This window comes from Python bivittatus, unplaced genomic scaffold, assembly GCF_059951505.1.
Source record: "Python bivittatus isolate LINGU-HERP-01145 unplaced genomic scaffold, Pbiv_v1 ctg000680_np1212, whole genome shotgun sequence".
Taxonomy (NCBI): Eukaryota; Metazoa; Chordata; class Lepidosauria; order Squamata; family Pythonidae; genus Python; species Python bivittatus.
This window is the reverse complement of record NW_028277095.1, coordinates 8,448,670-8,520,367: the sequence shown is the minus strand read 5'-3', so window position 1 is coordinate 8,520,367 and position 71,698 is coordinate 8,448,670. Positions and strand designations below refer to the sequence as shown.

Below are 71,698 nucleotides of genomic sequence, written 5' to 3'. Positions count from 1 at the left end.
GACGCCCCAGCTTACTGCTGGCACCCTTGCCAACTTTCCCCATTTATCTTTCTCCGTGTCTTTGGCATTTTAGATTTTTAAAAATATATATAACTTTTACGTCATTCCCAGGCTCTGTGAGTGCTGGACTTCTGCCAAAGAGGATTCAGATCTCCTTTTAAATTCCTGAGTTGCAGGAAGTTTGTAAAGCAGGGCAGGGTTCCAACCAAATCTTTGAGCCACCACAGGCCTGGTGCCTAGGATCCCTCAAGCGTCCTGCAGGAACACAGATTTTAGAGGTGGAGAAGATTCCCCCTGGGGAAGGAACACTTCAGAGGGGATAGAAAAGGTCTGTGAAAGAACAAAGGAAGGACTTTGAGAGCCAAGTTCTTCATGAATTTTGGAATTAAGTTCCTGTCCAGCAGACAGAAACTTGGGTCCGCGATCTCATTGAGCCATGAATAACGTAACTATCATTACTGAAGTACAATTAGCCTGGTTCTCACGACCTGAAAATCCATGGTTTACAAGCTACTGTGGCTTATTCACCCAACGCAGAAGTATATAATGGGCTAACAGGTTGCATGAACAGGCTATAAATCTGCCACAGGCCAGAGCTAAACCAGATTAGCCTGGGTTGCAGCTAGCTGGAATAAAACAAGTCTTTCTGCAATTCCTTTGAGAACAGAGCACACTTGCGGTCAAATGGGCAAGCAGCCATCAAGGCCAGTGAGCTGTCAGTCAGGAGGTTGGGCGAAATCCAGGATCCAAAGCACAGCAACACACGAGATACCACAGGTAAGAGGTGGGGTTTTGATAAATTGCTCTCAGCCCTTCCCTGTCCAAAGGATTGAGCGCAACAAACATGCCATGCGGAGCCTCCACCTGGTGCCCCACTGGGGCTCTTCCGATAGCCTGCCCTCCTGTTAAGCCTCTCAGATTGGCAAAGTTCAGCCCTCTAGACCTGGATCTTCATTTAAGCACCTCTCCCTAGGGCTAACTGGGTGAACATCCGAGTCTGAATTGTTATCCGTGGGTACAGGCAAGAGGTCTTGTGAACTTGCCCAGACTGTCCACGTCGAAGTGGGGTCACTGGCTCCAGTACAGCTGGAATCTCCAGCAAGAGCATGATGCTTCTGGCGCCACTTCCTCCCCATCCTCGTCCTCTGAAGACCCGTCCCCTAGGAGGGTCATAACACCACCGGGCTCATCCTATGCCTCGTGAGCTGGCTGAGTCACACCGGTATTCTCATAATCCAGGTTTGTCATTGGCAGCGTCATCATTCTTCTGCCTGATTTTCAGAAGTGGGTGATGTATAAATGACAGTATAATTAATTAAACAAATAACGATTCCACACGGATCGTCATCTGACAATTTCTTGTGGTAGGACTCTCCTTGTTACAGTTGTCCAATCATGGTGACCTCTGGTTTGACTAATAGAGGGACCATATTTGGGATGCCCTTGAAGGAAAAAGCCAGATGACAACCCGATCAGTCCTCCAAGAAACAGGAGGAGCCGCTGCAGGAGGCCCAAATCCCTCCCTGATGAGACTCGCTGCCACAGATTGGCAGCCGGAGAACCCACCTACCAAGCGCTGGCTGCTTAACCCTCACCTATCACTAGCTGGTTGGCCAGTAAGGGCTCTCCTGGTTCAGGGTCTCATGAGATATAAGACAGATATGGAAGAGGGGAGGGAGACATCTCTACTCCCCAAGTGGAAGTCAACCCTTGATTCAATCACAGGTTGCCAAATCCAACAGTAAGGAGTTTTCCCCGGGACTGGGATCAGCCTGACACCAATCGGCCACTTTAAAGTGCTGTGGTCCTCCGGGCCCAATCCAGCTCTTTGAAACCATACCTGCTTGGAGACCTGGATCAGCCTGAACAGCAACTGACCAATGGAGGCAGCAGAGGACTCCACAGAGCAGTTCTTTCCACAAACGTCAGTTGTTGTTTGGACTGCCTTTGAACCTGGGTTTAGCACTCTTCTAGAACAGCACTAAACCACTGTCTAAAAGAAACCAGAGATTGGCTGCTATCACCTGACTGTTGAGCTGCTTTTAAATGCAGCTACATAAAACACTTGTGAGTTTTGACAGATAGCTAAACCTGCCGGTCTAGCCATCTGCCCAAACTCACCTCCTCCCCAGCTCCATCCCATATTAAGGAGAGTGACTGGTGGATATTTTCCTTCCAGTTGGGACATCTGATGGAAGGAGAAGGGAAGGAAAACCAGAAGACCCACCATTCCCTGCCTGGAATGTGCTTGTGCCCTGTGAATCACTGCAGCACCATCTGCCAACAGGATAGAGTTTGGCAATCGGGGCAGCGAACTTTATGCCAGGATAATTGGGCTGGTGGAGGGCGCTTAAGAGCCCTGTGCCCAGGTTACTTCTTTTCCCTTGTCTTTCATGCATTGACATCAATGGACCAGTAAAGTGAAGCATATGGAAATCCAAAAATACTGATGTGGTATTATAGTTTAGCCAATTCATTTTATTGCTTAGATGAAAATGTTTGTTCATCCTGATCACATGACATTCTTTGGACAGCACCCCTTCGTGTGCAGGGCCTGAGGCAACTGTCCTTTCCAAAGCCCCAGTTCAGGAATGGTGTGCAATGGAGACTTCTAAGGGGCTGCAGATGTTTTATGGAGGTGGAGGGATAATTTTACTCTCTCGTGCTATTAAAATAGAGTGGTCTGGGAACAATTCCTTTCTTTTCCAAAGAAGCAAAACATGTTTTGAAATGAAACAGAATTCTGATTTGTTCAGTTTTGGCTTAGTATATTGCGTGAACTCAGCCAGTTGAGGTTTATTCTACAGACCATAATTAAAACATGGCTTAGTGCAGTGTGTAAACAAGACTACAGATCTATGCAGGAATCATATTTATAATCTCCCCAGCTGATGGCTGTCCAGTCTCAGTTAGCAGGGTTGTCCTCAGGGGAGAGGTCAAAAAAGTCAAGACAGCAGCTGGGATTCTCCAGTTCAAGTGCTGACCTATTTGACGTGGGTCATCAAAAGTGGTAGGGTTTTGACTGCACGGCGGTGGCCACCAGCTCGACTATTTTGACTCCACCATTGGATGCCCCTGGTTTATGACTGAGTGTTAGAGGTGAACCCAGTCAGTCATGAGCTGTTGGGTAAGCCATGCTTTAAATATCCAGTTTACGATTTCATGTGAATGCAGCCATTATCTATACATTGAGTCGTCCTGGCTTGTTCAAGCCATTGTCCAATTTCTTATCCCAGTAATATGGATGGAAAGGAGGTTGAGCGAGAGAGGGAGCTGATATCAGATTTAAGGGGGTCAGCCTCCTGCAGCACCTGTCCCATGTTCCATGTCCCTTGTCCCATGGGGGGGGGGACAAGGGACGAAAACGACATCACCCACATCATTGTGCAGACGGTGTGAATTTTCCTGTCATTTGCGTGACAGGGTCATGACGTGCATGAGGTCACTGTGGCATCTTCTGGACCCCTATGGCTTCCTCCGCCTGCATTAACATCCCTGGAGATCAGGGAGGCTGAACACTGACTTTAAACCCACTGGACTGCAGTTTTCTGAAGAACCCTGCTTAATCCAGGAATCTCTCACAGCCAGTGTTGATTCAGTCTGAAAAATCCTGGGGAATGAGACAAAACTCAGATGGCTGGAGGAGGAACGATGCTCTCCTTGTTTCGAAACAAAGGAAAACAGAGCAGACAAGGAATTGCAAACCAGCCAGTCTAGAACAGGTTATAAACTGTCCAGCTGTTAGCACTTGGAATGCAATACAAGGCCAAAAGGAGCTGTGTTTATACCCTGTGGCTTAACCAAAGGTTGCTGACTCAGTCACAAGCCACTGGCTTCATTAAGCTAAGGTGAAGCACGCCACCGCTTAGCTTGCTTCATTTTCTCACTCATTTCTTTGATGTAGACCTTGCTCTCCTCCTCAAGACAATGAATCCAGTGACTTAGGAATGTGTTCGGCTAAGCAAACTTTTGGTGTCTAGGGACCACCTCAGTGCTTGGGGAGGGGGCCGAGGGCCACAAAGAGGTGGGTCTGCATCACCTAGGTGGTGGCATTGTTTTTAAAATGTCATTTTATGCAATAGTTCTACCAATTCCCACCTAAAAGGGGTGAGAAATTGTCTTCTGCTTTTGGCCATCGTGGCCAGAAAAAGGGAATGTAGGCAACAGGCAGTTGTGGGGGCTTCCACAGGGGGCTTCCTCTTGTCATGAACCATGATTAACAATCCACACTTTTGGTCACACATCAGAATAAGCCAAATTCAGTCACCACCACATTATGGCCCTGAATGCAGGTGAAGTATTTTGAAAATCCATCAAAAGCTCTCCGGGATGCTACGATTATCCAGAACTAACAAGCAGGTGGCACCTGAAGCAGATCTTGGTGCTCTTTGAGGCAGGGTCAACATTTTCCTTTGCCATGAGCCATGGTGGCTTTGACCAAGCCCGCCGGCAGCCTCTTTCTGCTTCCCAGGCCGTAATCACATCCTGAAGCAGCTCGGAGCCCGTCGTCCTCGGTGGCAGCCATGGAGCGAGGGGGGCATTTTGTACAGGGCTCAGCCCCGGATGTTGCATCCCTGCAGGAGACATCCGCCTCCCCCAGCTGGTTTAGCCAGACTGGCTTACGCGACAGCGGCAGGAATGTTTGCAGTGGGATCTCCAGGAAACACACCTGCTTGCTCTTGCGAGCACAGCCCGCAGGGCTCGGCCTCCATCCGTAGGTGCTGCTTTGCATCCTGCGAAGTGGTGATCTGAATGCGCGTGGTTAGTACCAAGCACTGTTGTGCACAGGTATATTGGGAGGGAGAGGACGAGAGAGAGAGAGATTTTGATGGCATCTATATAATTAGAGCTTAATGTGCTGGTGTCCTTTTAGCATAACAAGATTTAAAACGAGTTAAAAATAACTGTGACGCAGCCTAGAAGTAGGCTGACTTATTTCAAAAGATGCTGGAAGAGGGGATCCCGTTCCAGAAAGAGATGAACTCTGCCTTCTTGGAGAGGGCCATGAATCATCTCCTGCCACCTTCTTGCTCCTCTCAATCTGAGCCACGTCTGCGGCCATCCGAACTCAGATGCAGCCTCCAGAATCTCCTCCACGCACATGGCGTGAAGGCAGAGCGCACACACACCTTGGCCCTTTTCCGCAGCCCCCCAGGCAGATTGCAGATGTCTTGGCGTGCTGCTTGTGCAGTTCCAGCTACCAGACCAAGGAATCCCAAAAGTTCTGGAGCGCGGGTGCCCAGGAGGAGGGCCAACCTACCCTTCCTACCGTATGCATGCTCAAACAGATAAACCATACCATAGCTTAACCACGTCATAATGTGGCTCGCGTAATATCCTAATACAGCAACTGGGTGTTTGTAACAAACCATTTAACTCCATTTTCACCTCTGTGGTCCAAACCCAGCTGAAACTTTGCATATGAAATTACATGTAAGTATCCTGTCACTTTTCTGTTTTCAAAAGTAAAATTATTGCGCCTGAAACTACTATCAAAAGGAGGTTCTACCGAGACCAAAAGGATGCAGAACAGAGCACGATGAAAAGTTTCTTATATGTTTTTTCAGAACAAAGCAAGTAGACAAGAACTTTGCTCATAATTCAAATAGAATTGAAATCCAGGGGAATCTATTCTACATGAGAAGACATGCTCAAGACGTGGCTGTTAAACTGGGGCTAACGTGACCTTTGGTTCCAGCCACAAACTGATCCTCTCTTTGTTATCCATCCTCCTCTAACGGAATTGCATCAAGCCTACAGGCCACTCTCTTCTGCCCCCCATCACAGACTGACTTCTCAAGTCCTTAAAATGCTTTGAAATCTGAGATGGAGTAGACTTGCTCATGGAGCCGGCAGCGATCTAGTAGATTCACACCTCAAAGAGGGGCAGGCAGCTAAAATGCAAAGAAGTGTGCCAGAAAGAATGCCCTTTGCCCCCACAGGACCCCCACCTCGGTGGTAAAAAGACCCTGGAAGAGCCGGGGGTGCTGGCCAACATGAGGCAGGTGGATGTCTCGGAACAGCTGCTGCTTACGTCCTCCCCGTCCAGCGCGCTGCCCTGGGACACCAAGTCCTTGCCCTCCAGGGATTCGTACCCCTTCAATTCTGTCTCATAGCACAGGGAGCACTGCACTTTGGAGGGGGAACACGAGGGTCCCCATTGCAAGGGGGTTATACTGTGAAGAGGGCACTGTTGCATACGGGGCAAGGACCAGATCTCTGTTGTTGTTGTTTTTCTGTGTGTGGACATTTGCCCTTGTTTTCCTTTAGGTGTTCTATCTTAAGGCTTGCACTACTGCTTTTGGGCATTCTCCACCCTCAAACGTCAGTGCCACTTTTCATCCTTTGGGATCTGCAGGGGCTCCAGGATCCCCCCAAAAGACATTTGAGGCCTGCAGTGGGACTTTGGGTTGCCTACCCTCTTGGACAAGAAGGGGGTCAATATCTGTGGTGGACTTTGGTTACCTCGCAGTCTACTGATCTTGAAAGCTGAGCAGGGTTAGACTTGGATGGGAGACCACCAGGAACTCCCAAGGATGTAGGTTAGGGTGGGGATCTTGAAAAATGCAGGGCAAACCCCTTCAGGATCACACCAAGGTGCCTACTCAAAGGCAACATTACTTTCTACTCTGTCCCCATCCCTGGCCCCAGAATGCTTCAGGGCAGGCCTCTCGGGAATGCCCAGATGAGGAACTTCCAAGAAGTGCAGTCACAGCCCCGGAAGGTGGATAATCCGAGCAAAAGCTTGCTAGAAATTGGAGCACAGCGACCATTTCCCATGACTGGGTAGAGGAAGTGCCCTGTAATTCAGCCCCCATCATAATTATACAGCCCCTTTTCCCTTGCAACCACCCTTATGCCTGAAAGTAACAAAATAGCAGCCACAGGGATCACCCTGTTTCTGCAACATCCCTGTGTGTGTGTGTGTGTGTGTGTGTGTGTGTGTGTGTAACAGAGACATTAATTGCAGGCAAACTCTACTGAAAGGTCTTTCTTGGGAAGTCAGCTCTATTAATAATGCTGGATTCAAGGTCTGGGAGACACTTCATTGAACAGTTCAGTTCCACATCAGATCTTTTCAACATCTAAGGCCCCAAAACATGTGAAAATCAAGATGAATCTGAAAAAGGCACCACCCAGAAACCTGTTGGGGAGAGACACAACCAACATCACTGCTTCTTGTTGAGGATGCATTGCTGAATTCAAATGAAAGGCCATCAATAACTTAAATGAGGAGGAATGGATGATATCTGGGGCACTAATGGAAAATCCCTAAGTCCCCTAAGAACAATTCTCTGAAGAAAGGAAAAAGTCAGTAAATTAAGTCTTCAGGGAAGTTGCATGCCATGACTCTTTCCAATGGCAGAACAAAAATGCCAGTGATGCTCTAATGGAAAGTATTTTTTTCCAAACTGCATAGCTTAGATGAACGGAGAAATCCACATGAAATGCTCTGGGTTGCTAATTCCCACATTTTTTTCCATATTTCCAGCAGAGACAAAAATCTGTTTTATCTACTGAGGAAAACATGTTAAAAAGGAAAGAATCATAAAAACGCCACGCATTTTCCTCATTAAAATGTTATTTTTAAAATTTCAAGGCCCCCTTTTAAATCCCCAGAGTTGGTGAGAAGAGTCTCAGCTGGTTTAAATTCACAGATATATAAGGGATTGCTGACATGGTAAAAATTCAGCCAAAATTCAGAAGGAGTCTGGTAGCATCTTTTCCAATGAACAGATTTTATTGAAAGGCAAGCTTTTGTGGGTTGCAGCTCACTTCATCAGGTGCAGATTTTATTCAAAGGCAAAAGCTGCATCCTTTGAATAAAAGTTGCGTACGACGAAGTAAGAAGCAGCTCACGAGAGCTTCCACCTTTGAATAAAATGTATTGGCCAGAAAGGATGCTACCAGGGTCCTGATTTTTTGCCACCATAGACTAACATGGTTGCAGCTCACGAAAGCTGATGCTTTTTCATAACATTTGCTAGTGGGAAAAGGTGCTAACAGACCCCCTTTGGCAGCTCATGAAAGCGTCTGCCTTTGAATAAAATTTGCGAATGATGAAGTGAGATGCTGCTCATGAAAGCCCCTGCTTTTTAATAAAATTTCTTTGTTGGAAAAGGTGCTACTAGACTCCTTCCAATAAATTGCTGGGGCCAGTTCTACAGAGGGTTTCCTGCGCAGACCTGGTTGGTCTTGGCTGCACTCTGGGCAGTTTCTGCTCCTGGTCTAAACAGCCATCTCCTAAACTTTAAGACATGTGGACTTCAACTCCCAGAATTCCCCAGCCAGTGTGCTGGCTGGGGAATTCTGGGAGTTGAAGTCCACTTGTCTTAAAGTCGCCAAGTTTGAGAAACACTGCTCTGGAATATCCCCCCTCCAGAGATCAGATCGGCCCCCTCTCTTCTTCTGGAAGGCCCTGAAGACGCGAGGCTGGGACCCCAGGTGTGGGACGGAGCCCGTTTCTTGCTTGGGCTGAATGTCTGATCGCTGCTTTTATTGGTTTTGCCGGCTGCTACAAGTTTTATGTCTTTCTGTATAATTTTTTATCGTTTTTAATATTGTTAGCTGCCCACAGTCATTTATTTGAGATAGCTGGTCATATGACTACTAAATAAATACATAAACAAAATCACAGAATGGATGAGTTAAAAGGGGCCTTCGAGGTCATATAATCCAACCTCTGGCTCAGGGCAGGAATCTGATAAATTGGCCCTGACAGCGAGTATCCAGACACTCTTTGAAAATCCCTAGTGCAGTGTTTCTCAGCCTCAGCAGCTTTAAGACGGGTGGACTTCTGCTCCCAGAATTCCCCAGCCAGCATGCTGGCTGGGGAATTCTGGGAGCTGAAGTCCACCCGTCTTAAAGCTGCTGAGGCTGAGAAACATTGCTCTAGTGTTCTAGGCAGACTGTTTCAATGTCTTTTTCATGTGGGAATTCTTTCCAATGGTCCTCCTGAACCTCTTTTTCTTTCATTTCAACCTGTTGGTGCTTGTCTGTGGGATGCGTACTTGTGTGTGTGTCAAGATCTGCAAAATGGAACTAGAATTACTCCTATTGGGTTTTAAGGACAAGGAATTAGAAAAGAAATATGGGGAATTAATACTGCGTATGGTAACTGCAGCAAGATTATTGTGTGCAAAAAGTTGGAAAAGCAATGAAGTATCTACAGTGGAAGACTGGATCACTGTGTAAAATCAACTGAACTCGCGGAAATGGCAAAGCTGACCAGTTGGTCAGAGAAAAAAACGAGAAAGACTTTTCTGAAAGGCTGGAAAACCTTATATGGACTTTTTGTCGAAAGAAGAAAAGGTCGAATGGATGATTTGGGGATTAAAAAGGGACAAAGAGGTTGGGGGGAAAATCAGAATGATAATTACTGGATAGAAAGAAGGGCGGAAGGCATAATTGTATGTTTTTTCTACAGCTTTTCTACAATCCATCAAAGAAGATACTAGATTAATAAGGTTCGTTTGGCAAGACTAGTTCTTAAGAGATGTAAGCTGCCTTCTCTTGTGCACATTGCCCCATTTTCGAGGTCCTTAGAGATTGATCTCTTGCTCATCTGCTCTAGAGTCTTCCCAGATGTGCGACTGGTTTGCAGTTCCCCAGATCCTCTTCTTCTCTCCCCCCATGAAAAAGATGGCATCTGCTCTCTCCAGTCAGCTGGAGCTTTGCCTGTTCTCCAGGCTTCTGCCAGAGCATCAGCAAGTTTTAGCACCTTAGGATCCAACTCCTCTGGCTCTAGACATACAAACTCAAAGTTACTAATTTATTTACCATTCAAATTTCTGGGCCACTCACCTCCAAAGGACTCTGGGCAGCTTCACAAAATTAAAGAACAATAATCGACTTAAAAGAGTACACAAAGTAATATTAACCAAGAACGGGCGTTGGGAGGGCGGGGAGGGAACCACCGGAACAGGGCATGCTTCTGCAAGTGCACCACTGGAAGGGTGGTCTTTTCCAGTCAGCCAAAGCAGCCGGCCCAGGCCAGGGGGAGCTACCAGGTTTTTAAGGATCGCCAGAAAGTGGGGGGGGGGGGCGTGCTGTCTCTGGGGGCTGCTGTTCCCCAGGGGAGGTGCAGCAACAGAGAAGCCCACCTCCAGGACCCACTAGATGGCGTTGTTTAATTGACGGGGCCCGATGCCAGATGTCTTACCGGAGCAGACACTATGGGAGACAAGAGGTCCCTCAAGTAGCTTAGAACCTGTGCCATGGCGGGCTTTATAGGTGGCAGCTGGCATTTTTTAAGTGGAAATGGGCATCCTCCCAGGGCAGCTCAAGCAGGAGGGACGTTACATGGCCATAGCAAGGCTTGCCCATCACTGCCCACTGCTGCATTCTGGACCAGCTGGAGCTTCTGAGAGGTCTTCAAGGGCAGCCCTTGCGTCAGCGCTTTGCCCCTTTCACCGAGCAGCTGATCTTCCTTTTCTTTGGGACGCATCCGAAGAAGCCGCATTTGTTATTTTTAGCACCCTCCAGTTCATTCTGAGCATTAGGGTTTCCATACATTCCCGCTACAGTTCTAGGCTACCAGCATCACATGCTCTTTTTGGGTGATTTGCCCCCTGCCCACCTCCAATATGTGTCCTTCACTAATCTGGGGAGCAGCCCCGCGTGAGAATGTCATGCTTTGGTTTAAATCAAGACGCAGAGCAGAAAAGCTTCTCCATGCTGCGAGCAGACTGAGCCCAACCGAACTTTGCACAAAGATTCTTCAGCGCTCAGGCAAAAACCACTCGAGTCAAGACGTCTCTGCAGCAGGAGGGAAAGTAGATGCTCCCAGAGGCCCGAATGCTTGCTTTCTGCTCACGCTCCGGCTCTCTGAAGTAGCAGCCTCTTCCAAATCCTCTCGTGGTCTGCTGGAGCGATGTTTGCCAATAGCGAAGGAAGGGGCCGGTTCCCCCCTCCGAGGGGGACCGAAAATGGCGAAAGCAGCGGTGGTCTCATGAGCTACCCATCAACTGCCATTTAGGGTTTCTCCCATCTCTTTCCGAGGGACAGAACACAGACCACAAACTAACCGAGCATCTGGGTTTGTGCAACAGGCTAAGTCACTCCCCATTGCACAACACTCCCCAACCAAGTTTAAGACTAACCAGGCTTGCACACGATGCCAGTTAATCTGCCACCAATTCAGTGGACCTGGTTTAAGCCTGTGATGTGGAAGCACGCTGGCTGGGGAATTCGGGGAGCTGAAGTCCGCCCACCTTAAAGTTGCTGAGCTGAGAAACGCTGCTCTAGACGGGCTTTTGGCTCGACCAGGGAAGGCAGACCTTTCACGGCTACAAGATCCCCCCAAGGCTGGGACATACGCAGAGACCCCAGACCACCTCAGACGTAGGCCAAAGGGCCGGGAACGCAGGGATCCTTTTTCCATGGCTGCCGCGCCTCCCTCCTGCCACCTCGCAAGCGCTCGCCAGGGCGGGTGGATGGACCCTGCTGCGCATCGGCCGAGGCGAACGGCGGTCACTTTGTTCAGGCCGGCCCTTCCCTGCTGAGAAAATGGACCTCACAGCGCTCCGCTGGGTGGGGACCCTCACTGGCCTTGAGGCCCCGAGGCTTCCCCAGCCCCGCTTCTTCGCCCAGGGCTGTCCTGGCCGGGGCCACGTCCAGCATACAAGGTCCCGTTGGCCGCCCTGGCAAGCCCCGACTGCCGAAGGAGGGGCCGGACTGCCTGGGCTGCCAGCCGGGCACTGCAGAGGCAACAGGAATGCCTTACTTTAAACTTCAAACTTTATACTTTCATAAAACTATATGAAGTTTATACTTTAAACGGCTTAAAGCCTAACCGGGCCAGAACAGGGAGGCAAACCAAGTGCAGAGTTCGGCCGGCATGAGCTGCAGGGTGCTGGGGCCGTGGAAAGGGCCCTGACGCGTTCTGGGGGGATGCGGATCCCGGGGCAGAGGCAGTGGGGGCTGAGGGTCGGGGGCCAACGACGATGTCCCCCCCAGCCCTGCGGGAATCAGCTTCTGGCCACATTTAGGATCTGAGCGCGCATTGTGGGTGCTCTCACCAAATGGCTGCCACTGGGGCCTGCAGGGTGTGGCCAAAACGGTCCAGAGGGTGGCCACGACGGAACAACAGAAGCGCGGCCTGCTTTTGCGGGTGACACGTGTGCAGCGGGTGTCAAAAGCAGGCCGCGCTTCCGTTGTTCCGTCGTGGCCGCCCTCTGGACCTTTTGGCCACACCCTGTGGACAGCCTTAGCTGCCACGGTGGCTGCGTGGCTCCCCAAACGGCTGCCAGGGGTTGAGCGGCCAGTCACAGAACATCCATTCAGCAGAAGGCCAAGAGGCCGCTTGCCCCCTGCCCCGCTGCAGCAGTCTTGGCTGCTCTTTCATCCCGGTTTAGCTCTGCCTTTTCTCTGGGCCGGGGCCACGTGCCCAGACAAAACCACCCAGCCACCCCCACACACGCTGCTTTGCACAAACTGGTGGTCACCGGTGGCATCATGCCAGAGCCTGGCTGGATGACTTCCTCTCCTGCTGAGCCATGCCATGATTCAAAGGCACTCTTTCCCAACCACAGTGATGTCAAAACAGCAAAACAGGCGCGGTGACGTCACAGCCCAGTGCCCTTCTCTACTAATATCACATTGCCGCAACTCCTCTTTCATCACTCGCCCCCCTTGGTCCCCCCACAGGCACGGGTGAGTCAGGATCTGTTGGTTTTTGGTTTAGCACGCTATGCCACCATAGCCACTATGACCGATAAGCCGTGACTCGGCTTATCATGTGAACCTGTGCAGTGAAGAACCATTCAGTGAACTGTGAGTTCGTGAGCCACAGCTTAACGCAATATGCCAAGTCTCAAGGCCCCGCCCCCGGATGCCCTGTCTGCCGGGCACCCCCAGCGGGATCTGCACCAGAGGCAGCACAGAGACCCGGTGAGGAGGAAAGGGGCTCGCCACTGGTCCCTCTGGGGATGGCATCCTTGGCTCAGACAAGGAAAGCAGTGCGCGACCCTCCAGGAAGGGGGGCTGGCAGGCTCTTCAGAGGCCAGGGTCCCTTCCATGCACGCCCCTTCCCCCAGCCCAAGCCGTTCAGAATATGCACGGGTGACTTGGAAAGAAAGCACAAAATGGTGAGAGCGCAATGCTGACACTGAACGGGAAGGGCCTGAGGGTCGCTGCAGGACAGATCCGCTGGCTGGGATCCAGGAAAACCGTGGCCTTTTCTGCATAGAACTGAATTCTTTCTTAATTCAAAGGGCTTCTGTGGAACCTGCCAGCCCTGACTCCAAGAAACATCATGCTTGGGCCCCCCCTGAGCCTCTGGAGAAGATCTGGGTCTGTGTGTGTGCGCGTGTGTGCTAGTTCTGCAGTTCTGCCCAGGCCAGCTGAGCTCTTCTGCCACTTGACAGAGATGCTCATTCAGAGCTTGGAAGGTCTACATTGGCCAGAGAGGCTGGTTTCTGGACACAGCCTTCTTTGCCCCAGCAGTGAGACTCATCACCTCAGCCCTGAAGAGAGGGATTGCTCAAGACCCTTAAGAATAAATAAAAATAAATAAAAAACCTAGCTGATAATGGTTGATTGAAGAAAATATGGTTTGAGCAAACCATGGCTTAGCATGAGATCCAAAACTGGCCACAGGATTAAGACACGGCAGGTTTCCTCTGTGCCTCCATTCCACCCATGGTTTGACCATGTGAAAAGGCTCTCTGCACTTTCAGACATTTCCAGGGCTAAGAAGAACTCAAAGAAATCAATATGGTGGCCATGATAGTGTGATCGTAGCTCCACCTGTTTTTTATGCTGTGGCCGCCATCTTGACTTTTTTGACCACACCCTGCAGACACCCCGGCTCAGCCCTTGTGGTCTTGCTCCCATCAGACATTGCCCAAAATGCTAAGCCAAACTCCAAATGCTTGACAGCCACCTCGGCCAGGGCTGGGCCAGCTGGAGCACCCAGCTGACAAGGCTACATGTTACTCACAAGGATGAAGTGGGAGTCAAAACCCTAGTGGGAGCTGAGCACGGCCTGTAGCCAGGGAATGCAGGTGGGGAAAAGATGAGCCCTTTGTGCAGGAAGCCATCAAAGGAACTGCTTTAAGCTTTGCCACAACCTGGAAATCCCCTGGGTGGGCCCTCCCACCGGCCCCGTCTGAAGCCTTGGCTGCAGCTTCCCTTGTTGCCCCCAGCCAGGAGGGCTCACGCTGCAGGAGCTCCGGAAGGTGTGGTGCGTCCTCTGGCCGCAGGCCAGCGGTTCCCAGCTCCCCCCAGTTGGCAAGGCAAGGCACAAGGGGAGGGAAGGGGAAGCCCCCAAGGCCCAGAGCTGTTCAAGAAGATGCGTCTCTGCCGGGTGGGTGCCTGGTGGAAGGAACCAAGTCCGCCCGCCGGCTTGCTGCTACGCACACCAGTTACGTGACACCATTGCAGACAAGTGTCTGGGTATGAGCCAAGGAGGAGGAGGAGGAGGAGGAGCAGTGGGGGGAGCTGGGCCTGGAGAAGGGGGGCCCACACCTGGCTCATGCTGCATGTTCTGCTCCTGCCAAGCTACCTGTCAGGCAGGCACAATACCAGAAGAAAATCCCTGCTACCCCTAAGTTAGGCTCAGGTTCAACCCACAAGTGGTTGGTTTATTGTGTGGTAGGCAGCTAGCCCTGAAGCTTGTAAACCACCATTTATTGCTTAATGTACCATGCAATCTGCCTCAACTGTGTTTATTTACAAACCTGGGCTTAGAATATTGTGTGCACGCAGCCCCAGCCTAGTTTCACATCCTGCTCTAAAGCAGATGGTGGCTCGCTTATTTTTAGCCCAGGATGTTGCACAAACCCAGTCAGTGGGGATCGTTTATCAAATCGTTGCTGAGCAAACTGGCTCGGGCCATGTGTGAACTGAATCCTCAGCAACCACTTTCCTGCATCCCTTGGGGCATGTGTCTGCTGGCAAACATGTCCCCCGAGTTCAGCCCTGATGAAGCGATGACCATCTTGCTCCATTTTGCATTAGAAACCCAGAAAACACATCTCCACGCTGGACGTGCTTCAGAAGGGCTCCGATGCCCGGTGAGTTTTCAGGGCTTTATTCCAATTTCTAGAATGTGGGAAGAGGTTAGAACTGCGCCAGTGAACGAAGGACTGAGGGGGCCAAACGGGCAAAGCCCAGGATGCCTCTATTTGGTTCTGGGGTGAAGAGGCTGGACGAGGAGCCAGGAGGGGGTGAGTTTTAGGCCTCCCTTAGGCTTGAAAGCCGGCTGGGGGGCTTTGGGCCAGACCCTCCTCTCAGCCCAGCCCACCTCACAGGGTTGCTGTTGTGGGGAAAGTAGGAGGCAGGAGCATCACGTACACTGCCCGGAGTTGTACAAAATAAAGGTGGGATAGGAATCTGGTGAGTAAGTCAATGTGTGAACTGCAAGCATCCTCAGGGGGCAAGGATGCTGCCCCCCATCACCCCTGAGATCTGCCACGGGGCATAAGGAAATGAGGAGAACCGCAAGTCTGGCTCAGCAGCCATAGGAAGCTTGGGGGCTGGAGATCCTGGACCAGCAGCTGGAGTCTCTGCGGTTCCGGGTGCTGGGGCCAATGAAAAGGACACCCCCCCCCCTCTGTGCTTATGGGTCCAGGTAAACACATCTATGGACAATAACAGCACAACCCTTGGGATGTCCAGCATGATCCCTTGACTGAACAATCTGGAACAGCTCCGCTCTCGCTTCACTTTCATTGTATCATCATATTTATCCAGAGAGTGTTGATGTCAGAAGCAACAACTTCCACAGATACTTCTATTTCTTCTGGTTTTTCACGGTGGTGTTCCAGTTGGGACCACTGAGATCTTTTCATAGTCTGTCTCTCCATCTTCTAGGAGGTCATCCAACTGGGTGGCACCATTATGGGTCCATCACCAGGTCACTTTGTGAGTCCACGGGTAAACAGACACCGCGTCCCGCCATTTATATTTCTGTTTTAATGCGATTGTTGGGACATCCTTGAAGTTCGTTGGCTGTCGAATTTCCTTGAAGTTCGTTGGCTGTCGAATTGTCTCTGAGCAATGCCTTTAGCCTTTGTCTGTCCACCGCCCACAGCAGGATTCAAAGCTTTTCTGCATCTGATAAATCCTCGTTGGAAGGACTTGGGTGCAGGCATTTGCTCTTGTCTGGTGTTGCCCAGCTGTGGGAGAACTGTTTTTATGTGCCTAAAGCTGAGCCACGCAGCTGTTTAGCTTTTGCTGTTGTTCACTTGGCCAAGGTAGATGTGAGCTGTAAGCTGCCCAGCTCGCAGCAGATGATCAACAAGCACCAAAGGACCTGGGGCTCCCTAAGCAGCCCCACAGCCCGTGGGGAGAAGAGTTAACCCTTTCCCTCCCCACCCTGATCCAACTCATCCACTTGCCACTCCTCTCAGGCAGCTCTCCCAGGGGTATTCAGGATCACAGCTGGCAGCAAGGAGGGAGCCCTCAGCCTCTTTTCAGAGCAGCAAAAAACTTTAACTCCTTAAAAAAAAAAGTTAAACCATACAAATAATTTAAAAAGAGAATATAAATAATCACACTAGCAAACAAAACTACTGAACTTCATTTCATTTAAGAGATTATCACAGAAACTATATAACAAAAAACAAATATGCAAAACAGTGAAAACTAAAAGAGGAAGGGAGGGAGGGAGGAAGGAAGGAAGGAGAGAGGTTGGAAAAAAGGAAGGAAGGAAAGAAGAGAGGGAGGGAGGGTTCTTATAGTTTCAAAATAATGGTATAATATATTATGGAATGTTTTAAGCAGAATTAAATCTAGATCATACAGCACGACTGTATCTGTCAATTCAAGGCTATCTCAAGGGCTGACGTAGCATGAAGCCACCTGGTACACATGCATCCTTCCAAGAATACAAAATCACCTTTTTCATTACTGTCCAGGCACAATATATCCAAAGCTCTTTCATACATAGATAGGTTCCAAATTCAGGGAACATAATTTAACGTCGTATTTATATCTCTGAACCTTAATTTCCTTCCAAGAAGTTGGCCCAAGCACAAAACAGGGACTACCAGCAGTCATGCCAGAAGCATGTGCTCCAATGTTCCTTCAGATTTATTGCATCTCCAGCATAGAAACAATGTCAGCCAAACTTTTCTAAACATCTGTTCAGAAGTAATGTCCAGCCAATTCCTCTGGTGCTCATAAGGTACTCACCATAATATTCAAGTTTTTAAAATACGTCTCTGAGTTACTTTCGTTCAATTCCCATGGCATTTAATTAGACCATTAGGTACAGTAAGTGTGTTTTGGTAGGTGTCCAAAGGGTTGCACGCATATCAGGTGCATTGATAACATTTATGTGTGCCATGCACATAAAAAACAGGCAGAGCTGCAATCACACTATTGTGGCCCCCATCTTGACTTTTTTGACCATACCTGTGAGCACCCCCGACAGCATTGACTTCCTGATGAGGATGAGACGCAGGATGAGAAACAAAATTCAAGGACTCTGTTTGCACAATCCACTTACCCAGACTTCCTCAACTGATCCACTTTTCTGAATTCTCAGGACATGCTAATGGAATAACTGAGGCGATTTTGCACAACCTGTTGGCCTAAAATGCTGTTGGCTTATTGGTGGCTCAGCATGCCTTGGGAAACCAGTCCGGACCAGTTCTTCCATAGGAGAAATAACCAGGAGGCTAGTAGGACACGTTGGTTGGGTATATCCCGGCAGGAAGCTGTCCTAGGTGGGCCCTTTTTTCGGATCAGCCTTGAACTCTGGCATTCTGGCTTTCTCACAAGGAGGTTACCTGACCACCTACCTATGACAAACCTACCTTAATGTCATACCTCAGGTTTTGCTATCTGAAAAAAAAGTGTTCAGGGTGAATTTGGTCACCCACCAATACATCCATAAAAATGCCTTCACAAAGCATTTGCAGAAAGAAGTGCCTGGGGGCAGCCAGGACCTTAATCCATCCCTGCTCTGACCAGTTTTTCTGAAATGCACCTTCATTTCAGGTGATCTAACAAAGGTGCTGCTCCCGCAAGAATGGTCATTTGTCCTCCCGAGTAGCATGCACCGATTGTTTTTTAAGTGTTCTGGAAAATACCAAATTCAGTCGTATAGCAGTGAGGTCCTGCACCAGAGGAGGAGATTCGGGCATGATCTCTGGTCTGAATTCCCCAAAAGCGCCGTGACCCCATTCTAGATATCTCTATCTCATTTGGCTTGGACTGACTTTTACTATCTTGTAGAACATTAGATTCTCTCCTTCCATAAAGGCTGCCCGACTCATCTGGCTCCCTTGGCCAAGCGATCTGTGCCCACCACAAATGATGCAAACAATTTTGACTTTAACAAATATATTTTGTACTCCCAAAAATTCTTGTGGGGGGAAGTGGGGGTCAAAAATTATTTGCTTATTTCTTCTTCTGCACAAATTTTGGGTTTGACCTTGGTGAAGCCTAGCACCGCTTTTGGGCCTGACGCCATTAGCATGTTTGGAAGTTCTTTCACGCTGTCTGAGAATATAATGAAGTCCACACATGGCTTGATTTTTAACTTGTTTTGCCTGATGGAGAATTTGGGGGAATGGAAATGTTTGTAGCTATCTTGTGACCTATTCAGTTTGCTTAAAAAGTATTGCTTCAAGAAGGCTGATGAATTGTGTATGATCACGCAGGTCTTAAATGTAGAAGGTCAGGTTAGCAACTCTAACCTCCTGTAGACTCACGAAATCTGACTAAAAAAAGCATGTGGAAAGACGCACATTATGGCCTCAAAAGATTTCCTGAAGTTGTTCCAACAACTGAGCATCTGAATGTGTTGATTTTTTTTTAGCTGCAACCAGTCCTGAAAAAAACACAACCGAGTGATTTTTACAAAGGTCATAAGAATGTAAATTATTACCATCAACAAAGCTGCGTAATATAAAAAAGCTAAAATTAAACAATGGGCTTGGACAGCTACAAATCCAAAATTAAAAACAGAGTAAACATTTCAAAAATAGAAATTGAAATATGCACGGGATGAACATGGAAATAAAAGTTCAACCAAGAGCAGCTGGTAGCTTCATCTCTGTCATAGTTTTGCCAGCTAACATGACAAGAAGTGGCAAAGAGGAACAAAACATTCTCACCGAGTGCCAGGGTTGTGTATTGGCTGCGACAAGTTTACCCTATCCCAGTGTTTTTCAAACTTGGCAACTTTAAGATGAGTGGACTTCAACTCCCAGAATTCCCAGCCTGGCTGGGGAATTCTGGGAGTTGAAATCCACACATCTTAAAGTTGCCAAGTTTGAAAAACACTGCTCTATCATATCAAAGCAGCCAGAATAGTTTTTCTGACAAAGAATCTTTTTTAAAATAAAACATTTTGCACATTATTCTGGCCGGTCAACCACTGTTCCTCTCTCCTGTTTGCAGTTCTAGTCAGTGTTGCCCTGTAAGTGAACTTCCTCTTTCCTTATTGGGGAGGGAGTTTGTTAATGGGAGAAAGAGGGCTGGTGGCAACCCAAGAAGCAGGGTGTCCACAGGGCCGGTCAAAAGAGTCAAGATGGCAGTTCAATTGTGCAACTCAACTTTTTTGACCTTCCTTGCAGACACCCCAGTGCAAGGAATCAAGAGGGTTTTCCATCCGAAGAGTCAAATGTTGTAGTGAACGTACAGACAAACACTTTTCCCAGGGTAGGGAAGGAAGGGAGAGCAACACCGTTTTTTTCCAACCAAAATAAACCCTAGCGTAGAGAGACCAACCACTCTGCTGTCGTTCCTGGCTCACTACGTTGTCATGCAAGGCAAGTTCCAGGGAACGAGGCACATCGGATACTACCAAGGGCTGGGCGGGGGGGGGGGGGGCGGACCACATTTTCTCCATGAGGGAATCTACTGGCAAGCAGCTCATGAGGATCGTTCAGCAATTACTGAACCACAAAGAAGGCTTCAACTTTCCTGCAGTGCCCTTACGAAGGGAGAAGAGGAAGACAGGACCCCTGTAAAGCTCAGCCCGAGGAGCACTGCCTAGACAAGGTCTCCTCTGAATCAGCAAAGCAGGGCCCCAGGTAAACTCAGGACTCAGCGTTTTGTCCCGGCTTTATAATTTTGGAGCAAGTGGGAGAGGTATGAGGAGGTCTGGCTGCTTGCCCACTCACTCTGTACTCTGTGTCATGTCTGCGGCAATCTACCATGACCAGCAGCATTTCGGTAACCTGGGGTCAGAATCAGCCCCGCGGATTTAACACCCAGGAGCATCCTTTCCAAAACCAGGTATACAAGATGCCCCCCTTGGTACAACACACGCAGGAGCGAATGGCCTTCGCAGAATGGCCTGCCCCATCCCCAAAGCCAAGGGCTTCTCTGTTTGATGCTGCTAACCAAAAGTCCCCCTCTGGGTACTTGAGCGTTCGTGATGCGTTGCATAAGACTCAACTCTTTTCTCCCCCCCCCCTTCCAAATGATTCTGCTCCATCACAACCCCAAGAAACAAAGAAATCTCAAAGGCCAAGTCTATATTCTTCCGTATGGAATTTGCTCCTTGCATCAGTGAGAGGGGGGAAGGAAGAAAACAAAATCTCTCAAGCTTTTACATTCAAAGTCTGAAAAGTCCAGTTTAACGACGCGCATCTAACTCAGACGTAAGCCAGGGGCTTTTTGCATGGTGCATGTTAGGAGTGCAATCTTTAGGGAGCCCTTGCAGCAATTAAAATGTAACCCCATCATTTGGAGCCCAGAGGCCATGGTGACAAAATGTTGTCAAATGTTTGTAGCGATGCTGCAGGGCCGGCGCGGCGCCCGCAGCGGAAGCCGCGATGGTAACACTGTGGCCCGGCCAGGTAGTCACATAGTCAAATGTTGTAGTCTGTCCCGGGCCTTAACACTGGTTACTTCTTATTGAGAAGGACTGGGAAGAACTGGGAAAGACTGGGAAAAACGTTATTTGAAGATGTTATTGGTGATTTCACAATGAAGACATTTCTAGAGCAGCATTTCTTAAACTTTTTTCTCTCGGGACCCCTTCCCACTTTTAAAAATGACGGCGGACCCCCAAAGAGCTTTTGTTTGTATGGGTTATATTTATTGATATTTACCATATTAAAAATTAAGAAGTGATGCATTAGCTGCCGCTACTGCTTCTCACGATTGTTTGATGGGATTTTAATACTGTATTATTTTTCAACGTAGGCTGGCAAATAATTTTGATTTCGCAGACCCCTAAGATAGCCTTGGGGGACCCCCAGGGTCCTTGGACCACACCTTGAGAAGCACGGCTCTAGAATTTCATTGGGGGTGTTAATTGCTTTCAATTTAGAAAACAGGCTGACTTCCCTTGTTAGACTGTGCCTGTTGGATCCTACAGCCCCGATCAGAAACTTGTAAACAGGCTGGTGATCCTGTTCTGCTCTGCATCAGGACCTCTGCTCCTCCTCTGAAAATGGTTTGGTTGACAAACAGTGATTCACAAACACTGGCTTTACTTCTTAGGTACTCATTGAACTTATTTCTCTGCCCTCTTTGCAACCAAAGAATTTGCAAGGTAATATCCATAATTGTCCTGCACAAGCCACCGTATTGCAGGCATCCCGGGGTCACTTCCCTCCCACCCCCCAGGACCCCTGAGGTGATACATGGATGGATGCCATGATAGATGGACAGACATGGATGGATCTCCAGCAGTCTTGGTTATGAAGGCCACTCGCCCAGCCCCAGACGGTGAGAAAGGATCCTGAAGTGAGTTTTCGGGGTGAGCGAGTCTGTCCTGCAAACCAAAGGAGGAGGACCCTTTGCTGGATCCAGACAGAAGCCCATCAAGTCCATTGCCCCCCCCCCCAATAATTTAGCTGTCAGCATCCACAGTTCCCCCTTTGTTAAGCCAAGTAGGTTTCTGGTAATGCGACCAGCAGTTTTAACGATCAAGGAAAGAATCCTTGACCATGGAGATACTGGAGGGATTCCGTATTATTCTAAGCTCAGCTCTGCTTTCTTGTTGTTTATTTAATTTATAAGCCACTTACTTGCAAAAACAATTCCAGGCGACATACAAAACATTGAAAAGCATCATGAAAGGCTCCCCGCCCAATAATAACAAAACACCGTGTCATGAAAATACAAAAACAATATCAGAGGCCCAATCCTTTTCATCATTATTTGTGTAAGCCATAATTAGTCTGTTCACACAACCCACCAAGGGAAAAGTTCTGCCCTGAAACTGAGAACAGGCCCTTTGGCGCTACCAGCAGGCTGCACTCTGAGCACTTGACAAGCACTTCTTCTGGCTAACCACGGGACCTCCACGGTCCCACCAGCAGACCCCACCCAGACTCCAGCATCGCAGGACTTCTGCTGAAGGAACTTGGGCGGTGGCACCCTGAGCCGCTCCGGCACCTGCAATCGCACACAAACTCTTGACTTTTTCAGGGATCTCGACCAACCTTTAACGTAATCTTACCACACAGTTTAACCATTGAAGTTTTCAGAAATAGGCTTCTCACCACTATTTTGTTGCAAAGCTGGCCCAACCCTAATTTGAACTGAGTGTGACTTGCCTTTTAAAGATGAGCAAAAGGCACTTATTGGTTTTTCTTTTATTGGTTCCCTTAGAATGTGGCTACACCACAGACAGGCTAAAAGTCCCTGAAGGTTATGAAAGATATTTCAAGTGGAGCCAGGTTTTAAAAACAAATTCTCTTCTACAACTGTTATCACACCACTTGGATCTCCTCAGTCTGATGGCAGAGTTGTGACTCTCGGTGGTGTTGGAGAGGCTGGCAAGGGGACACAACTGGCTGTGGAAACAAAGAAGATGAGAAGGAAATAATTAGTCATTTTATTGGGTTTGATTTATTTTTCCTTACAAGGACACTGATGCCTCCCTGCCGGAGGTATTCTGCAAGCTTCGCATGCCACCATGAAGCCGTGATCTTGCTGGAAAGAACAGAGAAAGTGCGTGTTTCAAAGAGAGCAGCAGGTTGGACAATGATAATATGGGACCCTCCTTGTAATTCATTCTCACTTTCCCCAGTCCGAGGCTGGTTACAGACTGAAACTCCCATGATTAACCAGGATTCAAGGGGCTGTTTCACATGAATCTCTAGACTTCTGAACCATCTATGATTGGCTTCAAATTTTGTGGTGTGAGCACTCCTAATTCTGATGTCCCAAGCTACCAGTGGCCAAGAAATGTAAAGGGAAACTATGATGGGCAACTGACATCTTCATCACTTAATGACAGGCTAATAGTAGAGAGGTTTATTTATGCCATGAATCAGTAATATCCTTCAATGTTCACTTAATTGCTTGACACTTACATTGGAGCTATGTTATGGTGCATGGAGGTGCCACATCCTTTATCCCACCTGGGTTCAGGAGCTATGGAGGCTACCAGATTGGGGCTGCAAATATCCAGATGGCCACAACAATAGAGTAAACCCTCTAGAGGTTACACTCTTACTGTAAAACTGGAATAAAGCTGACCTAAATGTGAGAAAAAGAGAGGAACTCTGCTGGACCAGGGCTCAGCCTATCTAGCCAAGATTCTCTCTCACACACGGTGGTCCACCAGAAGCCTACAAAGAGGAGATCCAGGCAGTGTCCTCTCCCACTGTGGCTCCTCTGTACGTGGTATGTAGAGGTGGGCTGTCCTGTGCCTGCAGGTGGGACCAGTCTTCAAGGCTAATGGCCACGGAGGGCCCTGCCCTCTAGGAGCTGGTCTGATCTCCTCTGGAAGCCCACTAAACCAGAGGCCAACCCCACATCCCGTGGCAGCATGTTCAGCTGGCTGATTACATGCTGGGTGGAGAAATACTTCCTCTTATCAGTTTTAATCTTCTCCCAGTCAGTTTCCTTGGGTGGCCTTTAGTTTGAGTACAACTGCAGATGGAGAAAAACCTGTTTGCTCTTTCGCCCTCAGTCTACTGTACACATTCACACCTTGCCGAGAGACAGGGTTGACTTTAAAAACAGCGTGGAATACGGAGGAGTGTCCTGCTTGGGAAGCTGCTAGCTCAAGTGGGGCCTCATTCTGGCCATGGGAATCCTCGAATTCCCTTTGGGGGACACACCCATATTGTGACCTGGACAGGTGGATAATTCCCTTGGAGGATTTGAGGAAATAATTGTTGTTTATTGCAGCTGCACCCTGATGTCATGGCCTGAGATTCTCAGTCTCATAGCTGAGCAGGAGAAGCCAGTCGTCGTTCCTCTTGAACCAGATCCACCACATTGATCTATCTGGGAAAATAAAACCAGGGCAATAGCATAACATCCTACCAGACTCAAGTGCAGCTTTGATGATTCTTTGTAGCACACCTACTGCAATAAATTTGGCACCAACTTTCCTTCACCAATGGAAAGAAATGGTGGGAGTTGCAGTCATCTGCTGCATGACTTTCAATGGTCAAGGAGTGGTCAGGAGCAAACAGGGAGGTCTTGAAGGCTGGAGAGAGAAGATCTCTGTGAGCTGCTCAGCTGAGCCGGCCAAAGACATCCGCCCCAGGTCTCTGGGAAAGATGGTTTCCAGAATGCACCCTCCTGCCTGGGTTCACACAACCCACACAACTAGAAAGTCACACCGTTGGCTCACCCTTGCCTGAGTTGTCGCAACCCCTTGGGTCTCACTTACCAAACAGTGACTTTTAATGGATTGAAGGGAAAAATTATGAAACACATAAATTGGAGCATCGTTGTATTAACTACATTTAATTTAATTTTATATTTAAATGTACATGAAGTCAAACCCAATGTAGGTTTTGTCCTGGCACTAGCTTCTTTGCCAAGGGCTTCCCCCCAGCACACTATACCAGCAGAGCTGGCCAGATGGTAGCCTGGGGGCCAAATCCAGATGCCAAATGGGACCGGGGAGTTGGGGTGCAAGCGATCAACCCAGCATCTCAGGCTGAAAGAGCAGAGATTGGGGTGGCCGGGAGGGTCACAATCCAAGCCAGCTGACTAGAAAGGGAAGCAGGGGTGGAGAACTGAGGCCCACAGCAAATCTATGGCCTGTTGTTGCTTTTTGAAAAAAATAATGCATTTTTAAACCAATACAAATAATAATATAGTAATGGTGATACTTAGCAATGTGCTACCACAGGACAGAATGACCGCAAGTAGTCCTCGCTTAATGACTACAATAGGGAGTGGAAAATTTGTCGTTAAGTGGGGCGATTGTTAAGTGAGGCATCACGTGATCACACCCAATTTTACGAGATTTTTTGCAGTGTTCATTAAGCAAATCACCATGGTCATTAAGTGAATCATATGGTTGTTAAGTGAGTCATGTGGTTCCCCCATTGTTTTTGCTTGCTGGAAGCTGCTGGGAAGGCCATAAATGGTGATCATGTGACCCCAGGACACTGCAACCATTGTAAGTGTGAGCTGGTTACCAAGTGCTGGATCGCAATCACGTGACCACGGGGGCACTGCGACTGTCCTAAGTGTGAGGACCAGTTGTAAGTTACTTTTTTTCGGTGACATTGTGACTTTGAATGGTCTGCTAAATGAATGGTTGTTAAGTGAGGACTACCTATATCTGCAGAAGTAAATTTGCTTACATGTGAAAATTACTGAATGTTTTATTACATAGCAGGTTTTATTTATTATCCTGGATTTGCAGTCTATGTCCACAATAATGTCCATTTAAGAGATTTGAGGTGAGACAAAACAATTGAATTTTATTGCATTTAAACTAATGTTGCAAAAACTATATAGCAAAAACCAGAAAAACAAAACAGTGAAAACTAAAAAGAAAACTATCTAGTATCATCATCATCATCATCCTCTAATCACACCATTCAATTTTTAAACAATGCACGAAACCTAGGCCATACAGGATTCTTTTGTCTGACCTTGCCTCTCTCTTGGTCCAAAACCATCTTGAAGGCTGAGAGCTGACTAATTTCATTGAACCAAACGTTTACGCCTGATGTACCTCGATGGGCCCTTGTCCCAAATTCAAGAAGGCTGCTGTTTGGAAGGCACTGCTGGCCTTGTATGGTTAAGCCCGTGGGGCTCACCTAAGATCTCACAGATGGTGGTGGCATCAGAGCAGTCAAAATCTCTTTCATGCACAAATTGACTTTTGAACCTGGCTTCAAGCTGCTGAGAAGAAAATTTGAATATGATTGAGAAGCCTCAAGACATGCAGATGAACAAGCACGTCATGTATTTTCAAGCAATCGTGGCTTCTTCCTATAGAAGCAACTTTTGGCTATTTCTCAACAGTTTTCCTTGATGGTTTCTGGAAACTGGATCTATGAAGGCAGCCCTTTTCTGAAACCCCTCCCAGACTGTGCCCCCAAAATTTAGAGGCAAAATGCTGAAAATCGGTGTTGCATCTGATTATGAATTTGTAACGGAAATCAGTAACCAAACAGGTTTAATAAGCCTCCAATAGGCTTTGCCACCTGTTTTACGTAGGAACAGAAAACATTCCAAAGTTTCAGTCCTAGCCCCACTGGAAACACTGGGTCATCACCCACACTCCAGCAGCCCTCAGAGGCTGAATTCAAAACAAAAAAGAGCAAAAGTTCACCATGTTTGCTCATCTCACCTTTATAAAATATGAAGTAGGAGCCATATTTTTGCCCCAAAGAAGTTGCAAAGCCAAGTTATGCAACCCAAGGGAAAGAAGGAAAATGCTCAGATATTTGGGAAGCTCATTTCAGCCATGAGGCCGCTATAAGCCACTCATCCATATGTCAGGATTGGGGTGGTTGAGTTTGTGGGTCACCATGCAGCTCCAGAGCTATGCTGAGGTATACTTTAGGTATTGATAGAATAAACAATGAGCTTCTTGAATGAGACAATTCAGGACCTTCCACTGGTGGTGACCCACATACAAGTTCTGGAATGGGATGCCTTAGATAAGCCTTTGGAAAAGTAGAAATTAGAGCTGGTCATGTGAGTTATTTGGATGCCTACAGAAATGCAGGTGCAACCATAAGCCCACATTTTTTCTTCTCCAGAACCAAGCCCATTATCCTCTCCCAGATCTCTCTCTCCCCCCTCCCCCCAGTTCCATGATCTCATCCTCCAGGCATGAGAAAGCCCTCCCCAGCCCTTTTCCTCCCTTTCATTCAGGGTGTGTATATGTGCATCTACCCGACAACCACATCCAAAACTTCATGCCAGAAGTCAGAGTGACTTTACTCGCTCTGTGTGGGACATGTTCTGGCTGGGTTCACCCAGAGATCACACTGCCCTTGGGTCAAAAGGGCTACTCAGCCTGGTTCTGCTAAGGAAAGCAAGTATCCCATTCACACCTCCCATGAACTTGAGGGCCCTCTAGCTACAAGTGATCCTGCATCATGGTATCAAACACAATGATTTGTAGCATCAGGTTCAATATTTCAAAGAACCAAGAAGATCATCACTATCATCACTCAACAGTTGCTTTGCCCCTTTGCCCTGCCTACCTTAGGACCATTGACTCTGCAGTAACAGACTGTAGCTCTCCAGGTTTGGGATGGTCCAGCTGGAGATGTCCTGGGGACCTTTCAGTTGCAAAGCAAGTGTTTCACCAGACTACAAAGCTTCTCATTATGCCTGGCTTATATCAACTGAAAAGTTAGTCCATACTCTTTATTCGTTGTCCAAAAACATACGAAGGATCCCAGATGGGCTTCATGAGTCCCTCACTTTCATCTATCTGCATCTGTCCATGTTTAGTCTCAGTTTTTTGTTTGGAAGAAGGATGGATGACCAACCATACATGTCATCTACACTTCCTCATTTCAGCAATCAGCTTCAATTGGAAACACAAGCTCCAGTACAGTATAGGATGATGGGTCCTTGAGGATCTTACCTTTTTCCCTAAGTACATTAGATCACATGGATCTTGTTGTGAGGAGTCGCTCTTTACAAACCCTTTACCAGCATATTTTCATGAATTTGCCATTTTGTTCTTGACAGCCATCTAAGATGCCATCCACACATCTTGATCTATCAAATCTCATAATTTGATTATATGAAATATTTTCACCTGATTTCTTACTACACCCTGCACCAGCCTGGTGCCTTCCAGAAATGTTGGACTTCCGTCTTCCAGCTATGATCTGTGGAGGATTACAGCTGAAATCCAACACAACTGGAGGATTCCTGGTTAGGGAAGATTCTTCTGTTGTCCCAATCATAGAACAATTGCAGTTCTAACAGTTCCTCTTTCTACGCTCCCAATTTATAATATTACAAACTTGTCCCCAAAGTAATATATTCATTGAATTAATCTATTTTCTATTTATTTGATGAATCACAAAAACCTTGTGTGCATGCAGTCTCTAGATCTTCAGCTGATCTGGTGAGGAAGTTGTACAAACGCAGCCAGAGTATTTAGCATGGATCTCTCTCTCAAGGGCTGTGTTCATAAAACCATGCCAAGACACGGAGTTGCATGCAAAAGTTTAGACATTCCTGGTCAAATGGTTTGTTTCAGTGAATCCAAAAGTGAACAGAATATAACACTATCTCTTCACGGCACAAAATTAAACAGGATATCATTCTGCAAATTTGAATGCATATTTACTATTTGTGTGCAGTTGTTTTCAGATTCAAAATAAAAAAAAATATGTCAGGTGTTGAAGTTTACATTCAGAATTCTGCATTGAACACCTTTTTTGGCAGAAATAATTCCAAATGTTTTCTATAGCCAGCTAAGAATCTTGTTTTGGGATTTTTCCTTGCAGACCTTCTGTAGTTCAGAAATATTCTTAGATTCAGTGCATGTTTAAAATTTCTCCTCAGATTTCCAGTAACATTCAAAACTTTTATTTCTTTCCTGTACTTCTTAGTTGATTTGGGTTTTGATTGCGTTGGCTTGCTGAAATAGCCAACCTCTTTTCAACTTCCATTTCTTCCTGTCTGTGGGGCATGTTGATATTTAGTTGAATCCATTCCTTCCACCCACACAATATTTCCTGTGTGACTGGCTGCCACACAACCCCAAAGCCTGATAGCGCAACCCCCATGCTCAGCAGTTGACAAAGTCTTCTTTTCTTCAAATGTTTCACTTTTTTTCTCCAAATGTGTCATGAGTGGTTGTGGCTGAACAGTTTAATTTTTGTTTCATCACTCCAAAGCATTTTGTTCCAGAATATTCAGGCTTATCATGGTTTTCTCTTGCATATGTTACATCAGTGTTTCTCAACCTCAGCAATAAGATGTGTGGACTTCAACTCCCAGAATTCCCCAGCCAGCATGCTGGCTGGGGAATTCTGGGAGCAGAAGTCCACTCATCTTAAAATTGTTGAGCTTAAGAAACACTGTTTTAGATGAGTTTTGTGATGAAGTTGGGAAAAGCTTGCCTTGAACAACTCTCCCATGCAAGTCATTGTTATAGAAGTAACACTTTCCTGCGTGCCTCTGGACTACTACTACTCCGAGGTCAGTTAAACTTTTCAGCAGAGCATTTTCAGGGATCTGTGGATTCTGTTTTGCAGATCTGACCAGTTTTAGGGAGTTTTAGCAGTTTTATTTTTAATTGCATAAGTTTTGATAAAACATTTAAACAGAAGCCACACAAGAATGAAGATACACAAAGCGAAGAAGATAAACAGTAAAATGTAAGGAAAAACATTATTAAAAAAATTGCAATACAGTACATTCTCCCCTTTTCTTCGTTTCGCCAACCGCTAACCTCTACCTTAAGTATTTATTCTGTCTTTTGAACATTAAACTTTGGAGATGATTGCTAGTGTCTACTTAAAGTCATTTCATCTATTGTTTTTTATGGATCTTTTCCAAAAAAACTGTATTCCAAATGTCTAAATTTGCCTTGCTGTGTGTTATAGCAGATTTTTCTTGATCTTCTAGATCTTGCCTTGACCTCCATGTAACTTCCATTTCTTAATCATGTTTCTTACAGTTGAAATTGCTAGCTGGAAGCCATGAATTTTTTTTAATAGCCTTCCCCTGTTTGGTAAGAGAGCATTATCTTCATTTTTCAAACACTTTTTCAAGCTGTTTAGAGGACTCCATGGTTCATGGTTGTTGAAAGTAGACAGAACAATTGCAATCTGAGAAGTTAGAAGTATCCGGGTATTGGCTCCCCTATGGAATTGTCTTCTCCTAGCTAACTGTAGGCCCAACCAGTCAATCACCTTCTGGGGCCATATTAACACTTTTCTAGTCACACTGCACCTACCGGATTCATTTTTAAATTTGTAAACAAGAGCACATAAATGGTAATTTAAGCATTCAAATTTGCAGAAAGATGCCCTATTTAACTTTACAACATGGAGAGGCTGGTCAGCTTTTCTTCACTTAAGGATTCATTGAAACATACAACTTGCCTAAAGTTTGTATATCACTGTAATTTGATTGGTTGGTTTGGTTGTGGTTTACAGCGATGTGTCATCCAACTATTGTATGAATGTAGCCATTATAGTTTGTGAACTGTGGTTCATGGCTTACAGTGTTGTATGAAGCAAGTCACTGTGGCTCATTCAACCACAGTTCAAACAAATCACTCCTGGAGGTAGACTGGAGCTGGTGCATAACATAAAAAGTGGCTTTGTCAGGCACACAGCCATCTGGGAAAGAATGATATTCTCCATAACGCAAACTATTGTTTTGGGTAGCGCATGAAGATGACCTCTGCAATTGAAGCCTCTGCTCAAGGGGTAGGACTGCAATGAGACACAGAGCGCTAACATTTGCATGAACAGTTCTGTATTTAATTTATAGCTTCCCCGTGTTTTAAAAAAAACCCATACAACAAAGTATTATGAAAAGTGTATTTCACTCATTTAAATATCTATTAATTCAGCGTATTAAGGAAGAAATAACAGCCAATCACATAAACATCTTACATGAATCAAATTAATTTAACCACACAATAAATTAAAACATTAAATAGTAACCTTCAGTGCAACATATACAGAAGAAAAAAAAGTGTAACCTTGGCTAAAAATAAAGCTTCAGGTTGGTTATGGACAGTAAACTTAATTATGAAAAAGGACAAAGTGTTAACTTGATGTCAACACACATAATTGGGAAGAGGCATTTAGCAGGTGATAATTCAACATAATCAGAGATGCACCTAAGATGAAAAAGGGCCCAACTCATGAGAGTTCATGTTTTGTCTTAGCCGAAGTGTTTCATTTGAGAATTTCAAACCTTTTTCCCCCAAAACCCTTGATACTTCCTAGGGTGTTGGCCCTATCGCTGGTCAATTACGGAAGTGCAGATCGCATTAAACACTTGATAGTTCAAAGGATGCGCCTCATTTCTAAACAGCATCACAAAATATAATTCCAGAGAAGAGCAGAAGTTTGCCTTCAGTAGAACACGCATCCAACTGTCGTACAAAATCTACTGAGCTCTTTCCTGATTCTTTCCCTCCCTTGAAAGGGAACAGGGTCATATCCTGGACAAACTGGTTTACCATTCAAAGTATCAAAGACATAATTCAGAACAAATACAACCCGTCTATACTGATGCCCTCTGAAACTAGAGTAACAAGAGCTCCTGAACTAGACCTGGCAGGAATCAAGGTACCCTTATGGGCAATTCTCAACCAGTCAAATGTTTTTTTAGATCTCTGGCTCTCACTTAAGTGACCTTGATTATACCTTGAGGGGCAGTGCAAAAGGCCATGCTTTTTGGAATTACTTTTCTTTCTTTTTTACATTTGAGAAATACCCAATTTATAAATTGGTTGGTGAGAAGCCAGGATAGGAAAGAAGGGGGTGATTTAAAAACTCAATTATTTCCCCTTCTGAGGAAAGTCAAAGAGGGAATGCCATTGTATTACGGTAGAAAAGGAATCAGGCTACTAAAAGTAATAGAAGCATTCATAAGCCGGACTGCCAACTTGAGAAACAAAATCAGTTTGTCCATATTTTTATTTCTTCGTCGTATGTCAAGAGTGCTCTAGTAGCAATGTTTATGGCATTAAGCTTCAGTCAACATGCTGAGCCCATCCTTCTGGGAAAACAGACTTTCTATGTGAGCTGAAAAATCAGGAGTGTTGGCAAATATGTCTCCTTTCCATCACCACAGGAAAGAAGGTGAAAGTAGTGCTTCACAGTGGAAGTTTTGGCTTCCATGTAATTAACTGCTTGGCCAATTCAGAAGAGCAGAATGGCTTTTGAAGATATTTCTCAGATCTCTTACCATCTCCCTCACTTACTTCTGTCTTAGAAACTGGGGGCATTAGTCCCCACAGGGTCAATGCTTTTAACTCAATGCAACTGCCAAGGGCCTGGTTTCAGAACAGAGCTTTCTATAAAATCAGGACATCAGCTTCTTAACCTTCATGAGAAGAACTCAGCTTCCAAGGTTCTCCTGGACTCATGGAATGCCATCATACCTCAGACATGCACATACTTTCACAGATCTATCCTATCCTTGGAACCATGCCCTCATGCAGCGCCCAGGGGTCAAAAGGTGCAACACCCACACAACTGTGGAGTGTTTTTCCCAGTCCTAGTCCCAGTCTGGAATGTTTCCAGACACACAAGTGACTTGGAGGAACTTTCTATCACCAAGACACTGCAATAGTTAGAAATCCCCTGCAAGCATGGAAACCTAGAAACAGTGCAGTATTTAAAAACACCCCTTCTAAAAACAGATTTTAAGTAACCTTCCCATCTAACTCAAGGGCTTTTAAAGTCAGTACTAAAAACAAGCCCAGATGTACCTCTTCCAACATCCCATTTCTACCTGTCATGTAATAACTAATGCTTCTATGATCTGTTTTCTCTTTGGGAAAATGTAGCAAAGCTGCCACTCTTTCACCAAGTTACCCAGAACCTGGCCGAGAGGGCAAAGAAATTTTCTAACTCAACCGTGCAGCTCTGACTCATAAACGAGAGAAGGAAGGGTAAGCAATTCTGCTGTCACTTGGCTCAAAAACGTTTGGCCAGTCTACCCCTACTGTTTATTATTTTTCTCCCCCAAACAGGATACTCCAAACACAGAAATGTTTAAATTTGGGAAGGCTACTGATCTTGATGCTTTTCTACTCAAAGGATCTGCAGGTTCAACTTGCAGATGAATGCAGACAGGCCAACTGCTCACAGGGAGGACGATGCTATTCCCAAATGTCTCACATGGTGCATCCTTCCATTGGAGAGGAGTCAAAGACGAAACAAATACACAAATCAGAGCCAGTCCTTCAGGTTGGGTTGGATCAGGTCTCAATTAAAACTTTCCCAAGACGAACCGGACACATTCCTTCCCTTGAATAAGCCTGCCCTTCAGTGCCTAAAGTAAATATAAAGCTGTCCGATCTTCACTGTTCTCTGTTTTGACTAAAAAGAAGTCTTGGAGATTTGCTGGTTGTCAAAAATGACACATTAGTTTAGTCAGAAGCGACACAGACCATGTTGCCTCTTTAGCAAAGTTCTGGAAGCCCAGCATAATGGTAGAAGATTCAGAGAAGAACTCAAAAGTTACACTAAATTGGCTTCCTGTTTTAATCCCTGGAAATTGTCTTTGTCCACATTAAAGTCTTTCTCTGGAATATTGTAGACCTCATGCATGGAGTTCTGCACTGTTCCCATCTGTGGAATTGCAGCAGACCTGGTTTTTGTCAGACAACTGCAAAACAAGCAATTAGGTGAGTCCGTACAAAAAGAAACACATTTAATTTGGATTAGAAGACAGTGCACAGCACAGGATACTGACCACATGATGTGAAGATGACCACTAATAACTTTAAAAAGGGATTGGATGAACAGGCCATCAGTCAAGACAGTGGAACTGAGTGGAACCTTCCCATTCAAAAACAACCCACCACTGAATAATGTTGGGTGGAGCAGAAGAAAGTAGAAGGCCCTTATATTGATCTCCTGCCTGAGAATTGTTAGAGTCATTTGGCAGACCATAAAATGGTCCAGTGAGAAAAGTCTTATTTTCTCAAAAGGAAGCCATCACGTGGTACAGCCCTGCTTACAACCGTGCCCACAAGAATCGACATCACAAGAATTTTCTCTACAAAATTGCAGGGCAAGTCAGAATTCCCAACTCGGCACCATCCAATGCCCAGAGTTCCCACCAGCTGGAAGACTGTTGCATATGGAGGCACTGATTGCAGGACGACCGCTGTGTCCGTGGGGGAAGGCTGGGCACTGGAGCATAGTCCTCCACAGGGATGTAGCCTAAAGCAGAAGACATCCTGGTCCACCCACTCGGTGGCATTAGAGACAGAGCTGGGAGACAGATCAGAGGAACAGAACAATAGAACTGGGGGAGCCTTCATGGTCTAGCTGAGAGTGGATAATGGGAGTAGAATTCAAGGCATTTTGAGGACACTGGATTGGGGACTGATATTTTTCACACTAAGTGAAATATAATAAACGGTTATATCCCTTTCTCTAATCCATCCCTCTGTGTCAAGTTTCTCTTGAGTCAAGCACGACACCTGGGAACTTCATAGACAGTTTTCTTAGCAGTATTATGGAACTGTGTTCCCCTTGGATGGTCTTTCTGACTTCCACGCCATCTGGTCTTACAGCCCTGGGAGTTTCTCAGCCAAGAGCTAATAGATTTGGCCCTGCTTAGCTTTGAAGATCAGCCAATAAAATTCAGATGCACAGAGCCCTCAAAGGACTTCCCATAGTTCAGCTGAAGACAGAAATCATTTTCACAGAGATGCCAGGGACCATCCGCCTGCAAACTCTGTGCTCTCATATGGAACACTAGCCCAGATCCTTAGGACTTTCCTTTTCATTTTCCAGAATGTTCTCTTCTGCTGCAAAGCCAGAACTGCTTGACTACCAGCCTACTTTCTTTGCTCCAGCCAAATAAAAGAACCTGGATTTATTGTCCGAAATGACAAACTACAGATCGGCACAGATATTGTTGATTTACCTGTCTCTGAGTGGCAGCAAGACGTAGCCCCCTTCAGGAGCCCAGTGGGTTTCTCGTGTCTGCAAACAACAGTCCTGCACCACTCGCAGTGTTTCCGTATCCTGCAGCAACTGCACAAACACACACAATGGTGGATTAATCAACTGAAGTTTGGGCCAAGAACTGGAATGGCTGGCAGGCAAGAAGGGAAAGAAAGGAGCAGGGAATGAGGTTTCCGGAGCAGAAACAATGGGATGCTTATTGCGGGGGGGCAACCTCTCAGGACTTGAGGGGATGCAGCTTCTGTCTGTCTGAACCAAGACTTGTGTTCAGGGTCATCTCTCCTGTGGAAGCTCAGATTCCCACAAGAAATGCTCCACAACCCAGCCCCTCAATCTATTAACAGTACAGAAACACCTTCAATACTTCAATCCAAGGTTTGATTCCAAGTCTTTTCAGCAGCTCTTCAGCTGAACTCTTCTGCGCTACCCCAATCCTGACCGACAAATATGGTGGACTGACCCAAAAAACTTCCCACCAAGAACTGGGCTCTCCAGAATCATTTGTCATCCCAAACTCCTCAAGGAAGCCAAGCTGCAGAATCCTCCAAAGGTTTCTGTGCCAAAGCAAAAACTTCTCCCGGGGGCTCTGGCCCAAACCACAAGAGAACAAGGAACCCTCTAAGCAGCTTTCCTGCACATGGAGGTTAAGGTGAGACTCGGGTCTTCAACGCATTGCCTTCCTCTCGTTTGCAAGAGAACGCAGAGAACATTGACCAGCCTCAGAGAAGAAGCAGGGCCTGGGCTGACCTTCTCCTCCCTGGGGTTTATCATGGAGGCTCCACTGTGGGCCAAGAATATTTCAAGAGGGAAGCTGAAAGGAAGGGAACTGATGAAAAAGGGTTAGGTAAGACATCTCCCCAGGCTCAGATTGGGAAATCAGCCACAAAGGCACTTCAGCTCTTCTTCCTAATCACACAGCAGAGACTTTAATTTTTGTTTAATATCGGGCAAGCACGGACATCACTGTCCCTTGTCCTCAGAACAAAAGCACAACGTAACTCACAATGTCATCATGAGAAGCTATCCCAGGACATTTGGGCTGGGTTCAGCAAGACTGGCCTGTGTGCAATGCGGTGAGATTTTTTTGGGAACAGAAAACCACTGGAAGCAAAGAGGATGCTTCAAAAGAGGTCTTTCAGCAAACATCCACTTTCATTCATGCAGAAGAACAGAGAAGCCCACCAAGGTACTACCCCACATTGCCTATGGCTGCTTTCATCTCTTCCTTCCTGCAGAAAATCCTTGAAACGGCTGGCAAATCTTTTCTGATTCCTATTTCCAGGAACCTTCCCTTCAGAAGGGCCCAGCCTACCTTCTCAAATCCAAACTTTAAACATTAAATGTTTCTGCATAGTTCATCTCTTTGTTTATCAGCAAAGGAATTACATTTCATTTATGTAATGGACTCCAGTGTAAGGAAAGCAGATACTTAGAAAAGTTTGCACTGGCTGCTTAATCTCACAGCCTGCTTTCTCTATGCAACTCAGATTTTGGAGAATTGCCTAACTCTGTCATTAGCTAAAAACATAGACTTGATCCATCTCTGGGTTACCCTTCGCTAAATACTTTAGGAGAAGCAGAATGTGAAAACAGAGCAGAATTGTCTGTATTTTGTGTACTTTTCAGCTTATTAAATGTGATGATAGACAGACGACAGACAGACAGACAGGTAGCTGTGTTCAGCGCTAATAAGTACTGCAGCATCTCACACAGCTGGCCCATGATACTTGTTAACAGAATTAGAGTTTCTGAGTATAAAACAAGAATTCCAACTAGGAGTTCGTAATTTCAGAGAGATACATTTCTTTAGAGAACTGACTGGCAGCCAGTTTCCAAGCCACAGGGCATCCAAACCATTTTATTCATATTGTGCGATTATATGCGCAAAATCTTTTGAGTTCCAAATGCTCCTTTGTGTGTTTGCAATTGTGAAACGGGCTATCCTGAGAGCAGGTCAGACGGTTTGGAGCATTTCGGAACGTTCTGAGCCCAAGACGGCTGCTTCGAGTCTAAGAACAGGGCCTCCAGCTTGAACCGCGTCCACAGCTGCTTTGCACTTGAAACGGCTTGAATTTAAGACAAGTCGCACGCAGCCATCTGCCCTTTTTGTCTCAAATCAGGGAATCTACTGGATTCAGTGCAGGCAATCCTCAGAAAGGCAGTCCGATGGAGATTGGCCAGCGGCTGCACCGCTGTGTGTCGATCCCCCTTTTCCTCCCCCGATCACACAGGATCTGCTTTACATCAGGTGAATTCCTTTGTTCCTGCAGCTCTCGCAGAGAGATTTTAGCAGACTGCAGATTCAAAGGAGCACCCCATGGAATTATACTTACTGGATCAGGACGCAGACCATGATAACGACAAGGGAGGCGACGGCAGAAACCACCACTAAGGCGGTTATGGTTTGCTTCTTCTGGGTGGCAGCCACCACTGCAAGGAGATCGGCGTGCTCACAGCGGGCACCTATGAACCCAGAATGGCACCTGGGCAAGGAAAAACAGAAGCCAAGGCCACACGTTACAGGGGGGTGAGGGGGAGGCCACCAGCCCAGCGAGGCAACCTCATTCTCAACTAAAGCGGAATTTTGCTTCACTCGCTAGCCAAAACCTGCCTCAAGCCAGAGCGAAGAAAAGCACGCCAACTATTTGGATTCCAGGCCACGGCCTCACGCTCCTGCACCCCAGGGGCAGAAAGGGCTTCTGAGGGGACGCACTGTGCAGGGCAGGAATCCAAATTAAAGCAACCTGGACAGATGTCTCTCCAGCCTCCGCTTGCACCCGTCCAGGGAAAGAGAGCCCATCACCGGTCTGGGGTTCCACTGCCAAACTCCTCTTACTCTTAGGAAAGTTTTCCCTGACGTTCAGTCAACATCTGCGTCTAAGGTCCTTTATTCAGCGTCCCTTGCTTCGCAACCAGAGAGGAGCAGTCTGGATATGCTGAGGTAGTGGGAAAGTGTTTGCTATCAAACCTGCCCTAAGCCTCATCTACTTAATTTTATGAGATTCCATTTCCATGTGGGATCATCCTCTGCTCAGTCTTTTAAAACCTGTTGAAGATCATACTAACTATGGTCTAGCCCAGTGTTTCTCAACCTTAAGATAAGTGGACTTCAACTCCCAGAATTCCCCAGTCAGCATGCTGGCAAAGGAATTCTGGGAGTTGAAGTTCACACATCTTCAAGCTGCCAAGGTTGAGAAACGCTGGGCTAGGCCACCTGCAGAACATCAGAGTTGGAGAAGCTGTTCTTGGTTAGCAAGCCCGTTCTGCTCCTGCCCCCGAAGACAGATCACAATAACCTTTTTAAACTGGAGGCTGACAATCTTTGGCCATCTCAGGAAAAATTAAATGCCAGGGGAGACCGCCAGGGGTACCCATGCACAAATACGTAAGTACTTCTGTGCATCCCCAAATACACAGAAACTGATTTTCAGGGCAAGGAAAGTAGTAGCCATGGAGCTTCCTTTCGTATAAGACAGGAGATCTTTTCGGCCTCCACGTCCTCTGCAGCCATGAAATATGCTTTTGCTTCCCAGAAGGAGGCCAAGTGCTCAAGCCATGTTTAATTAATTTCTCAATTAAGAGTTTAATTAATTCCTCAAGGAAAAGACTGGACATATATTCCAATTGGAGTGTTAACTTTTGGCGTGCATAGAGGAATTAACTTGCTGAATGAGTACAATAGACCAGGTACAAACCAGATTCCTCAGCAATGTTGGGCCATTTCTGCTAGGTGGTACCAGCAGCATAGTTGAAATGAAACTCCCCCTTTAGAGTGCAACAGCCGTAGGTAAGCAGATGCCCTCGCTAAGAGGCTCTTTCTCTCCAGCACTGCCTCAGCCAGCACGGAGGTTTCCTATGTCTGACCCTCTGCATTAGGGGAACCAGCGCTGTTTTCATTTGCTCTGCTCCCCCTCGACAGTAAGGCCTTGAGCGCACTTGCACAGGCATCGCAAAAGGCAAAGGCAAAGACTTACACACAAGTCGGTTCTTCTTCCTGCACCAGGAATCTACAAGTCCCGTGGAAACAAAACTGACTGTGGACATCTGGACAGTTGTTAAAATGAGATCTCACTGCAGCTGCCACTGGGGGACCTAGAAGGCAAACAAGATTTGTTAGTTTTCACTTCTGTATTAAGACCATTCAGAATATCTTGAACAAGACATTCCAGCCGGTTTTGATAGGCCATTTTTAGTTTCTTTAGGGCATTTTCAGATTGCTCAGAACATTTTATTAAAGTGACCTCCATGATAACCTGTGAGATTCCTTATTACACCCACTTTACAGGTAGGAAAATGAGACCATGTGAAACACCGTCTTTCTCAAGGCCAACCCTTGATTGGTCTACCACAAAGATGGACTTCAACCCAAGAATTAGATTAAAGTCCTCTCCATCCCAAGAGTATTCCAATGTATTCCTAAAACATTCGACGCTGCTGCTATTGTCACGCCATAATCTGTGGCCAGGGATAAACCACAGTCTGCTGCTTATGATGGGTTCATATTTTCAAGTGTCAGTGTAATGCAAAATGAAGACTTACATATAAACCAGACTAGTGCCTAATGTTGGGGCATTCTGGCAGAAAATAGTATCTGCCTAATCTGCAGATACTAGGCTTTTAGAATCTATTTTGGTTTTTTAATCCTACAGAACCTTAATATCCATCAAGCTGATCTTGATGCAGAAGACAGACTTAAAATGATAACAACCTGAGCTGAGGAAATCTTCTGGAGGACCAAAATGAGTAAACCTCATTACTTGCCAAACAAAGATCCTGGCCACTCCCAGGGTGAAATGGCTTCATTTCAGTGCTTTCCTTCTGGTTGACCTAAGCAGGGGAACACTCAGTTTGTTGCTGCTTCTGCTCAAAAACTCTTACTGATCTACTGCAATGGCTAAGGGATCCACCACTAAATCCAAATCAACAGCTTCCTCCTGTTATAGATACCAGAAACACGCAGAGCGCTGCATCAAGCACACAGTATTGTCATAATAATGAGAGACCTTATTATTAACTGTAACTTTTCTGTTTATAAGGAAGGTTAGAGTCATACCGAGACACCCAATAATGCAATTATAAGATCCAGCTTGGTGGAGTGGTTAAAAGCACCAGGCTAGAAACCAGGGGACTGTGAGTTCTAGTCCTGTCTTAGGCACAAAGTCAGCTGGGTGACCTTGGGCCATTCCCTCTTTCTCAACCCTAGGAAGAAGGTGGCAAGGGCAAACCACTTCCAAAAATCTTCCTAAGAAAACTGCAGAGACGTGTCTGTGTAGGTCATCAGGAGTCAAGTATGACTCAAAGTCATTGTGGGAGTCAATCTGATCTAGCGGTGATGGAACTGGACCAGGAGCAGGGAGACTGTGAGCTCTAATCCCACCTTGGGCACAAAGCCAGCTGGGTGACCTTGGGCCAGCCACTCTCTCTCAGCCCTAGGAAGAAGGCAACGGCAAGCCACTTCTGAAAATGCCTAGAAAACTGCAGGGACTTGTTCATGTAGTCACTAGGAGTCAAGATTGACCTGAAAGCAATGAGAGCCAGTTTGGCGTGGTGGTGATGCTCCTGGACTAGAAGCCAGGAGATCATGAGTTCTTCTCCCACCTTAGGCACAATGCCAGCTGAGTGACTTTGGGCCAGTCCCTCTCCCTCAGCCCTAGGAAGGAGGCGAGGGCAAACCACTTCGGAAAATGGTGCCTAGAAAACTGCAGGGACTAGTTCACATAGGTCACCAGGAGTCAAGTATGACTCAAAGTCATTGTGGGAGTCAATCTGATCTAGCGGTGAAGGTGTTGGAGATGGTAAGTTCTATTCCAACCCTGGGCATGAAGCGACCTGGGTGACCTTGGGCCAGTCCCTCTCTTTCAGACCTAGGAAGAAAACCTAGAAAACTGAAGGAGCTGGTCCAGGCACTCACCAGGAGTCAAGACTGGCACCACGTGAATAAAAAGCAGAATATATCTTCAGGGAGAACAAAGATAGCCAACCACCACCATATTCAGAATACTTTTTTATCTTCCCTGCGTTGAGATCCGGCTATTAGATGTCACAGTGAAGTTAAACTCCAGCATCCCTGTGCTGTAGTATAAACGGAGGGATCCCAGCAACAGAGACAGCTGCTGAGACCAGGAAGCAGCTCTCCCATATTTTTCTCAGGCCGGTGGGCTGAGAAAGAATGCATTGCGATAAAACCACATCCATTTGCAGGAAGAGGATAATGGACCATGACATCAGCCCCAGTTTTAGAGACCATGTGTCCTGAAACTACATCCTGAATTACTACCAGTCTTCAACGCTGCTTTCTACATCATGTGTCCCAATTGCCATGTCAGGAAGCTAGTTTCCAAACTCAAGACACTGCCCGTGAGTCACGCACTCTGTTCCCTTTATGGGCATTACTTAATTCTTCATGCAATACTTCCAGCAGGTGCAACCAGGTATTTTGCAACCACTAAAAAGTTGCACCAAGCTTCGTATTTCACGGGAAGAAACCTGCTGTACGTGGACGTCCTCCTAGTCATGAGAAATTTAGCACAACTGGTGGGTGGCTATGCCTTCCTTTTTATTATCCTTAACAAACTAGGAGAGACAACCCTCAACCAAGTGGTCTTTGCTGAGCTCATGTTCAGCAGTCAGAACCTAATTTCTAAAAAAGGTCCAAGTTGCAAATCAGACACATTTGGAGTTGGAAATCACACAATGCTCAGTTGTGATAATTTCCTATGCCTAAATTTCATGACTTCCGGATTCCAAGAGGGGAGCGGCGTTAATCTTCAGCATTGGGAACAACAAAGACTTTGCTGTGGCACTTTAAAAATGACCCCATTTGTCATCTTATTTATTTGATTTATTATAGCTGTCCCACTCCAAAAAACTCTTACTACACAAGTTTTGTAGATCACAGTCTGTTTCATCAGACACATCCAGAACACAACTTGGAGTCACAATGAAATCGTAACTGGGTTTGCAAGACCTACAGAAGTCTCGGTGAGAAAAAGAAGATGTCCTGTCCTTCGCCCACCCGAAACACTGACATCAGTTGAATGAGTACTTCTGTCAGGGGTGTCGACAGGGTCTGTGTGTGTGTGTGCACCAAAAAATGCAAGACGGTTGTTATGGCAGCACATGTACAAAGGGGTGGGGCTTTGATTGTGCTACCATAGCTGCCACTTTTTGACCCTCTCCTCCAGATGCCACTGACATCTCCCAATCTCCTTCCCCAAGTTGAAGTCTTCCAGATGTGTTTTACTGCACACTCAAGAGTCTCTAGCCTGGGAAATTTGCAGCTTGTGGTTCAGGCTGGAGAAAGCTAGGCCACCTTCTCATCTCACTGCCACCCGTCCAGTCTTAAACTCTAGACTGACAACTCCATAGCAACAGATTTTTCTTCTACTATCCCTTCCCACAATAGACCACATTCATCAATAAAACCAGCAACCACTTTAAAAACATGGAACATCCTGCAATGGGGGCTGGTAGGCAGAGCACAGGTCTAATGGGAGATAACTTGGGTTTTCAATAGATGAAGATAACTGGAATTCTCCTTTCTGCCCCATTTTTGTGTCTTGCAAAGGCACAAAACAAGTGAGGAAAAGAAACCCACCAGTTTCAAGCATTCTTTCTGCTCCAGAAACTAAGGCGTGCAAATTAAATTAAGTTGTGTTCATGTAATACACTCAACCATGTTGTAGTTTGGTTTATCCTATTATCAAAACCCAGGCCATAACCAGTTTGTCACCATAGTTCATCTTATGTTAATTTACCTAGTCTAATAGTCTACCTTACAGCCCATTTATTGTCCAGGGAAACAAGACCAAGCAAAGGAATGACCAGAATGGCCCCTTTGGCAGCCATGTCTTGGCTGCTCCCATTTTGTTTTTCAAAGCAAAGGGGCTAGGGCAAGGATTAGCCTCCCCTCCCTCAGGAATTGGGACAGAGTGTGTGTGTGTGTGCGCGCGCGCCCGTGCACATCTGTTTAACATTTCAAACAAAGTAACTGTTGGAGTGGTGAGCAAAAGAGAAGAAAGCTCCTGTTGTTTGCTGGGCTGCCTTGGGGATGTTTATAGTCAAAACTTTTAACCATACTTAATGTTCAGCCTGATTCAGCATGTTGTGTGAATGTCTTCTTAGAGACAATCAGAGCGAGACGGGGAGAGCCGTGTGTGTGTGTTGGACTCCCACTGCTTAATTTTACACACGTGAGAGGTTCTCCCATGCCTGTCCTCATCCCAAATGTTCCACAGATCTTCCCCCTGCTTGAAGAGCTGGAGAACAGTATCCTGTCTTGCAAATTAACCCCTCTAGAAATCCGTGTTCCATTTCAAAGCTCCCTCAAGTTCCTGTTCCCATTATGGAAGAGTAGGCCAGGCAGCAAAATTAATTGAAGCCATCTCTTGGACCCGGCTCAATGTCGCCTGGAAGAGATTAAACAGCTTTGAAACTTGGCATGTTCAAAAGTCGAATGCTTTCTTGAGATAGCTCTGTCAGAGAACCCAATAATTCTAAAAAACAGAAGCCAACACAGGACAGTCAAAGGTAATGGGAGAATATATTTTTCCACTCAAGAGACCTAATTGGAAGATGAAGAATTAACTTAAGCAAGGACTTGTGTTAATAATGAAACTGCATTAAAATGCTTGCATGAGTCTTTAACAAAGCAGCTTTCTAGCTACTTAGGGTAGAAAGAAAGAAAAAGATTGAAAGACAGAGGCCTGCGTCAACCTGTAGACAAGGGTTAGGCAACTGATACTTTTGCACTCCATCCCCATCAGCCTAGGTAGCAAGGGAGCATGGAATCTGTAGTCTAGCACATTTGCAATGGCTTCCTCCAAGATAGGTTGGGCATCACTGACTCATACAGATGGAAGGGAGCCTGCTCAAGCCCCGTTCAGTCAATAACCACCTTCATCTGCCAATCAGGGTTCTTGGGAGAACCAAGCAGAGCCAGGCAGAAAAACTCAGGCAGGTTGAACCACAGTCTCTTTGCATTCTAAAATTCCGTTTATCAGAGTCTGATTGTTCAAACAACACAGTTAAACTGCAGAAAATCATCATCATCATCATCATCATCATCATCATCATCATCATCATCATCATCATCCATGGCTATTTTTATAAGAAAAAGCAAAGGAAGGGGGGAGAAATAAGGCTACAGTACATAGAACTAGTGTTACTTTACACCAGTGTTTCTCAACCTTGGCCGCTTGAAGATGGGTGGATTTCAACTCCCAGAATTCTGGAAGCTGGTCCACCCATCTTCAAATTGCTGAGGCTGAGAAACACTGCTCTAGATCCCTTACGAAGATGTGAAACCACTGTGCCAGGGACAGAGCCCAGGGAGACCCCACTTAACATTTCCCTCCTGAGTTCTATTTCTAAGCCTCTTGCAATTAAAAATTTACTATTCAATTGTCTTGAGGAGACTACCTTGCAGACCATGCACCACAGCAGAAGATCTTGGCCAGAAGAGTACCTGGGAGGAACTGAATCTGGCCCAACACCTTCCAAGCAGGCACACACTACAGTATGCAGAGATTGACGAAGACCCCGGCATTGTCTCTAGAAATCCGTGTGTAAATTCCGTAAACACCTAGACGGGATAACCTTCGGCTCATGGCCCCGAAGAGCCAGATTTCAAAGGCTCATTCCACATGCAGATGAACTGCTTGGTTTAAACCCGTCAGGGTACCTGTTGCTTTATGCTCAGCCGGACAGAAGCTAAACATAAAAATTGCAGAACTCTATGGAGAGTTATATAAAAGGCCATATAATATTTGCATTATTTCCCAATGTTAAACAATAATTAAACAAGGTATTAATTGATATATAAGGGAAGAAATACATTGGCTATGCTGTGTTAACACAGTAAAGGAACAGCTATGAGAATAATTCTGCAGAATACATTAATGCAGTTCATTTCCACAGTCTAAAATAAGTGAGAAAAAATAACCATTAGAAGACACTTTCCAATTTAGGCATGTTGAACAGCATGAGAATTGAAGCAAACAGAAGATGTGAGAAGTGAAGAGAGGAAAAGATCTAATCGAAGGGTTGTTATACAGCAGGGATATATTCAGTTTTGAAAAAACAACTCGTGCCCCTAAAAGCACGGGTGGCTTCAGTATCACCTGCAGGTTTTCAAGCATCAACAGCTTGTGCCGCGTGCTGGGGAACCAGACTACGGCACGCTTCTCAGCAGTAACGCGGATGGCTCCTCTTTCGCCAGGGAAGACATGGGCGGACGCATTTCAGACTCCAAAGGTCCGAGGGCAGTTGGTCTGGTGGGATTCTCTAGTTAAGAAAATGCACCCCTTCATCTGCTAATGGCTGTCTCCGCCTGGAGGCTTTGGCACTTAAAGCCGTTCCCCCACTGGGGAAAAACAGTCCCTTCCGATCTGGAGGTCGCAGAGCCTCCTGTATGTTTCCTCTTGCCATCCGAAGTCAAACTGAACTCCTAGAAAGGGTTTTTTATTCAGCTGCCAGGAGGGCTATTTACTGGTTTGTGGTCCAAGAGACACAGGCTGCTTTTCAACGCTGCCGCACTGAATAAATAACCGAGGATGCATGAATTGACCCCTTGCAAGTCTCCACGGCTGCTTCTCTTTGAACCTGGGCAAAGCATGAACGCCACACTCTCCCACCTACACGAAGACGTCGAGATTTTGTTTCATAGCCCCATCCTACCAAGCTGCAATAATTTTGCAAGTTGTAGCCCTTGCCAGAAAAGAAAAGGAAAAAGCTAAGAAGTTTATGGCCTGCCTCTACCACTGCCATTCAATTATATCCATTCATAAAATCCACTAAACATCCAAGAGATGTCAGGCAATGGAATCATTCCATATTTGTGGGCTGCTGTGGAAGTTAGGCAAAACAGTTGTCAAAGTATAAACTAGTGGTTAGCTACAACTACTCAAGACAAAGAAAGCCTCTGATTCGGGACCAGGGGGGTGGGGGGGGGGGGCTCCAGTTTGAATCAGCATCCGTTTGGGTCAACCTTCTGTCTACAGCTCACAGACGGCATTTCTGCAAATCGCTGCCTTCCCCCTATTTTTATTCCTGTTTTTAGGTATACAGTACTCGGAAACTGACTTTAGTATATTCATGTACGTGAGCATAACCCACGATAATGTCATGTCATGTCTGAAATCTCTTGTGTTATTTGGAGAGGACAGAGCCAGGCATGGGAGGCAGAGAATCGGAGAACAGAAGCCCAGGGCTGGTCGATCTTTCCCAAGAAAGCTGACCATGAAGAAGCAGAAGTACAGAGTTAAAAGGAAGGAATTGTTAAAATTCAGAACATCTAGGGAGGCTTTTATTGATTGATGCATTGTTTTAATTGGTAAACACACTAAACTCTCCGCAAGGCATCCTAACGCAGTCCTGTTTTACTCCTCAAACATTTTGATTTGATCCTGTACATACATACATAATTCTCCATGTGCAAGCAGTGTTTTTTGCAGGTATCACCCAGGATTGTTAGTCTCTGACTTCTATGAAAGGCGAGCTTGGAAGCTGCCGCCTCACGCAGAATGGGCCAGGTTATGTTCTGTTCATCGAGAAAATGGACATGCCACCTGCTCCCTTAACGGCCTTGAGTGGCTTATAAGCTGCAGTGAAAAGATCAATAAAGCAACAAAGCCTAACATGTAAACCTCAAAAACTAAAACAAATAATATTAAAAGACTGGGGAATACAAATTTATTTGGAGTCCCCCCAAACTGTAGTAAGGAGGGCGTTTACTTCAGTGAGCTTGCATTTCATAATATCGGTCCTGACACAGACAAAGTGGAAATGGTTACTGAGGTCCCACCTCAGTATTTGTGGTGGGACCGTCATTTCCCACTGAAAACCCCAGTACAGGCTAGACTGTATGGGAGGGGATGGTTCTACAAACAGCTTGTGTAATGCTTCATACACCATCAAGGGTTCCTTATATTTAGCCTGCAAAGCAGCTCACAGCCAGTGAAACGTTTTCAGATAGTCTTCAAGGACCATCTCACAAAGAAGGCACTGCAACAGTCAAGGTTTGAGGACACCAGTGGATGGGAGAAACCGGGTCTCTCTCATCCTGGAGTGCAGCCAGAAGTATTTTTCCATCCGAAAGTCCAGCCTCTGGATTCAGTGTCTGAATTATCCTGGAGATCCACAGAGGCTTTGATGATGCCTCCTCCTGAGTCCATAGAAAAGGAAGATAGTTGAGTGTCATCAAACATACTTGTGATCTTCCCCAGATGTTTCATAACATGGAGAATAAGATGGCTCAGGACAATTAATTTTAAGTACTGTACCACTCACAGGCCATCTGGCTGGTGATGCTTTATTGAGTTTTCATAAGCAGTATCTTAAATGTTGAGTGTGTTCCTGGTTCCGTGGGCAGATCCAAAGTGCTAACAGGCTTGGCAATACAGCCCACAGACTGTATATATCAGAAATCTGAATCCTTGAGAATTCAAGCTGTTACAGACAGCCTGTTGTACCTGGGTGCATTCCACATGTCAGGGTGGAGGTGCCTGAGGAATTAGTGTATTGACAATATTTTATTGTTGCTAAATATCTTGCATATACTCACCATATAATATCCTGGCTCAGTTGAAAAGTCAAGGACTTTCTTCCTGGCCTTGTAGACATGGTGGGAGGGTGTGCACAAAGACTCTGTTTTGGCCCTGGCTTGCTCTCAAATTGACTTCTTTTTATAGGGTGTGTGTGTGTGTGTGTGTGTGTGCGCGCGCGTGTGTGCATGTCATTTTAAATGGCATCTATAACTGTCTGGGGTTCCTGGCTTTTGGCCAGGGCAACTAATTCCCTCTTGCTAGCATTGTTAGCTGTAAGCAACAGACTCAGTTTCACAACTTGAATAGCGTTTTTGTTTTTGTAATTACCTTTTGTTACCCATTGACTAATGCTCTGAATATGTGACCCATTATTCTGGCCTATAGTCTACTGGTCTTTCAACTACATTCTCCTGATACCCAGCCATTCTCTTCTGGCGTGCTAGGCTTCCTCTTTTGCCCTGTCCCACCTTCTTCTCTTCTTCCTTGCCTGAGGAGACCCTGGGGGCTTTGGGACTGGAAGCGGGACTAGGGCAGCCTTCATCAGGGACCAGGGTCCACTTCTGGGAGATGCAGAGCTGGTAGGGCCTCAGCTCTTGGGTCCTGTACAGGAGGAGGAATTCCAGCCCCCTCCTCCCCATCTCCAGCACTGCCCATGTCGGAGCTGACAATTTGTGAGAGGAGACTGAAAGGTGCAAAACCACCTAAACCAACTTTTGTCCACCCAGGATCTGTACAAGGCAGCTTTAAAAACAAACAACAGCAAGGGGAACCAATGAAGGTTGAGCAAACTCAGTGGACTCCATTATATCAATGGAAAGACATAGAGAAAAAGGGGAAGGGAAAGGAAGTGGAACACAGCCGAACTGCTGGAATCCTAGAGTGGAATTCCATGTTGTACCATTTCCATGCAGGTCCCTCCCCGCAACCCATTCACACTAGAAATCTGCTGTCTAGGATTTTTAGCTGATGTTACGACCAGCATCAGGAAGGGATAGCAACACCCTCTGCTCTCAATTTCTTCCCAATAAAGAAACCTGAAACATGAGATAATCCTCCCAACTGGGCTTGGGGTGGGGTGGGGTGGGGTGGGGTGGGGGGTGGGGAGAAGAATGACAACAGGTTGAAGCTCCAGGACACACACTATGTTTGGGACGACAAACAGTTCCCTCTTCCAACAGCAAGTGGTTGATGTACTTTGGGGGTGGGGTGGGGTAGTTGATTAATCTGGTCTTATTTTTATTCTGTCCCTGAGTGGATTATGTATAAATCCAGTTAGCCCTGTAATATTTTTTTCCCAGAACGGCTTTTAGAATCCTCTGCCAACTGCACAGAAGCTTTTAGGAGCCACTTCCATCCTACGGCAGAACTTGAACATGAAGTGGACTGAAAACACCAAGGCCTCTTCAGACTGGACATCCAGATGAGAAGCGTAAAAGTAACCCTAGTCGTGTGGCTCCTTCAAACCAAATTCATAGTTATAAATAAGTAATAATTACAGATTTTGAATTATTTCCCTCCTAGAGTTCAAGGTGGTGTAATCTTTCTTTAACCATTTTTTCTCCACAACAACAGCCTTGTGGGTAGACTGAGTTGAGACAGTGATAGTAACCAGCGAATGTCTGTGGTTGAGGTGGACTTGAATTAGGGATGGTCTGCTCAGGGGATTCCATGAGGACGGGTGTCAATAAGTCAAGATGGCAGCTATGACCACTTGCGCACCAGTAAAGAAGGGGCAGAGCTTCAACCACCCTCCCTCCACTGTCCCTCCCTCCAATCCTAGCCCAAGTCTACGTCCAAGTCCTAGTCCAGCACCTTCACCATCAGACCAAGGTGGCCACTCTAATACCGTTTTAGAACCATTCCAAATAGCATCAAAGCAAAAATAAGCACTGGAATTCTCTAAAATTCTCCATCTCACCAGATATTACCAAAGCCAACCAATGGGGAAGACACGTAAAGCAACTGCTCACAAATCAGGCTTGCGGATTCTCTGAAGCAGTTTCCTGGCCTGCAGTTCAAGGCAAGAGAAAGCAGGTTGCAGCCAGGGACTTAAAGCATTCCTCTAGAAGATGCGACAGACAAGTGGACCAGCAGATAAGGCCTCCATGGACATATCTGTTTCCTTAGACTATGTATTTGTGCATGGGCTAGATGAGTGCATTATAGAAAGATGCCGCTGGTCACAGACCACAACTGATGTCTTAAAGATATCAGGCCCTTCACTCCACAGATAAAGCTGACCTGTGCTACAACTCAGCCAGGATTTGGGGGGCGTTCCTGCCACTCCCATCCTCAGTGAGGGCAGAGCCAAATCAAAAGTGTTACAGAGGCCAACTTTGTGGGAATCAGTCCTGAGCATTTTGAATCCAGAACCCTGGTCAGCAGCACAATGGAGACCTGCATTCCAGAGAGGCTTGCAAAGGGAAGACTATTCATCAAAGTAGCAGTACTCTGGGGGAAGGCCTTATCCTTCCCGTCAGGAATTTCTTCCCACAAGAGAGCAAACCCATATCCAGAGAATGTGTGAATGGCATGGTTGATGAAGGGCCATCAAGAGTTGATATTAACTCTTAGTGACCACAAAGACAGCACTTCTGCACAACCATCTGTCCCCAACCTAGCTCTTCAGAACTTCCAACAGTGCATCCATCACCACTGTGATGAAATCCATCCACATTGCCGCTCGCCATCCTCTTCTCTTCTTTCCTTCCATTTTTCCCTTGAACAGTCCATAACGCTATGGAAAAGTGGAAGGAATGGTAAACATACAACTCTAATACAGGAAGCCCTTGTTTAGTGACCACAATTGGGACCGGCAACTAAGTCGTTAAGTGAAGCAGTCGCTAAGTGAAACATCACATTTTACTTCAGCTTTCCTTTGCTTTACAGACCTGTGAAGGTTGTAAATGCAGGCATTGGTTGCAAGTTACTTTTTCATCACCATCGTAACTGCGAATGCCGCGAACATCACTGTCCGAGGCAGTTGCTAAACGAGGACTATCTGTAAAGCTGTACATTCCACCAGGAATAGCCAGGGGCAAAAATGGAATTTAGGATAGCAAAACCTTCCACGTATATTTTAACAATGCTGGAAGCTGCGGCACACATCAGCATTACAACATGCTCTTCAAATGAAGCAACCAACGGTTCTACACAAATCTCATACTGCGTCCAAGAGCCCAGGCACTAAGGTGTGCTAATATATCAAGGCAGACAGAGTAACAAGCAATTGTTTCCTTCTGAAAAACTGACACACCTATTTTTACAACCCACACTGACAGCCAAACGTAGGGTTGTAAGGACTCCTTTGATGTCTGAACACTTCATATAATATAAGAACCACAGGAGCGTCATCGTGTCACAGCCCTCTTGATTGTCTGTAATGACATCTAGCCTAGAAGTTCAGCATCTCTGGGACAGCAAGGGCACATTATATGCAACAGGCATCCGGTATTTTTTTCCCTCCAGTTTTCATTCAATTTGATATAAATGACTAGGTTCAGAAGTTCCTTCAAAGAAGAAGAGAGTCTTGATGAAATTCTCAAGGACTAAGTGTGACATCCTTGCCCCTGTTTATTGATGAGGTGTGCAAACATCCTGCCTTTCACTGCACACTCTTCTCTCTAATAGCCTGCACCTTCCCTGGCTTCCCACACTTTCATTCAAAGCAGAGGATTGACCAGGCTCGCCCGTGCCCAAACCCAAGAGAGCAATGAGAGCTTCTCCTTCAGGTTCGTAGAGCACTCTTCCAAAGCCCTTTAGATCTCTGGCTCCAGGAGCAAGTACAGCATGGCCTCCCATATACATGGTTCAAGTTTTCTTATGTGGAAAGAAGAGCTGCCGGACCCCAAAATGCACGAGATATGAAGCAGCAGCATCCCACATCTCACACAAGAGCTTGGAAGTCAATGAAAGTCAGGAGAATAAAATAGCAATTGTATTTCATTACTAAGTATTGAAGTCCTCTGTGTGACTCGGCAGCTGCAACACAGCTTTCCTTTCCCCACTGCTGCAAAACATCAGCAGGACCACCACTTGATTAGTAACAGAGAGCCATTTCAGCAGAGATTAGTGCTACCCTTTGATCTACATGCTCCTGGCACTCATCCTAACCCTGCCCACAAACAACACCAAACAGCTCCAACAAAGGCTCACCAATTTAGATCCAGGAAGTTGAGCTTGGCTTGCAGGATCAAGAGATTCAATCAAGCCTTCCCCATCTTGGTGTCATCCCCAGACAGTGGGGGTCACCCTCTCCACGAGTTGCAGACCCCATGAGTGAAGGACACCAAGTTGAAGAAGGCTAGGTTGAATCTATACAAAGATTGTAGACACCCTCAAGAGCTGGGGAGAAGGGTGCATGAGAAGACTACGGTTGGAGGCAGAAGGTGTGGGTTCTCCCACCCCAGATCTTGGAAGATGCCCTCAAGGCACCATTTGTGGAAGTCCTGTAGTTCAACTGCAGTCTGATTTTCCTCCTTAGCACAACTAGGTGGTCAGTACCAGGCCTGAGAAAGACTCTGCACCAAGTTTTTTTTAGATTGATGGAGGACTATCACACACTGACACTCTCTCCCACCCCAAGAATAAGAGCAACACTTCAAACTGCGGAAGTAGACAACCCAGTTGCCTTCAACTCCCATAAGCTCCAGGCAGTCTGGTCACTGGAAAGGGATTGTGGGTGCTGTAGTTTAAGGCACTAGGTTACCTCCCACTGCACTACTATATTTCCTACTCTGATGAGCACAATTTGTGCTGCCAAATTTTTCAGTGACTGCATTTTAGTGACAGGGAACATGAGACTCCAGCTGCAGCCCAGAAAAGCTACTGCCAATGAGGAGAGAGATGGGCTCAGCATATGGCTGCTGTATGTACCAATAAGAAATTAGCTCAATGTTCTGTGAGGATCTTTATGAAAGTTGATGGCTACTTCCGAAAACATGTTTTTTTCATCCTAAGGATTCCAGATGTGGAGGCCCAACAGCATATTGGGATAGCAGGAAAAATCCGAAGGATCTGCTGCCTCCTTCCCATCTCCCATCAGCTGTGCCCAAAGATAACTTTCAAAGCCAAAGTTTTAAGGCCACACAGAGAAAGGACATGACTGCTTACTGGAATCACCATTGATTAACTAGAGGTGCCCCCCTCATTGCTTTACAGAATGACCAACTTGAAAGGGGTCACTGAGGACACTAAGTCCCACCTTCCTGTGCAGGAACTCCAATGATCAGCCTTCCTAGCAGCAAATGATTCTCCAGCTTTGCTTGAATGCTTCCAGCAAAGAGGTGCCCATCACCTCTTTGAATCGCTGGTCCCACTGTTCTTACTTGTCCTAACAGAATTGGAATCTTCCATCCCATACTTTAAATCCATCATTCTATATCTTGCACTCTGATGAGACGTAAGAGACACCAGCCTTCTCTGTGGTATCCTTTTAGGCATCCTTCTGCAGTCATCTTCTTACCAGGCTAAACATCCCCAGCTCCTTCAAGTTCTCCTGGTAAGTCCCTTGTCTCCTGATCATCTTCACTGCCCTTCTCTGAACCAGGTCCAGTTTCTCTGAATCCTTCTTAAAATGTGAGGCCCAGAAGAACCTGGTCAGTTACTATAATAAAAGGATCACTACTTCAGCACATTAAAAGCCCAACCATCATCAGCAGAAACATTTTACTAAGTGCATAAGGGGTGCACCATGATGGATCCAAACATACAATCAAAACAGAGCTGAAAGAGAGGAATGTCACTTGTTCTAGGTCATCACGGAACTGCCAGTCCTGATGAAGTCATTCCGCCTGGCAGAAATGAGGATGAGGAACAAGAAAGGCGCTGCTCTCACATAGGTGGTACCAGACGCTTGCCTCCTTTGTTAGCAAAATGTTTCCAAAGAAACAGTGATGGAGCAAACGCTGACACCAAAGTTTTTCTCAGCAGCATCAACACCACTGGAAGCCGCCAAACAAGATGCCACTGAAAGCCGCTGTGAGAAAAATCAACCACAAAGATGTCTGGAACCGCACCTGCATATTTTAGCAATGAGTAAGCAATGCCCTCCAAAAGTATGTTGGAAAAACCGCTGGAGTTTGTTCGACAGGGATCAAGGAGATTAAGAGAGAAGGTTACGTAAGACTTTTGGGCAGGAATAGTGTTTGGGGGTTAGCAGGGAGGAAAGAATTCCCTTCTCTAAATGAAACATGGGAAAGCTTCACCCAGGTGTCAGACTAGCTGGCCTTTTCCAGGGTTTAAACTTTTCCTTACAAGTATATAAAGGTTGTGAAGGCAACACCTGGATCACTTGTTTTTAGCATTCTACTGATGCCAAAAAGATCCAGTCTTCCCTGAGCCTGCTTTAGAGTGGTTTTACCATGGGGTCCTGGCTGCACAACCCCAAGGTAAAGTTCTCCAGTGCACGGTTCTGAATAACATCCAATCCCCACATTGTGATAGAGCAGCAATCTGCTGAAAGCCACCTGATGTATCCCTCAGCCTAGCAGCTGCACTTCTTAAAAGACGGCTATCAACAAAAGCCAGGCTATTATTTATCTGACACGAGGCAACTGTGGCTAGCTTGCAGGGGTAGAGAGCTTCTTCAGATGATTCCAGAGTGAGCTTCAATGCAAGGGTCAGGTTAATGCCCTGTGCTAAGCCTTAAACTCAAGACTGCAACACTCAACTGCTACATTTGGAGAACACGGTGGGCCAAACAACCCATACACTGGGAGCATAATGTGATGGTCTGGTCCAGACCACATGCAAAGATAACAGCTGAGTTCCCACAAGATGTTGAATTGCAAACCCAACTCCACTGCAGTCTAGTCTAACAGACTATGCAAACCAGTCAGAGGAAATCGCCTGGGCCCTCCAAGCACATGGGGCTATAGCCTTCCCCACCTACAACTGGCCACTAGCCCAATCTACCTGGAAGGCACCTGGCTGGGGATGACTGATGGGGAGCTTTCAAAGCCAAGGCTGTCTTCCATGTATCTGACCCTGAGAGTGGCTCATGGTTAGCACCCAGCCCCATCCTAAGACAAGAGCGACCACTGGTAAAGTTTTAAGATATTACATCTTGTGATGCAATAAACTCACCCCTCAAGGCTGATGTTGTATTCTCCAAGGCATGGCACACCGCCAATAAAACACCTAGAAGAAGAGAATACCCAAGTTAAAAATAATTAAGCGGCTAATTGCAAATACCAGTTGACTTTTAATGCTTGGGTTGTATGACATCACATTGTAGCAACATATTTTAGGAGCTGTTATTTGGGTCTGTTAATGGCCAGACACAAATGGAATTCTGGGAATTGAAGCCCACACATCTTAAGTTGTCACGTTTAAAAAACATAAGCCCTACTGGCTGCTGTGAGGCACACCAACATCGAAGGAATACCTATTTCTGCATCAACATGTAGCGCATGGCAATTGCATGGCAGCAACACATTTTCTTCCTTTAAAATACTGGTGAGGGGGGAATTACACCGGCATTCAGCATGAGTAAATCTGCTTTAAACCCAAACAGCAGCTCTTACCATGACCTACTTTCTAAAGTAGCATTGTATTTGCAAAACCAGTATAGTTATGCATGCATGCATACATTCCAACCGTTTTTCTGGGTCCCATTTGCAGTAAGGAAGCAGACTTGTAATTTCAGTTGAGGGAATGAGCTAGACAAGGGGAAGGAGAGGTTTTGCATAAGAAAAAAGGCAGAGGAGGGGTCCAAAGCTGTTATCGATAGCTGTATCCTGTAAGCCACCTCCCATGGCTGCTTGCTTTAAAAGAGACATGCAGTCGTTATGCACCACCTGATTCCTGGCTAATAATGCAACCCATGTTTTGCAGAATCAGAACTTTGGTTGCTTTTTGCCAAGTGTTTTTCAATCTTGGCAATTTTAAGATGTGTGGACCTCATCTCCTAGAATTCACCAGCCAGCAGGTGGCTTTTAGTGGATTGCTGTTCTATCACAATTTGGGGGTTGGATATTTATTAAGATGTATAGTTTGCTTTGAGGATCTAGCTGAAGTCCACACATCTTAAAGTTGCCAAGGCTGAAAACACTGCTTTAAAGAATCTGAGGGGCCCAGAGACACAATGCACATTTAAGATTCCCTCCTCTCCATTCACACGCCTATAGCTTTCTTCTTACAAAACCCTATCTCAGTATCTGTTTTCTCTGTTGTTTCTTATCCACTGAAGTCAACAGCCTATAAACAGAACTATGTGGGGAAATCCAAAATGTTACAATCTAAGTCCCAAGAGCAATTTCACGTAACATTTTTGTCCCTTGGAGGAAGAGTATTGATTCACCTGACCTTCTCAAATACTGCACCATACTGTGTAAGAACTTTCCATGTCAGGGGTGTATGTGTGTGTGTGTGTGGACCTATTTTCCTTCCCTGTTTTATAAATGTTCTGACACAACACGACAGAACTGGACCTTCTTTTTAAAAAACAAAAACTTTGTCCTAATTTGAGGCAACTGAAACAAACACTTCCTAACAGGTTCTCGCTATCTTGGTGCACTCTACCTGGAACCTTGGGCCACCCGTGCATTTTGCAGTTGCCATAGTTTGTTCTGAATACAACTACTGAAAACTGTTCATGCAATTTCCCTCATCTTGCAGAGGGAGATAAGAGAACCTCTAGTGCAAGTCCTAAAAAAGTCATCTGTTAAACAGTGAAGGACCTCCTGGCCACTGCCCCTAAAACCAAAGTTGATCATGTGTGATGCAGCCTCCCAAGGTTGCCCAACTCATGTCTAGATCAATTCTGTATTTTAGCTGAACCCCATTCCTCAAAAATGCTAACACTTTAAGAGACCTTGTCAATTAAGAAAATTACTGAATGAAACTTCACTAGCAATATCCAGGCCTTAGTTTCTGCCTTTTGATAACATTTGTTGGTTGGAAAGGGTGCTACCAGACTCCTCCTGACTTTTGCCACCACAGACTAACATGGCTCTCCTCCTACAATGTCTACTCGAGACAGGATCCCAGAGAACAGGGAGGAAGACTTCTGAGCAAGGAGCTCATTTGACAGGTGACCAAACCTTCTTGGCAGGATGGCCTGTAAGTTCACAGGGGCTTCTAACATGCTGGAAGGTACAAATGGAGCTCACTGTCATTCCAGCAATAAATGCAATATTCATGCCTCGCATTCTGCCACAGATTTGCCTATTTGAAAAGTAGCCTCCTTTGCTTTAAACCTCATTCTAAAGTAAGTTACAATAAAACCCAAATTACATGTGCAAGTAACAAAGTAGACGCCATGGACCAAGAGTTGTGTTAGCAATGACTTCAGCACACTCAATGCATTGCAATGTAGGCTCAATCCAAAACAGGAATGAATAGATGGGTCTTTGGTTGGTGCTAAAAGCTAACTAGATTTGGTGCAAATTATATGTGTGTGTGTGTGTGTTTCAATAATTGGGATGCTAGTATTGAAATACCCTCTCATAAATTGCTCCATAACAAACAACTGGGAAATGTGGCTCCTTCAAGAGGCTGTTTCTAGTCCTTCTAACTTTCAGGTACGTAGAAGGGAAAATGAGGGAAGTGTAACTAGTAGCCAGGTTTCCACTGTGATGCCTCAGCACCAGAGTGGGAAAAAACAATCTACTGTTGGCACAAAACCGCCTGATCCTGCATGGGGAGGAGGGAGGGAGGTCTAGATTTATGATCCCTTGAAACAGAGACTGTTCTCTTCCCCCATATAAGACTCCTCTTGTTTGCTCACTTCCTCAGCTGTGGAAAGAAGGAAAATAGGACTAACCTGATCACTGTAACAACTCCAAACAACACCCTGGATAACCTTGGCTCACAGCCCACTGACTACAAGGCAGCCCTTGGTTAACCTGAGCAAAGCTCTAGAAAGATGCCAAGAGCATCTCCAGGCATGACAGGAAAGCTTCAGAAGTAATTTCACCAACCTCATCTTTGGGATAATGCTCACCATGAATCAAGCTGAAGCTGCTCTCTAGTTCTGCCAGAGGGTCATACATACAGAAGATAAACATGGCTCTGATGAGCTCCCTTTCTTCTGAATTACTAAGTTTCACCCGGCTCTTTGGAGGAACTGAAGACACAGAATCTCTGGAAAGGAGTCTCCAAACCCTGGAGCTGAGAGGCGGTCCAAGCCTTTTCCTTTGAGACTGCTGGTCTACAACAGTGACTTAAGCCTTTCCCTTTCCCTTTCCCTCTTCTAATGGCACCTCCATCTACTTCCTCTTCTCACAATTTATACTGCTCTTGTTCACCTGGAAATGCAAGAGACAAGACCTACCTCCATATTGTTACAGCCACAGCCTTTCACTAGAGGCATAGACCAGACAGAAGCCCGTGGGTTCGTATTTCATAACTTGTTCAGTCATGACTTATTTCCAGAGGTGAGCAATCTGAGACCCTGAGACTGCATGTAGACCAATTCTGCAGTCACCAGAGATTCTCCAACCACCCCTGCTGAAAATTGGTTTGCTCTTGCCATTTACAGGTGTGCAAAAATCTACTCTGAACTCCAACTATTAAAAAAGGAAAAGAAAGTGCCAACTTTAGTAAGGTAACATGGCCAGGATAGGGAGCCAATGACCATTACTAACAAAAATACTGTATGATTGGCACCAAGCTTCTCAGCTTTTGGGCCCAGTTGAACATTAACTCACCCAGGCGTTGAGTTAGAGGCCTTGAGATCCAGTTCAATATGGTCTTGTAGCTTAAAACATTTCTCCACTACCCAACTGGCTCTGTGCCCCCATGATCTCAAGGGCCATTATCCTTTGGCAGCTCCACTCATTTATTCCTGCTCCAGCTGAGGCCAAGAGGAACCAACCTGAAGCTGTCTTTCAGCAGACCAAATGGAGCTCTCAGGCACTGGCCATTTCCCCCACTGGAGAAAATCCTTACCTTGTACTCCTCTCAGTGCCCGAGCTTCAGATGCTGACTGAACAAGATGCTGCCTGGTGAATTGAGAAAGACTTTTGCTTTTATGGAAGATCTTGGCCTGCACGTGACATTAGGGTCAGCCTGGGACCCTAGACTGCCTTACATTGCATCCCATCAAACAAGACCACAAGACAGAAACCAGCGTGAATCCATTGGGGAGGAGAGAGAAATTGGTGCAAAAAATCCAAAGCCAAGGCCGAGATGTTCTGCCTTTCTCTGCAGATGCTTTCATCTTGAGAGGAGCAAAGATGTTTCCATGAGGGTGTGGGCAGGAAGCTCTGCCACATGCCTGAAAGAACTTTGCCAAGGCAGCAGAATGAGGCACATGCTATAGTGCAGTGGTGTAAAAAGCTGTACTTTGACCCCTTCCCCTCCATTAAATTCTATGCAGAGGAGCCACAGCAAGATGGCAAGGAAGGAGCCAACACCTCCACACTGAGAACTGTGGACCTGCACACCCATGTTGTGTTTGCGGGCTTCTGGGAAGATGCAGAGAGAACTGAGTTGCAAGCCGCACACAAGTTCAGCTGCACCTGCATCCCGAGGGCTGATGCTGCTCCCAGATGACCAGCGGCAGAGAGCAAATTGGCACCCCAGCTGATTAAGGAAGTGCCTCCGTCCAACGTACCACCCACTGGAGAACATAATTCAAAGCAGGTCTAATGAGGACAGGAAGCCCAATCACAAGAGAAGCAGAGCAGCGTGGAAGGAGCGTTTCCTTATTCAGCCATGAAACAAGCTGACTTTTCAAGCTAAGACTGATTTGCCTTGCAGAGGGTAGCAATGCGTCTTCCTCCTAGATAAGTAGCAGAGAAGGCAGCTTTTTCTGCCTCAGTGTGTTGGAGGGATGAGGGCTCCCATCTGTCACACCAGCACCTCTCAATTTTTAACAGTTCTGCAGCAGGAAAAGCAACCTGGGTAAGATATACAATCTCCTCCAACCTGTGTAAGATGTACAAATACCCCCATGATACAGAACATGGTGCAGTTGTATTGTATTATTTTTCATACACAATCTACTCCTTAGTCACATGGAGGGTAAAAATGCATAATTCCATACTGGAGATCACCCATCATGTTTAGTTTCAGAGACCCCAGAAGGCCACATCTGCCTCACCACTCTCACCAAGGGCGAGACATTTTGATTGAATGGTTAACAGTTTGTGACCTATTTTACAACAAGGATGGATTAGGAGGCCACCCAGGGATTACTAGAATCCAGTAGTCTGGAGCAGAGATGCTTTGTCCTTACTATGCAAAATTGTTAAATGCCATTGACTATGATCTAACATACCACAATTTTTCAAACCTTCTAAGAAGTATAATAAGCACATATGATGGTGGACATTGATACATAAACCATGGCATAGCCTCTCCTCTTGATATAAATATTAGAAGATGCTCAGAGATGGAAAATGATTACACATTTCTAGATTTCTTGAGAAAAGAGTATGCTACCAACCCTTGCCCTAGACATTCAAGTTTTGTTCTTTTTATGCTTCCAACATTGCATAAGAAAAGGACAAAACAACATGTTCCTCTTTTCCTCGAGAACTATAGAATGACACTACACTTTTGGCCTGGAGAGGGGCTGATGGTCGTATCTGGTATGGTTGCAGCTAATTATATAAAGATACAAAATGATGTATCTCAGATTGCCATGATCAACTTACTGTTTGGAGGTCTTCTATAAGGAAGTTCTCCAGGTGTGTTGGAGAATTCTCCACCATGTGGCAAGGGCCAATGGGAGCTGCATTGCAGGATGCCAGATTAAGGAAGATCAAAGAGCTTAGCAATAATGGTCTTGGTGGTGTTTACCTACAGGTGACAACAGCACCACTATCACTATACAACTATGGTAAAACAATTAAAAAACTGATTCCTTTACACTCCATCTTTTTTTATGCAATGGGGATTCTCTGTTCCTGCCCTAAAGCTTCAGACTCCCTGTGCTTCTTCTAATCAGGTGGCAACTTTGACAAAGGGACTGGATTGTTTGAAAGGGACCAGCACAAGCTTGGCATATTCCAACCCTTTCAGCAGAAAATACTTGTTTGAGATATGGTAGGAAGTGAATATACTCCACTATGTTTCACTACACAAATGAAATATTTTCTTGAGTTGTCATAATCAGGGGCACTGAGTTAGGGAAGCTGGCATATCAGATCATCATGCAAGAAACAAACAGGTCAGGTGTTCACCAAACATAGCTGGCTAGGATGAGAAACTGAATGTCAAATTGATGATTTAACCCCACAAGGTAATTTTTACATTAAAACATTTATGAACCAGTGATAAGGTGTGAGCGAAGCTCCCTATGCCTGTGAGACTGGAAGAGGGGAAGGGAAGGAAAGAGCGAAGATTATCAACAACATCAACCAACCTCAATTCAGTCCCTCCCAGAAATACACTACTCACAAGCCAACATAGCTTTTTTGACCACACTGTCTTTGGCCTTCACATTTTCAGATTCTCCAGACTGGGGAAGAGAACCAGTTTGATCTAATGCTTAAGGTCCTGGATCAGGACCAGGGAGATTGCGAGTTTTAGTCCCACCTTGGGCATGAAACCAGTGGGGTGACCTTGGGCCAGCCCCTCCCTCTCAGCCCTAGGAAGGAGGCGGACAAGGCGAACCACTTCCAAAAATGCTGCCTAGAAAACTGCAGAGATTTGGCCAGGCAATTGCCAGGAGTTCAGAAGGAAGGCACCAAAAGGCACCAAACCCAAAAGCAAACAGCTACCTCTTCCAAAGCTATATTTATTGCTCTTCTGCTAACAACAGGCCTCCTTTCTTGCATCGCTTACATTAGAGGGCATGACACTTAGGCTCTGGGGCCACATTTTCCCTACAAAACGTGGGATGTAGCCCAAGGGCCTTCCACAAGTTGTGCCAATAAGATGAGGGGAAACTTATTAAACACATGGGGAATAATCACATTATGTCAAGTGAAACTAAGTTTGAATTTAAATTAAATCCTAAATCAAGCACAGTTTTGGCTTGGCTCCATCCATTTGGTGAGGCATGGCTCCTGATTCAAAGGGCTGCAAAACACAGGACAGGCTGAAACTGTTAAGTGCTAATCCCTAGTCACCAGTTAAGGTGATGGGACAGTGCTGGGAATACTGGAAGCCCACAAGCTCTGAGTAAGAGCAAGCAGTACTAAGCACTGTGTTGGAAGGCAGGAGGGGAAAGAGAAAAATGGAAAAAGGACCTGCTACCCAACCTTACTGCCATCTCAGGAAATCCACCACAAAGCACGCCTGATATATGGCCATCGAGTTTCTGGGCCAGTTTTTTCTCTTTTTCCATTAAAATTCCCTGCCTTGTAATACTAGGCCACTGCTTCAAAGGATAAGATCTGGAAATACACAAAACCAATTTCATCTGGCGCTGGTGCTGACAGCTACCCAAATATTTGAAGGCAGTTAATACATAATGAACACTTCCTCAAAAGGTTCTGAGGGCACTTCTAGGTCACACACTTGGGTTTTCTTCAAGCCAAACAACTGTACTTGAGCCCAGATGCTCCCAGTCCAGCGCACGTGTTTGGGTCAAGGATAAAAGTAGTTCTCCAACTCGATGTTAGAAACACCAAGAACCAGCGTGAAGGTGGGACTACCTAGAAGATCCACACTGAACACCAGCTTGTCCACAGAACTCTAGAGAGACTTTGGGCTCAATCTCTACCCACAGATTACTGGGGGGGAGGGTAAAATGAGGGGAAATGAATTCTGAGAGAGATGGATGGATGGATGGATAAAGGGGAAGGGAGGGAGGGAAGGAGGGTCGGTCTGTATTACTCTGACTGCCGAGGGATCAATAGACCACTGAGACGGGTAGAAAGGGAATTTTAAGCAAGGTTGTTCCTCGGTTCACCCTCTTTGGGTTACTGGTGGCATTTCTTTCTGACTGGCAATATTGCCATGAAACTGAGGGGCAGAAGGCTTAATATGTTACCTGCAGCTAGTCAAGGCAAGCCACTCTAATTTGCCCCTTCTAAAGCAGGGATGGGAACCTCCGGAAGATCCTCAGGAAGCATGCACAACATTTGGCGCCCAAGTTACTCATTTCTGAAGACAATGTTTTTGTTTTGCCTTATTTCCCAAAAGAGGGGGCAAAAGAGATGCCTTTACAATGTCTAAAACAAGGTATTCTCAGGACAAGGCAGAGTGATGTCAGTTATCCCCCCTCCCCTAATTGTGGGTCCCATTATCCCCTGCCCTCCACCAGCATGGCTGATAGGAAAGAGGGGTCCAGGGGAGCTGCTGGCCGCGTGCCTTCTGCCTCCGTGCTCTCCCCCGGCCCTCGGCATCCAAACCCTGGAGAACATTTTTACTCAGCAAGAGAAACCAGCCAGTTTCGGTGGCACAAAAGAATCTGCCAGCAAAGGGCGGAGTAGTTCATTCCAGGTCTCCTGGGAACAGCAAAAAGTGAGCCAGAGGAAAAGGCAGGATTCTCGCAACATGTTTTTCAGCTACAACATTTCCTCATAGCTGAAATCAGGAATTATTCCTCTGTTGAAAAGCAACAAGCTGCGTTCAAGTTCCTTGCAAACTTGAGGGGCGGGGGAGAAAAATGACTCTTCCCTTGTTCTTCAAAATATTCCATTCTAACACAGATTAAGGAAGTTCCTTAAAAAAAATTAAAAATAAGTCCAGCCCCATTGCTACAGGTTGCTCCAGTTTCGTCTTGCCCATTCTGGTGTCAGAGGATGAGATTCAGCCTGTCCCTCCTTATCAAGTGCCCTGCTTGAACCCCCTGAACAGCTGACGGCTCTCTCCCCCGTGAGTCCCCACATCCCAACAATTTGTGTCATCACCCACTGAGGCTACACAAAAATGGTTCTTCACCACCGCAGCACAGCTGTCAAGAAGGTTGGCCCTTGGAAACACAACTGGAACATCCTTGAGCACCAGTGTGGCTGTCCCCTGCTTGGCAGAAAAAGACTTACCCTCCTGTTTAGTCCAGAGGACCAGAAAGCAATTTCAGACGCTGCATGGATCCATCCTACAGGTTTACTGTGACTTTGCTGGTGGCAGTTAGAAGTCAGAGGCATTGCCTTGAATTTCTTAGTATATGGCTGCAAACACGAAATTACTCAGACTTAAACAGTAGTCACGATACTTTCAAGCCTGCTCAACTAAATCAGATTAAGAGGATGTAACCAATTCCAAATAGTACTTCTCCAAGACTCTTTGTTCCTGTGGTTCTCAAACAGAATCATCAACTTTGCATCTATACTCTACCCCTTTAATCTCTTCTTTGGGTCCCCATAACCAGGGGTTCTCCATCTGTCTCTTCAATTTCCTAATTCCTGTACCACTCTGAATCGTCTTCTCAAAGACTGGGCCAACATTTTGGAGAGAACTCCAGCTGGTTGCTTGAAAGTAGAGTTTGTAGCACAGAAGAGTCCACCAGCAGAAGAGAAAATCGTCTTTGGAAGTCCAGGGACCAGAAACCTAAACCCAGGTGCTATCTCAGGTATCGATTGTACAGGAGGATTGCACAACAGTGAATAGTTCTGCGATAGAGCTCTGGACACAGATAACTTCAACAGCACCTATAAAAACACTGCTGGACTCTGGCAGGGAGTTACCTATGCAATCATCTCGCCTTGTTAAAAGGCTGTCGAGATCAACATGCACTGAGCAGCTCTTGTACCTCTAGAAAGCACACTTCCACCAGCTGCAATACCTTAAAGCAGCTGTGGCTTTTCCTAGGATGGTCTTGCTGCCCCCGTGGCTGGTGTGCCATGCCAGGAGGTGTGTTGCAGCAGGTGCCACCTTCCTGCTCCTGCATGCAGTGAAGCCTTTTGGGGAGATCAGACTGAAGCCTGGCACAGCCCCACTGAGAACTAGAGGGATGTGAGAGAGGGACCCACTGTACACTAGACCCCAAATTTCACAAGCCAATAGAAGGAGGTCATCAGTTTTGCTCATTCATTCCACAGTTCTGTGTTCAGCAGAGCAGCGTTCCTCAACCTCAGCAATTCTAAGATGTGTGGACTTCAGCTCTCCAAATTCTGAGAACTGAAGTTCACACCTCCTAGAATTGCTGAGGTTGAAGAATGTTGCAAAAGCGGACTCTAACTGTACAATGGGCAACTGCTTCCAATGCAGATCTCTCTACTTGGCCTTTAAAATGAGCAAGGGAGATTATAGCACTCTTGAAATGTGTGAACAGTCATCACACAGAAGGGAGTGTGTGCTTATTTGCTATTGTTCCAGAGGACAGGAGCAGGACCAAGGGTTAAAACAACCAGGAAGAAGGTCCAGGCTAGAGGCCAGTAGGAACCTCCCGACTGGACAAACTGTCAGCCAGTGGAACAGTCCGCCATATGAACTAGTGAGGCCTCCTTTGCTACAGGTTTTCAAACAGACTCTCCAGGTTCATCTGTCAAAGATGCTCAAGTGGATCCTGCACTGAGCAGGGGGCAGGACCAAGTGGTCTCTAAGGTACCTTCTGATCACTCTGACTCTATCTGTGGTGTACATAAAGGCTACTGCCTGAGTAATTGTCAAGCAAAGGTCCTGAACATCAACCTTTCATTCTGGCTTGCTATGAGAAGCCAGACAACTCCTGAGTAAAACATCACAGTGGTAAAATCCACAAATATGCTTGTACGAGGAATCCACAGAACCAGCACCCTGCAGAGGCTGATAAGCAAAAGTCCCTGCTCTTTGCAAGTTTACTCAATACTCTCAGGAACAGCAAGCTGCCACTACATCTGATGTGTAAAGTAAGAGTTGTGCCTAAGCTTAAAAGGCAGCAACCAGACCAAATTAGGATACAACCCTTCTTTTCAGCAAGATGTCCTGCTTGATGGATATGGGCTAGGGGGAAGTAACTCAACACGGTCAACACCCCACCCATTGGGGCTTCATTCCTGTCTCACTCTCCTCAAAGTGATAAAGAAACTGGTTACCATCAAGAGAAGAGAGAGGGGAGTTATAGAAATAGACCCATTTGGGGGAAAATAGAGAAAGAAATTATTTGAGAAATGCCAGGTATTTAAAGAGGATCTCAGAAAGAAAACAAAAGACAACGATGAAGAAGCAAAGCCTCCTGGTCAGCAGCAAAGCTCATGCTTTGCTTTCACTCCATCTCTGGCTAAAGATCTCAGGTTTTGGAAATCTACAGGAGGTGAGCAGAAATGGACGTAAGAGAAGGCAGGACAACTCAGAGTTTCTCATGGCTCCTGAAACCCACTACAGCAGTGTTGTCCAAACTTGGCCACTTTAAGATGAGTGGACTTCAACTCCCAGAATTCCCCAGCCAGCATGGCTGGCTGGGGAACTCTGGGAGTTGAAGTCCATTCATCTTAAAGTGGCCAAGTTTGGACAACACTGCACTACAGCAATCTCCAGAACCACAGCCAAACCACAGGGCTGACACTGGGCAGCCAACTACAATTTTCTACAGTGTCCTTTTTCATAAAATAATCCCTAAAAGTATGTTGAGTCTCTTTGGGTAGATCTAATATATCTAACTTGACGTTCAACCATCTCCCCAAAGCGGACCAAAATGTCAGCCCTTCCTCTTTTGATAACCACGAATAAATAAATAAATACATAGTGGGCTACCTCAAAAGGTTGCCCACTCTCATTCTAGGAGGCCCAGCAAACTGACATGGAAAAAAGGTTATGAAAACGAAGGTGATAACACCAAACAACAGGAGGAATTACCATAACTCTAGACCCTGCCTGAATTGGCTTTTCCCCCCCCAATGGCCCATTTTCCTTTTGCAAATCACGGGTCAGAGACTGTCATGTTATTGATCTGCCGGGGAGGTTCTTTCAACTTAGACCCTGAGGTGTCTCTTTTTAGGAAATGGCTGTTGTTCAGGTGACTCTCTCCCAGGGTTATTGGCCAACAAGCATAACTTTTAATTCAAAGTAACATAGCATTGTGACCTTTTAAAATCGGTTTTACCAGGAAAAATCATCAAGGAGTGAAACAGCTTATGTCTATGTTCTGATCAAAATTTGTGTTTTGCTAGAAACAATTTAAGCACATGGCCCCAACAGAAGAAGCAGGGAAAAGATGGTTTCCCCTGAGCAGCTGTGTCTGAAAGTTATTCATAGCCTCAACAGTCTCAGTAAAGGAGGCGTAAAAATTGACAGTATTAATTGCCGATCAATACATTTGTTTGGGTGGACTTGCTCACTTCCTTTTTCTCTCCAACATAAAAAACACCAGCCAGAACAAGGGTGTTCTGGGACATACCAAGATCTTTCCTTTGTGCACCAAAACACACATACGTGTGAACAGAGCAAAGCAGATGTTTTTAACACAGACATCAGAGGAAGTCGGGTTTGGCCACACCTGCCTGGTTCAAGCCGTTCCACATCATCCCAGGCTTGGTTAGTTTTCCTTGTGGCTGAGATTGTGGGGTGGACCCAAACTGTTTGTTAGTCCATGCTCCCACATGCTGGGCTGATCCAGGAGCTGGGTTAACTCAATAACCAAGTTAAGCTTGCTGTGTAAACCTAGCTAGTAAGAAAACTGCTGCCATGCAAGGGCCCCCCAATAGGTTTTGAAAAACATATGTACCATAGGCAAACCCTGAAAATCTTAGGAATGGTTGCTAATCCCACTTGTATTATCAATGCACACATACAAGAGGCCATTTCAAAGTACAATACCTTCTAGGCAAGGCATCTGCAGGGAGAGTCAAAAAAGTCAAGATGGTGTCCACAACTGTGCAACTGAAACCCCACCCCTTTTTTACAGGCATCATGTGTGCAGCATGACCATCCTCACTTTTTGGACCCCCTCCCCACTTTGAGGCAGTACAAAGAGGCCACGTACCAAGCTTTTGGCACTCTGACCCTGTGGCTGCGCTGATGACCCAGGATGCTCTGGTGGCCGAAAGGGAGGCCCTCCTTGGCTATCATCCAGCTTCTTGCTCACCCAAGGCATTTTCAGGACGCAAGCAGGTAACCTATTTCCAGAACTGGCCCTGTAATATTAGATGAATGCCTTGCTCCCTCTACTTAAGGTGCATCCTCTTTATGAAACTATTTAGCAATTCTAACTTGAGAAAAACACGCACTTGATAATCGCACCACCTAAGAATTACACCCAAACAGTAAAGACATGTGACTTAATCTATTGTAACAGGTGGTTATCTGCTCAGGGGGACAATGGTGTTCAAAGTACTTGCAGTTCTTCCCACAGAATATACTGACACTCTCTGGAAATATTAGTTTTCAAATACGTGAAATGTTTGAAGAATCCCAAGTGAACCTTGTCTCAGGTCCAAAGCACGAGACCCAGCGATGGGCCAACTTGGAGCTGGTCTATACGTACATCTGAAAACTACTCTGGCACCCAAACATTCCTGAATTCCAGAGCTAGACCAGCTTCATTTTAATCAAGATTAGCACTGCTCCAAACACATCAACCTCCTCTGGAAGACAACGGCCTGGCTTCCTCAGAGCGGCCTGGCTTCCTCAGACAGCTCTCTCAAAATGCGTGGACGTTCACAAGCAGCTTGCTTGCTGGGGGGACATGGGCAGAAGGCATTCTCACAGGGGCTGGGCTCTTCAGCGTTACCACGCTCCCCAATTCTTGTCTGAGAGCTGTGCTCCGTCCATGCGCAGCCATGCTCAGGGTAAGTAAACAAAGCAGCCTTCTCAAGCCTGTAATTTTGCAGCTAGACCTGAAATGTGTTTACTCAAAAGTAGTTCCCACTAATTCCAGGCACTTAGGAAGCAAGCAGGCTGATAAATCTGCATTAGGGATGCTTAATGAGGGTGCCTTGGGGCCAGGAGCAGGAATTTCTGAATTACATTACTCTCCTATGTCATGTGCAAGAATGGCATCATTTCAGTGACTCAGTGCAAATCTATTTTTGTTGAAAGCTCGTTAAGGGAGAAGTTTCCAAATTGTAAGCAAGGAAGTCCTAGAGTTTCTTGACACAAAAATGTAAAAAAAACCCAAACCCAAACCCTGAAAGAACAGTGTGCCCAGAACAGAGCTATCAAGAAACAGTCAGGGCACTTTCTGGAGCTCCACCAGAGCCAAGCCCATAATCCAGAAGCCCTCCCCCAACCTGGTGCTCTCAAACTCAGTTGGGATCGTAATGCCCAGAATTTCCAGCCGGCGCAAGTGGAGGCACAGGGTCCCCGACCATCCAGAGTCCCTGAAGGTAGACAGTGTGTTCAGATTTTCTGCTCAGAAAAATTTTCCAATGCAGTCTGGGTTGTTTTTGAAACCTCGTGCTTCCCAGCTGCCCAGCTGGAGCGTATTATGGGTGCCCCAGAGATGCGGTTGACCTGGACAACATTGCCAGGCGTAAGCCTTGAAAGCACGTGCCAACTGTGCAAGAGGATTTTAGGGACAGAGACGGCCGGCACGCTTGTCGACTGGGATACTGGGGGTTCCAACTGTAACTTCTGAAGCCATCTTCCCTCCATGCCAGAGTTTTGCCCTCAAAAACTCACCCCTGAAAGCAAGTATTGCTTTTTAAAGAGTGGAGTGAGGAGCTCTCAATTATCTGTCAAATTTCCCAAAATAGTACCTCTGTAATTATCTAGCTATCTCACATTTAAAAAATAATAATTAGCCTGGACAAAAACAATCTAGATTGTATTGTAGCAATGCTAGGCAATTAAAAAAGGAACACTCCCTGGCTTGCAAAGTCACCCTAGAAAATATTTGCCTTTTCTTTTTAAAGGGAAAAAAAAGATTACTAGGAGACAATCAGAGGATCATCAGGGTCAAAACACACTCCAGTTTCAAATGGTTCAATGAAAGGAGGATCCGCAGGGAGAAAACACACACGAACGAACGCACAGAGGAACAAAGGACAGGAAGCACAAACAGACCGAAACGAAAGGTAAATAGTTATAATTCACCTAGAAGCCAACTTGGTGCCCACAATTCCCAGAATTCCGGTTGGCTACGGAGGGCTCCAGGTTGCAGAAGGCTGGGATGGCTTTTAACGCGGCATTCCCTTTCTTTACAGAAAAGCAGGCAGTCCTCATTAAGGAGGAGGTTTCTCAGCCTGCTCCCCGTCCGTGGGTCCCGGCAGGTCTCCCCAGCTCTTCTTCCCCCCGCCTGGCTGCTCCGGCCGCGCCGACCAGCCGGCTCTCTCCCGGGTCTCGGCGCGGGGCAGGAGCGAGGCGGCTGACCGCTCGGGCAGGCTCAGGACCCGCCCGCCCCGCAGCCCCGGCCGGTCAGCCCCGGCCCGAGCAGGGACCGACGGGAGCGGGAGGCTGGCTGCGCGGCCGGCGGCGGCGGCGGCGACTCCCGGGGAACTTCGCCGAGGCTCCCGCCGGCCGCTCCTCTCCGGACCGGGCGGGCGGGCGCACTTACCGAGCGTGAGCAGGGCGACCTCGGCGCTGGCCATGTTGCCCCGCCGGCGGGCGGACGGGCGGGCGGCGCTGCGGGCCGGTCCGGAGGGCGCGCTCACCTTTGCAGCGCTTGGCCGGCTGCGCCGCCCAGCATGCCGCGGCGCCGAGAGCGATGCTTCCCCGCGCGGCTCGGGCTCCACCTGCGCGCCGGCGCCCGGGGCGGGCTCTGCGGCGGCGGCGCTGCTGCTGCTCCGCTCTCCGCTCCGCTCCGCTCCGCTCCGCGCGGCCGGCCAGCTGGCTCCAGGTGCGTGGCGCGGTCCGGAGTGGCCGAGCCGAGCCGAGCCGAGCCCCGCCGCGCCTGCCTCTTTCCTCCCACGCCCCCCCGGCTGGTTGGCTGGCGCTCCGGGGAGGCCGGGCGGCCGCAGAGGCGCCGCGGGAGCGCTAGGCGGCGCGCCCAGCTCCGCTCCGAGCTGCCGGCTGGCAGACACGTGCGCGGCCGCAGCGGCAGAAGTTTCCCCGCACGTCGGAACGCGCCGGCGCGGGTCTCCTGCCGAGCGGCGGGGCCGCCCTACACGCCGGGCGCTTTTTTTCCTGCTTTGCAGGGATCATTTTTATTTCCGTTTCTCTTACGGCTAACGCGGACGACTGCCGTTGTAAACGCTTAATTTGTTGAGAACTGCTTCTCTTCTCTGGAAGTTCCTTTAATGCTTCTTCCTTTCTTTTTATGTCATCCAAAATAGCTTGTGTTGTCTCTTGCCTCTTCTTTTTAAGTTCACTATTACGTTGTATGAAATAGCCTCTGATAAAAGAAAGCTTTGCTTGCGTCCCAAACCACTCTTAACTCAGTAGTACCTTTGTTTAAATTATTTTCAAAAGATTCTTTTTATTTCTTTTTACAGTCCTCCACTATTGCTTCTTTCTGTAACAACATTTCATTTAGTCAAAGAACTGGATTTCCTTTTATAGCCAAACTCACAGGATTATGATCCGACAAAGTCTTTGGTAGTATCTGTACTGTAGAAACCTTCGTAACCAAATTCTTCAAAATCCAATATGTCTATTCCTGAAAAAGATCTATGCCTTTCAGAAAAGGAGGTGTACTTTCTTGGACTGTCATTTTTCTGTCTCCATATATCAACCAGCCCTAAATTGTCCATCCAATCAAAGAAAACTTTTGGTAATTTGCCTTGAATGATTTTAATATTTTTCTCAGAAGTTCTTACCATTGTGGGAGACCTCCATTCCAATTCCCCATTGAACACCAATTTTCATAAGAGAAACCCATTAGTCTCTCCATAAGTCCTTTATAGAACAGTGCTTTATCCTCATTTGGGGCATAAATTCCCAATATCAGAATCTTAATCCCATGCAAATTAACTTCCACCCCAACAAAACTACCACGCTCATCAGTCAATACAAGTTCTGTTTTAGGTGGGGATTCATATACAAAACAACTCCATTTTTTTAGTTCCTGCTGAAATAAATTCTTCACCCAAATTGTTATAAAACATAAATATTTTATGCCCTTTTTTCTAATGTGTGTGTCTTGTAGGCAAATTATATCTTATTTTAATTTTTGTCAAATAATGATTTTTTTCTCTTTTGAGAAGCATTTGCTCCATTCATATTCCATATTTCATATTTGTAATCCATAATCAAGTCAAAAATTTAGAAAAATCGATACCTGTAGCACCTGGTTCAGTATCATACCTGTCAGTTTCCTGTTGCACCTGCTGAATGTTTTGTATAGTTTCATCTGAGATCTCCATTTGAAACTCTTCCAATTCCTCTTTAAATTCCTCAGCTTCTGGAATTAAATCGAAACCTCTGCTGTTTAAAAGTAAAAGTCACACCTTCCAATTTATCCCATCGAAATGGAATCTTTTTATATTTTAATCTATCAATAAAAAAAGAATACTCTTTTCTCTTACACAACATTCTAATAGGTATTTCTTTAAGAACAATTACATCTGTATTATCAATCTTCAGTCTTGTTGTCTATTTTGTTCACCATTTCTAATATCACCACCTCACTTAAGTAAATAGAAGAGTTTACTTAGTGGCCTTGTTCACATTAAGCCATTGTTTAACCATGGTTTATTCAGAAAACCCCAGGGGACTGAGTTCACACAATATTGATGATGT

At 46.2% G+C, this 71,698-nt stretch overlaps 1 protein-coding gene and 1 long non-coding RNA gene across 2 annotated transcripts in view; one reads left to right on the top strand and one right to left on the bottom strand.

The window, feature by feature from the left end:
* The window catches only part of LOC148214416 (uncharacterized), a 4,518-nt gene extending 2,213 nt beyond the window's left edge, over window positions 1-2,305 (top strand). Inside the window, exons 2-3 of the long non-coding RNA XR_015798134.1 lie at window positions 668-777; window positions 2,180-2,305. This is a non-coding gene — a long non-coding RNA (uncharacterized LOC148214416). The remainder of the gene's footprint in view (window positions 1-667; window positions 778-2,179) is intronic.
* Window positions 2,306-30,580: 28,275 nt separating this feature from the next.
* TGFA (transforming growth factor alpha) lies at window positions 30,581-69,814 on the bottom strand. Its single transcript, XM_007432087.4, has 6 exons — window positions 69,576-69,814; window positions 54,407-54,460; window positions 38,750-38,867; window positions 37,109-37,258; window positions 34,735-34,844; window positions 30,581-33,462 (listed from the first exon to the last, which is right to left on the bottom strand). Exons 1-6 carry the CDS (start codon window positions 69,607-69,609, stop codon window positions 33,455-33,457), a joined length of 474 nt encoding a protein of 157 aa, XP_007432149.1. The 5' UTR covers window positions 69,610-69,814; the 3' UTR covers window positions 30,581-33,454.
* Between the last annotated feature and the right edge of the window lie 1,884 nt (window positions 69,815-71,698).

Excerpts from the sequence above, each read along its gene's own strand:
- TGFA (XM_007432087.4), bottom strand. The coding sequence starts at position 69,609 with ATGGCCAGCGCCGAGGTCGCCCTGCTCACGCTCG. Across the intron at positions 38,868-54,406 it reads TACAACATCAGCCTTGAGGG|GTCCCCCAGTGGCAGCTGCA; the intron begins GTGAGTTTATTG and ends TTTGCCTTCTAG. Across the intron at positions 37,259-38,749 it reads GAAGAAGAACCGACTTGTGT|GTGCCATTCTGGGTTCATAG; the intron begins GTAAGTCTTTGC and ends TTCCTTGCCCAG.